Source organism: Dermacentor albipictus, chromosome 1, assembly GCF_038994185.2.
Source record: "Dermacentor albipictus isolate Rhodes 1998 colony chromosome 1, USDA_Dalb.pri_finalv2, whole genome shotgun sequence".
Classification (NCBI taxonomy): domain Eukaryota; kingdom Metazoa; phylum Arthropoda; class Arachnida; order Ixodida; family Ixodidae; genus Dermacentor; species Dermacentor albipictus.
Genome location: NC_091821.1, coordinates 77,189,541 through 77,248,630, shown reverse-complemented (window position 1 = coordinate 77,248,630; position 59,090 = coordinate 77,189,541). Strand labels below are relative to the sequence as shown.

The 59,090-nt window shown below is 45.6% G+C and overlaps 3 protein-coding genes and 1 long non-coding RNA gene across 8 annotated transcripts; 2 read left to right on the top strand and 2 right to left on the bottom strand.

Annotated features, from left to right (window-relative positions):
* The first annotated feature begins 7,600 nt into the window (after nt 1-7,600).
* On the top strand, nt 7,601-12,611 carry LOC135917639 (uncharacterized). Of its 4 annotated transcripts, XR_011507584.1 has the most exons (6): nt 7,601-9,602; nt 9,667-9,817; nt 9,924-10,083; nt 10,184-10,374; nt 10,469-10,865; nt 11,021-12,611. It is a non-coding gene; the product is annotated as an uncharacterized lncRNA (long non-coding RNA). The 4 variants fall into 4 exon arrangements; XR_011507585.1 differs by lacking the exon at nt 9,924-10,083; XR_010569358.2 differs by having other exon boundaries at nt 9,924-10,374; nt 10,675-10,865.
* Nucleotides 12,612-12,748: 137 nt separating this feature from the next.
* LOC135917638 (nucleolin-like) lies at nt 12,749-57,867 on the bottom strand. The gene is made up of 9 exons (XM_065451213.2): nt 57,650-57,867; nt 57,429-57,546; nt 39,323-39,436; nt 34,772-34,957; nt 34,297-34,329; nt 23,562-23,685; nt 19,968-20,216; nt 14,818-14,936; nt 12,749-13,784 (listed from the first exon to the last, which is right to left on the bottom strand). Exons 1-9 carry the CDS (start codon nt 57,707-57,709, stop codon nt 13,132-13,134), a joined length of 1,656 nt encoding a protein of 551 aa, XP_065307285.1. The 5' UTR covers nt 57,710-57,867; the 3' UTR covers nt 12,749-13,131.
* LOC135917621 (uncharacterized) lies at nt 41,601-44,148 on the top strand. Its single transcript, XM_065451173.2, has 3 exons — nt 41,601-41,865; nt 42,753-43,311; nt 43,590-44,148. Exons 1-3 carry the CDS (start codon nt 41,664-41,666, stop codon nt 44,146-44,148), a joined length of 1,320 nt encoding a protein of 439 aa, XP_065307245.1. The 5' UTR covers nt 41,601-41,663.
* On the bottom strand, nt 44,247-47,139 carry LOC135917622 (zinc finger and SCAN domain-containing protein 29-like). Of its 2 annotated transcripts, XM_065451174.2 has the most exons (4): nt 46,274-47,139; nt 46,035-46,185; nt 45,198-45,281; nt 44,247-44,629 (listed from the first exon to the last, which is right to left on the bottom strand). In XM_065451174.2, exons 1-4 carry the CDS (start codon nt 46,808-46,810, stop codon nt 44,247-44,249), a joined length of 1,155 nt encoding a protein of 384 aa, XP_065307246.1. In that variant the 5' UTR covers nt 46,811-47,139. The 2 variants fall into 2 exon arrangements, with proteins under 2 accessions (XP_065307246.1, XP_065307247.1); XM_065451175.2 differs by having other exon boundaries at nt 46,035-47,139.
* Nucleotides 57,868-59,090: the final 1,223 nt, after the last annotated feature.

The following is a 59,090-nucleotide window of genomic DNA, read 5'->3' as shown; positions in this document are numbered from 1 at the left end:
ACTTGAGTCTCTTTCATGCTCTTTTTTTTCTTCAAATACAACCTCGGCATTGCCTTGGAAAGATTCGGCTGTTATTTTTCTGATGTAATTTATTGCCGCTTCTCCTTCCAGTCTGTTTTCATCTTCGTCTAGGATATGTTCTTGTATTGTTGTTGACTTCCTGCCTAATAATTTTATGTAGTTCCAAAATATTCTGGGTGCGGCCTTCTTCTTCTCACGTATTTCTGACAACCATCGTTCATTTTCACCTTTTATCTTTGCTTGCACCAGTATTTGAACCATAGACTTTTTCTCTCGGTTTATTTCCCATTTACTGGCGACTTCATTCTGCGGCAACTGCGCCTTCTTTGCCTGCCTGTGCTCTTGGGATGCTTTCTGTCGTTCGGCGATCGCTTCTCGCATCTCCCTGTTCCACCAGCTTTTCGGTTTCTTTTTTTTTTTCCTTTCCAACGAACATGTTGTTTCTCTTTCCGTAATTCTCTCGTTATTACACTTAGAAGCTCACCATATTCCCACTCTTTACTTGGCCATTTGCCAATTTCTTCCTCGACTCTAGTGACTATATTTGCTATTTGTTCAGCCTTCAAATTTGGACTGGCCATTTTGCGCTGCTTGCTCTCTTTCCCAACTACATATCGCATTTTTAAAATGATGCGTTTATGGTCACTCCCTATGCTGCTATACCCTTCCTCATCAATGACCAACCCGCCGCGGTTGCTCAGTGGCTATGGTGTTAGGCTGCTGAGCACGAGGTCGCGGGATCGAATCCCGGCCACGGCGGCCGCATTTCGATGGGGGCGAAATGCGAAAACACCCGTGTACTTAGATTTAGGTGCACGTTAAAGAACCCCAGGTGGTCGAAATTTCCGGAGTCCTCCACTACGGCGTGCCTCATAATCAGAAAGTGGTTTTGGCACGTAAAACCCCATAATCTATCTATCTATCATCAATGACCATTTCTCTCAACTTATCATGAATTCCTTCTGTCACCAGACAGTAATCAATGGTTGATTTCCGGTTTACCACTTCCCACATGATCTGCCCTTCACGCTTAGGCCCTGCATTTACGATAACGAGGTTATGTTGCTCACAAAGGTCCAGCACTGACTTCCCGTTGTTGTCAGTATAGCCATCTAAATCCTGTATGTGGGCATTCATGTCACCTAGTAGGATAATTTCAGCACCATTCCAGAAACCATTAATATCAGCGCTTATGAATTCCACAAACTCTTTATTCTTCTCTGTGCAATTATTTCCGGTCCACAAATACGTAACGCCCAGCCAAGTTTTTTTCCCACTCATTGTACCTGATAACCAAAGATGCTCGACATTTTGAATTTACTCTTTTCCATTTGGCTTCCTGATGGATAAGCATTCCGACTCCCCCTCCCTTTCTTTACTACTTAGTTTTGTTGCACCCTTCCCAAACATAATTCTCTATCACTGGTTGCTCTTCTGAGTCTCTAAGGTGCGTTTCTGTCACCGCATACACTCCTATTTGTTCTCTATGTATCTGCTCCTCAATCTCTTCCCACTTTTCCTTTCTTCTGCCGCCCTGTATGTTTATGTAGCCTATTGCATGGCGAGCTCTCTTTCTTGCTTTCCTCCTTTTTCTGTTATCGACGGCGATGCTCTTCTAAGGTTCCCCCAGGGGACCTTCTTTCATTACTACCTACTCTTGCCTCCTGAGGGCCCGTGGGCCCCCTAAAAAAGCAACAGCGCGACCACCAAGTCGCCAGCCCCCTTCTCGTGCCAGCCTGTAATTGAAGTGGATCCCGTCTCGTTTAAAACATCCACACCTTCTCACTTCCCTGTTTACTTCGACAACTTCGAAGCCTTTCTCTCGGCTCACTTTCCATATCGCCTCATTTGCAGCCACTACGGCTCTTTGTACGTGACTGTCACGTACAGGCACCTCCATCGCCGTGCACACCACGATCTGCACCTGAGTGGATAGCTCGCGCAAGTCATCCACCCCCTTCGCCAAGCGTTGGCCTAGTCCTGTCCCTTTCCTGTTTTGGACGTCATTTAGCCCACCTGCTACTATGACAAGGTTGCGCACGTGGGCATATTCCGCGAGCTTTTCTTTTGCTTGCTACATGACAGAACCCAGTGTCCGCCCTGGAAATGTCCCTACCGCCACTCTTTTATCGCCTTTCACCCTCTCCACAATTGCTTCTGAGAACCCAGCCAGGTTTCAGTCGCCGGCGATAATCACCCTTTTACTCTCCTATCTCTCCCTACTTCCCTTTGTCCTTTTCCGCGTGATTCGAACTCGGCAAGGGGCATTGTCACCTGTGCCCCTGCTTTTTCCGCGTGGCAGCCTCAAGGTAGGTGCCGCTCTTTCCAGCTAACCCTTCACCACGTTGCACGCATTCCATGTACTTTGCTAGCACTCCCTCTCCTGTCACGTCGGGCGACTGCGTTCCATTGTCACGCACATTCTCGTTCACAATGGCGGCCCTGTTCAGCTTTTCCTCGGCTGCTTCAAGTCTTTTTTCAACCACCTTCCGTGCATCACGCTCCCTCTTTAGCTCATTTTTGAGCTGTTCTACCTGTTTGACAAGCTCTTCCTGGAAGGCCTCCATTTTCTGCAGCCTAGTATCGACATCACAGTGGGTGCCGGTTGACTCGATTCCCTCTCCATTCTCATCCGTGCTCTCATCTGCCTTGAGGACCCCCCGCGCACTGTCTGCTTTCTCGGCTTTCTTGCCATGTATTGCACGGCTTTTTCTGATGCAAATACTATAATAATATAATAATGCAGAGCACGTGCCTTTTAGCAAAAACCGATACGCACAGGATTCAAATCCCCAAATTGTCGCAAAGCAACTTTCACCACTGTTTCAAAAGCAATCAATGCTGCGGAGACCCAAAATATGACACGTTCATGCACGCGCTCAACCACGTGCCCACGCTCTCACTTTCCTACCAAAACGCGCACAGTAAGACCACTAATAGCTATTAGTCTCAACTATTAGTAGACTATTAGTAGTCTCGACTATTACTAATGGCTATTAGTATCTCTAATAACTCAACATCCCACTCGGCTCGAGCCGCTTAGAGTTACTGTATATGCTACCAAAGGTAGCTATATGCGACCTTTGGTAGCATATACAGTAACTCTAGAGCCGCTGATATGTGAGCGCCATCTGGTGGGGCCTCAAAGGGGCTTCCCTCCTCACGCTCACCGTATTTCATCCCTCGCATGCGCTCGGCTACGCCAATGCTCAACGCAGGCACGGGCGCCCAAGAGCTGCGTTCTAAACGAATTCTCCTTCTCCATATATTAGGCAGGAGCCCCTGAGCTAAAGCTTCCTTCGAACATGTTTTAATTACAGCCACTCGCGTGTTCGGCCAACCTTGATGCCATGGAAGTAGCTCAAAGTAGCCGTCCATAGACTGCTGGTATAATCACTACCTTATACTCACGAGGAGCCTTTTCAAAAAGATGGGATGTACCTCAAGAGCACTCAGTCAGGATCCAACAGATACGAATCCACCGAACCTGCAGCAATACCGGCTGTCAATTTGCACGCAGCGGCATTGTCACCTCGCTACCTTTTGGATCAAAACGGCAAGTTGGGCCAGTTGGTTGGGATTCATAGTGAGTTTGTTACAGCGCAACACAAGACAAGGACAAAAGAAGGTATAAAATGACGACACGGCGCTGACTCTCAAGTGATATTTTATTGAAGGTATGTCTAACATATCTAACATAACCTTTTGGGGCTGGGCACTTTTTCAAGCTCGTCAGCGATTTTCCCACAATATGATCGTCCTGCCGAGCTTCCAGAAGCTGTCTGCTGAATGCGATAGTCACAGACACTATGGGGTCCAGGTACACTTTTGTGCGGCGACGACAGCTTAAGGGCAAACTGGAAAGGTAAATCATGGACGCTTGCCAGATTAGCGCATATGCAGATTTGAGTATCGAGTACGATCAGGGCATCTGATGGACAAGGAATAGTGACAGAGTGGACAGAGTTTCAGCACACCCCCTTCCCAGCCCTCGCCTTCTGTTTTGTTTTCACTCGTGCTGACCCTGCTGCCACTGGTGTAGGCAAGGTACGATATATGAAAGTTATTGCCTTCGCCTCGATACCTTTATACCCACCTCTTTTTCATGCTTGTGGGTGAATGTTTTATCAATAAACCTCGGTGAGCCTATTTCATGTTCATGTCCTGTTCATTTTCCGTACCCTATGCACAAATTGGAAAGGCCTGCCTCGGTCCCAACGTTCTTCAGACATTTATTTATTTTATTTCAGAATACTGCAGGCCAACAGTTATGGCCCATGCAGGAGGGGCTATACAAGGCATGTAAATACACTGGAACATCAAAAAATAAAAAGAAAGAACGGCAGTTTAACAGATTGCCGCTAACAGACAAGCAGAAAAATATGTATACACATGTACATATTCATATATATATATGCTTTCGCACATATGCAGCTCTCATTCACTCAAACAAATGCTCTTCTAGAGCTTTAACAAAATTAGCGGACTGGAAGATGGCCCCTGGAAGACAGTTCCAGTCGGAAACGGTCCTCGGAAAAAAACTGTGTTTGAATGTTTCAGTTCTTGCAAAAATTGGTTCCAGTAAATGACTTCCTGTGTGGTGTGTTCGTCTAGACGATAACTGTTTAAGTTCTGTGGGATGCGAAATGTTTAGTTTATGTGCTAAAAGGTTATGCAAAAACAACAAACGGGACATTTTCCTACGTACTTGAAGTAGTTGGATGTTATTTGTTTTCATTAGTGTCGTAGGTGAATCAAGCCTTCTGTATTTGTTATAAATAAACCTAATCGCTTTCCTTTGCACCATCTCAAGCTGGTAAATGTCCTTCTTTATGAACGGGTCCCATAAGACCGACGCGTACTCTAATTTTGATCTGATGAATGTTATGTATGCAAGACGTTTAAGCTTACTTGGAGCGCCTCTAAGCTTCCGCCTCAGAAAGCACAGCTTGGAAAATGATGAGGAACAAATGTCTGAAATATGCTCAGACCAAGTTAAATCGTTTGTTATTGTAACCCCTAAGTATTTATGATGTGTGACCTCCATAATAGAATGATTTAGAAGGCTGTAAGAGAAAGGAGAAACCTGTTTTTTGCGCGAAATTCGCAAGAGGACAGTTTTATCTAGGTTAAGTTGCATATTCCATTTAAGGCACCATTGATGAACAGCTAATAGTGAATTTTGTAAGAGGTAATGATCATTACGCTCGTTTATGCTCTTGAAGAGAATGCAGTCATCTGCAAAAAGCTTGACAGAGACATTTTCGGAAATAGCAGCCGGCAAATCATTAATATAAATTAAGAATAGCAGTGGGCCTAAAACGCTTCCTTGGGGTACACCTGACGTAACTGGAAGCACTTCAGATTTACAACCGTTAACCTCCACGTACTGTGTCCTGTGTTTTAAATAAGCATTAATCCAATTAACAAGGTAAGTAGGGACGCCAATACTTTCCAGTTTATAAATAAGTTTACTGTGGGGAACTGTGTCAAATGCCTTGCGGAAATCTAAAATAAGTACATCAATCTGCCCCGATTTATCAAGCACAACAGAAAAATCATGAATTGTTGTAACTAACTGTGTCACAGTGGACATTTCTTTCCGAAAGCCATGTTGTGCAGGTGATAAAATGTTATTTTCAGCAAGATAAGAGTTAAGATAACCCGATACTATGTGTTCAAGCAGCTTGCAACAAGAGGAAGTGATTGAGATTGGCCGATAATTAGAAATGGTTAGCTTGTCCCCTTTTTTTTAGAATTGGCACAACGCGGGCCATCCTCCAGTCCTCCGGTACATCTCCCGATAGTAACGAGACTTGAAAGATCCTCGTTAAGAAAACAGATACCTGTGCTGCAAAACGCTTCAAAAAGGCATTTGGAAGCCCATCGGGACCCGCGGATTTTTTATCTGCGAGTTTACGCAGCATACACACAACACCGTCCACAGAGATAGTTGGTACGTCACCAGGATCTTCAACTGGAATTCTTGCTGTGGTTGCCCGTTCCACAAGGAACACGCTTTGAAAATACGAGTTAAAACTTTGCGCTATGATCGTGGAGTCGGTTACAACGCTGTTATTAACTTGAATTTTGGTCAAGTGGTCAGTCCTGCGACCTAGGAAATTCCAAAATTTTTGGGGATCACTTCTGATAAATTCGGGGAGCGTCGTGTCAAAATAACGTGACTTTGCTAGTTTTAACTTATAGGCAAGTTCCTCTTTTAGAACCTGGAAGTGTTGCGGACAAGGTAATTTTTTCTTCCTACAGCGCCTTACTTTACGTTTCATTTGAATAATTTCGCGACTTATCCAAGGATTGCGGCGATTAATACAAACCTTTCTAAGGGGAACAAAATGTTCTATAGTATACTGTACTGTATTCTTAAAGTGCTGCCATAAACTATGAAGGTCATCGCTGCTAGGGTTATCTAACTGTGATTGTAAAGAGTCGATGATTGCGTTATCGTCAGCGCGTGCGTAGTCCTTGATCATTTTAATCGGTCGCATCCCGGCAACAACTGACGAAACACAACAGAAGAACAAGAGACGATGGTCCGAGATTCCAGCTTCAACACTAAGCACTCCATCAAAAAAGGTTTGACTAACAAAGAAAAGGTCTAAGACAGATGTCTCTCTGGTGTATGCATGAACGGTTTGCTTAAGGTTTAAAGAAAACATCAGATCAAGAATAATATCACATGAGGCAGACAGGCCATAATACGGTTTATCCCAATCAATAGCAGGGAAATTAAAATCACCGGTAATAATTAAGTTCCTGTTTTGGTAAGGCAGTAAGCGGTCAAATAAACTATACATGAAAGAATCCGCTGCATCAGGGGCACGATACACAGCACAAAGAAGAAAAGTGAGACCATGCGCAGTAACGTGCAACAACAAACTTTCATGCTGATCAATTTGTTCAAGCAGCGTTACGCTTACTGCACGTTTCGCAATCACAGCAACGCCTCCACCACGTGAGCCGCGATCGCGTCTGTATATGACGTAGTCCGGTGGCACAATTTCTTCATCAAGAATACCGCTATGTAACCATGTCTCGGAAATCACCAGTACGTGAGGATCGTAAGAAATGAGCAGAACTTCAAGGCTATCTATTTTGTTAACAATGCTTCTAGCATTCAGGGATATCACACGTAACTGGCACGTATCTGGCGATGGGGTCGTCTTGACGTCACGACAACTACCGGCATTAATATTAATCGATGGTGGTTTATGCTTCGCTTGATTCGAAGAACCATGTGCGTAAAAAAAAGACAGTGATTCTGAACCTGTGGCTTGTCAAGTACTAGAAGCATTGGCGCGTTTCCTTCGCGGACGACCTGCATTTTTCCCTGGTTGTGAGGCTTGCGTTACACCGCTCTCATAACTGTGACATACTTCGGTTTCACAGCTTCACCTATGGCATCACTCGGGAGGTGGCCGAAGTGATGGTCACGCGAACTAGCGGCGCTGCGATCGCGTCTTTTGTCACTTTTTGTTTCGTTTCTGGTAGAAGTTGCTTAATTTCTGGTAGATTCTGGTTTCATTTTGAGTAGTTATTTCAGTTCTTAATTTTGAGCCTCTTTGTGAAAATTTGTCATATCTGACCTATGTATTGTAAATGCGTTTCTGGTAATGAACTTGACACTTGACTTCTGCTTTCACTTCTGGTTTCATGCTGGTTGCGCTGCACTGTCTGCCGCTATCCTTCTCCGTTTTGTAGGTGTTGTGGAATGTGTCGCGATTTGCTGTCTTGAAAAGTTTCTTTAAGAAGAGTTTCCGCGTCTCATGACAGCAAGAAGTTCCCTATGCCGTAGTGTTTTGCCCCCAGCTGCACCAGCGGCCTGAGACAGGATGCCGCTGGTCGCCATTTTTTCGCACCGCCACAAGATGCTGGGGAGTTCAAAAGTTGGGAACGCATGCTACACCGAAACGGTAAACGCCTCACAAACAAATCAAAAGTCTGTGAACGCCACTTCGAGGACGACGACATTTTGAAATACTACAAGCATGTTGTGGGTGACAAAGAAATATTGATTCCTCGCGGGAAATGGATGCTTGTTCCCGGCGCACTTCGTCGGCTCTTTCCTGGGCTGCCTGAGCATATCTCAAAGCCAAAAAATGTGAAGCGAAAACGACGCCCACCAAAAGAACGAGCGCAAGTGCCGGCAAGTACATCGGGCGAAGCTTGACAGCACTTCAACTTCAAACCTGCTGTTGGGCTTGGAAGAAAGGAACTCCAAAAATATGCGCAACCCACTTTGTGCTCAACGAGCTCACGAACGTGGCACTGCCTTCTGCGCTCTGGAAGTTAGAAATTGTTTAGGACGACGCAACACAGAAGCGATGTGGAGTATTTTATGAGCCAACTGGTAGCCGGGCATCTGCGAGTAATGAATACTGTTGTGCTTGAAGATGATGGTACTTGCTGCATAAACGGCTACAGCAAAATTCACAAGAGGCTATTTCGAGCTGCGGCCAGCATTGCAAGTGTGGAAATAAACCTGAGAGAAGCAGACAGCTTGAACATATGCGCGGGCATGAAAGCAGGCCAGCGGGACACCGGCGACATCAGATAACATACACCACAAGCAGTGCAATGTATGTACTTTCAAAGCAACTAGTCTGCGCGCGTTGTCTCCGTCTACAGAGGAAACTTCGACTGAGCATTAAAACTCCGAGCGCAACGCTCAAGCGATATCAGAAACTACGCAATGTGAAGAAAAGGCTGCTAGGGCGACTGCTGCGCATCAAAAGCAAAAGAAGGAAATTTTGGCTCTGAAGAGAAGGCTTTCAGAAATGCCCGATAACAGAATCGAGGAAACGTTGGCCGAACTTCTGCCTTTACAGCGACTTGCATTTATGACATCGTTTAAACAGTTGAATGCAAAGTATCCGTGTGGCACGCGGTACAATGGGCACTGGCTTCTGAAATGTTTAATGCTAAGAATAGCGAGCCCTCGAGCATATAAGCTTCTATCTGACATGAACATGCTGGCCTTGCCCTCCCTGAGCCGTCTCACACAAATTCTGAAAGGAATACCATGCATGTATGGTTTCAATCCTCTCTGTATGGAAGCTATTGGAAAACAGCTGGGCAAGAGAGCAGATGGGAAGAAGTTCGGCACACTGATTTTGGATGAAATTAAGTTACGTCAGGCGTACGATTTCAACAAGTCAACCTTCAAACTTGGTTTTGTGGGCTACGGTGGCATTTCAAATGAAGGAACGGACTAACTTGCAGATCATGCGCTCGTGCTGATGTTTGTACCACTTCTGGAGAGCTGGGTGCAACCAACTGCCATCTTTGCCACGAAAGGTGCGGCGCCTGGTAGGATTTTAGCAGAGCTGGTGTTGCAAGCAGTAATTCAATTGCATTAACATGGTGCTATGGGGATTGCCGTAGTCAATGACGGGGCTGGGAACAATCACTCGATGTGGCAGCAGATGGGAAACGGCGGCAGCTTAACCTCACCTTCTCACAAGATTCCACATCCATGCCTGCCTGAGCGCGCGTACCTGTGTGATGTGCCACATGCCCTGAAGTGTGTACGCAACCATTTGCTCAAGCACAAATATGGACAGGTGAGCTAGCGCACTTTATTTCATAATAACCTGTGCTGATTGGCGCCGATAACTTTTTTTTCAGGCTGGAGATTACCGCATAAACTTTGCCCACCATCAACTCCTCTAATTAAGAGTGCGAAAGAAAGCATAATCTCAAAGTCGTCCCCAAGCTCTCAGCAGCGCACGTAAACCCAACAAACTTGCAGAGAATGAACGTGTGACTCGTTGCACAGGTGAGCTATTAAAAATTGTAATATGCCTAAATATAGACGGTGGCTCCATGTTGCTTTGCGAGTTTTTTTTTTTCAACAACTGTTACACTTTGTTTACCTTCCACAGCTGTTCAGCTTAGTACTGCTATTGGATCGCAGTTATACAGGGCAGAAAGCGTTGAAGGCCTCCAAGGGAACAGAAGCGTTTACAACGACAATGAATGACGTCTTTGACGCACTCAACACAAAAAATCCTGCAGAAGAAATACGAAAGGGCTCACCGAAGAGTACGCTTCAAGCCAGTGTACATGTGTCCAACTCGGTGTAATAATATTTAATGGAAGCCCTACAGTTTAGTGCAAACTACACATTCATTTATTTGCGCAGATAATCAAGAAGTTTCTCGACCTGCTCAACATCACGGAACACAACTGCCACCACCGAAACATGCTTGTTTGCTTCGAGACAGACAATCGAAGCTTTGCGTGTTACGCTTCGGTACTCGACATAATTGACGAGCTCCACAAAGCTGGTGTCCTCTACAACTGACAGTGAAGCCCAACCAAGATCCCCAAGAGGTAATGCGCAAATGCTTGTTGAATTTTTAATGCATGCACACACCGCAAATGCAGTTTGTTTTATCGTGATTACTTATATTACTGCACGCCATAGGAGGCCTCCAAGGGAACAGAAGCGTTTACAACAACAATGAATGACGTCTTTGACGCACTCAACACAAAAAATCCTGCAGAAGAAATACGAAAGGGCTCACCGAAGAGTACGCTTCAAGCCAGTGTACATGTGTCCAACTCGGTGTAATAATATTTAATGGAAGCCCTACAGTTTAGTGCAAACTACACATTCATTTATTTGCGCAGATAATCAAGAAGTTTCTCAACCTGCTCAACATCACGGAACACAACTACCACCACCGAAACATGCTTGTTTGCTTCGAGACAGACAATCGAAGCTTTGCGTGTTACGCTTCGGTACTCAACATAATTGACGAGCTCCACAAAGCTGGTGTCCTCTACAACTGACAGTGAAGCCCAACCAAGATCCCCAAGAGGTAATGCGCAAATGCTTGTTGAATTTTTAATGCATGCACACACCGCAAATGCAGTTGGTTTTATCGTGATTACTTATATTACTGCACGCCATAGGACCATTAAATTAAAAAGTGCGTAGGCAAAATCACTCAAAGAATGCTTTTATTCATTTCAGAAAATTTTTGGTGTTGTCCGTTCACTCCATGGCGACAATGACCACCCATCCGTAGTTCAATTCCGACAGATTTGTAGATTGTTGTCTTTGTTCACACCTGTGAAAAATGCAGTGAGAGGAAATTGCTCTGGCGCTCCCAATGGTGTTCTGGTGTCTCCTCACAACAGCCTGGGGCAAAAGGAAAAGGCTGCTGCTGAGCTGAAAGGTGCAGTTGAAGCAAAGCTATACAAGAAGCTGTGTAGGATGAGTCTTTCAGTAGGCCACATGGATAACTTGGGCGACCACGGGTACCAGAAAGCAGGAACACAAGAAATGGTTGTCTACTACCTGGCTGGATATACACTGAAGAAAGTGCTTCCGAGCCACCAAGTGCGCGTGACCCACGACCCTCGCATAGCCTTTTGACAGAGCCGAGGTCATTCAAGTCGGGGTGCTTACGTGAAGTCTTTCAGAATGTTCACCGTCGTCAAACACATATAAGTAATTCGTCAAACACTCGACAGCAACGCAGTTTTTGGCGACTTATTTTGCGAGCATTCTGGACGGGCTAGATAAAGCATTAGGATGCCATAATCATTATGAGGAAGGAGGTGACTGCTAATGTCATCAAGTTCTATCTTGTCATGCGCATGCACTTTTCCAAAAGAATGAAGTGAGGCATCACTGACAGAGCAGGTGCAAGCAGCCAGAAAGAGGGCAAAATTACTGAGCAAAAGTTGCTCAAAATTACTTTTTTATGCACAAAGTAAATAAAAAGTGTCACTGTTTTGTTCGTCAAAAAGAAAATGAATTAAGCTTTGACCTAAATATGTTCATAGTATTTAACTTCGGCCTTGCCACTGCTTGCAGATCACTTCCAACGCATTCACACGTCCCATAATATCCGCGGACAAATATAAAAAATACAGGTGTCAATTAAATTAGGCGAAGCGTTGACGGGGGTGGATCAATTCACCACAGCGGTGTCTCGAGCGACTGCTGGGCGTGATGCGTTGATGTCGCTACGTCTGCACAGGCGCTCGCCGTCTCTAATTACTACACATCGTAAGCAGCAAAAAAAAGCCCCCGCTGAAGGGAGCACCGTGGCGCTTTTATAGGGAAAAAGTTGGTTGAAAAGCGGAATCGCATTGCACGATCGCTCATTTGCGGTGTAGTTGCAGCCTCTAAACACTAGCTAGACATATCAGTCGAGGATCCTTGGCATACAATATTGTGCGGGCAACCAAAACACAATGGTCAAAGAGCGAATGGCACAGGCCAGTTGGAGAAAATGACCCACTGCAGTGTAGACGATGCGCGCTGCGCGAGATGTCACTGCAGCGCCGATAGTGCACAGACACCGTGCAGTCCCCATTACTTTAGCGCGGTAGGCTAGTCACAAAACTCAGACTATGTATGTAAACTACATTTACTGACGGATAAGTGCCTACAGGCCAGTCGGCGCATGACAAAAGACGCGACTGCAGCACCGGTAGTTTCAGTGACGCCCATTGCGGCCACGCCGGCCAGTGGGCTCGCATAGGGAGCTGCGAAACTGAAGTACGTATTGTCCAAGAACGTTGCCTCGGTCCACTGCGCCACCAACGCAGCTGATGGCCTACGGTATGCTGCTTTTGATAGTACAAAGAAGCAGCACTTAGTTCACGACCTCCCCAAGACATTACTATCTCGTGCATCTACAAGTAGAAGCATGAGCTGCCAGGCCCTAAAATAAGATTAAACACAGCATAGAATGGTCAAACACTTTATTCGACACTAACATGATGGAATTATGGTAGACTGTATTAATAATGCCAAGTGACTATGGCAATGTTCTGCATGGTCCACTCATGAAGGCAACACCTAAAAACTATTTAAGCCAGCATCAACACTTCTTTACATTAATAGGGATAAAGTGCCAGATGTGATGCATTAGGTATACATGTATTGATGAAAAATTACTTTTCAGACATTTATACCAAAACAGAGCGATAATTAGCACTGCCATATTTATTTGGTGTTTCCTTTGAGTGAACCATACTGCACTGTCATGTTGCAAGAAGATGTCCTCCCAACCCTGCCCTTTCTTCAGTCCCTCTATTCACAGCTGTTAAAAACACTTGTGACGCTTCTCAAGCCATGGCTGGAGTTCCTTTCATTCTAGGTGTCTTATGGTTAGGTGTTCCTTTGGGTGTCTTGGCACCTCCTTTTGCTTGGCCTGGTGTCTTCGACCCCCTCTGCCCAGGTGTCTTGGGTCCCCCTTGCTGCCCGGGTGTCTTGGGTCCCCCTTGCTGCCCGGGCGTCTTGGGTCCCCCTTGCTGCCCGGGCGTCTTGGGTCCCCCTTGCTGCCCGGGTGTCTTGGGTCCCCCTTGCTGCCCGGGTGTCTTGGGTCCCCCTTGCTGCTTGGGCGTCTTGGGTCCCCCTTGCTGGCCGGGTGTCTTGGGTCCTCCTTGCTGCCCGGGCGTCTTGGGTCCTCCTTGCTGCCCGGGCGTCTTGGGTCCCCCTTGCTGCCCGGGTGTTTTGGGTCCCCCTTGCTGCCCGGGTGTTTTGGGTCCCGTTTGCTGCCCAGGCGTCTTCGATCTCTTCCGCCTCTGCTTCTTCTGAGGGGTAGGAGTGTGAGGTGAGCCCTTCAGAGTAGGGCTACTAGGCTGTTTGCTGGGAGTCTGGCCTTTTGTGGGGGTCTTGGCTGCTTCTGCTTCCTGTTTGGCTGCATTTCTAGCCTTCTTGTTTTGGGGGCTTAAGACAGCATTCTGATTTGCCTTGAAGCCTGCAGCCTTGGTATGTTCTGCAAATCAAAACAGAAATAAGAATTGGCAATTTTCATCCAGGGATGCACAACAAAGCACCCAACTACAAGCGTTAGGTAAACACTGCCCTAAGACCAGAGTCCTCAGATAAAGTAAAATGCTTGACTCAAGAACAGTGAACCACTACATCTGTTTCTGCACTTATGGCTCAAGGCAGTAGTACAGGGAACTGAATTTCAAGTGAAATTTATGTACACAGGCCAGAGCTTGAGAATGTACAAATCACTAGTGTTTTAAGATTTTAACCATACTAACTTACAATGCACATTGTCCGCCAGCGGACATCATACCAAAAAAACACGGACTCAACTTTAAGGCCTGTTTTCTCGGAATGGATTTTTTCGCTAGTAGTGATGCTGGGGAAGGCGATATCACAAGAACCGCTCTTCAGATTTGTATGCTGTTTTTTTTATTCTGTTCCTGAATGACTTTGCCAGGGGGTAACAGGCTTCTTCTTTTGAAAGCTGGTGCATTTAATTTATAATAAGCAATTAATTTTTGATGAATGTGGTCATTACTGGCTACATCAAATTCAAAGTTGTCTTAAAATTTTTTGGAGGGGAAATTAAAGAAAAGGGCCCTTTAGCCCCCTGGGATATCTATCAAGGGATCATCACAGTGAATTTCTGCTTCCTACGATGTCCTGGCATTTCTCCAGGCTCTTCCTCAGGCACATACATGAATCACCTCGTTAGACCTCAATAACTCTGGAACTAATAAACATATATTCATGAAACTTTGCAGTTTCTCATAGTTCGGTGGTGTGAACGTACCCTGAAAGTTTCATCTGGATATCTTAAAAAATAAAAAAGTTCGGTCTCCAGGGTGGCCTCTCCCCTTAAATACGGTACTAAAGTTGTAAACAGATCAGTTGGGAAAATACCAATGATCAGATAAGCACTGAGGGCACAATCGTATGCCATTTCCTATGTGAAATCAGACTCTGTACATCTTGAGAAATTTCCCACACTGTAATAAAGTTTTGTCATTGTTCAACTTGTCAATACTTACTGCGCTTGGGGACAAGTGCCACGGAAAACTCCAGATTTTTGCCATCAATTGTCCGGCACTTCGGATTCTTGAGTGCTTTTATCAGCACTTCACTGGATGGGAACTTCACCTGGGCATAGCTAAGACAACAAAAAAGCAATTTGAACAACCGGAGTGCAAATGTGCTTTCAGCAATCAAAAGAAAAGCTCTTTTAACAACCATACGTATCTTCAACAAAAGTTTACTGCACATGAAAAAAGCAACACACAATATTGAACCAAGGCAAACGTACCTTCCTTCAACGTAAAGCAGAACGCAAAGCATAACACAAAGCATAACATTTCTGTTTCTATGGTGGGTAGAAGACAAAAAAAGAATGCTCTGCTGCTACTACCGCACCAATGATGCACACGAGCAGCAGCACGTGTAGCAGGGTGGTTCCTCCCTTGCAGATAGACCACAAGCGAAGATAGCCTTGCCATTCTTTCTGTTGCACATGAAGGCACAAGTCCCAAGGCAATGAATACCTTGGAAACCATTCTTCAAGGCCTCAGTGCTTAGATTGTACAGTGGAATCACGTTAATTCAAACTCCAAGGAGAGCCCCATTAAATATAGTGCCCAATCAATTGTGGAGTAGAGTGTGCAAAACAGTCACTGGGCTCACATTGAAACTGCCTGACATTTCCTGCATCAGCTCGCTATGACATGTGCCAGAAGAAGCACAAGTTCCAAGTGCAATAAAATAGCACCTATAGGGGCAAGGGCCAGCCAAGAAGGATGGTAGCTTGATTCGCACTGTCCCCCTGCATGCCCAATGTGCATGCTAGGATGGAGATGAGGCAAAGACAGGTGAGTACGCGGTAATGTGATCACGGCCCCACAAGGGGGGGGTCATAGGTGAGTGCATCACACTTGGGGGGTTTTCCTGCTCCTTTTTAGCCAGATGGGCTTGATAACAACTGTTGCACATGTTTTGGAGTTCAAATTTAGTTTTTCCCTATTCAAATGCCGAAACATTGCTGATACCAACAGAGCAGTTCGAATTATCCGTCTATTGGAATTAAGAGGTTTCAAATTTGGTCAATGGAATGACCTCCCTGATGTCTGTATTCATGACCATATGGCATTTCGAAATAAAATACTAACCATCTATGACTGTTTTTGTTAACCACATGATCATTTGAAATCATGTTTATAGATTTTATAGGGATATCATGTAGGCCCACTCAATTATGTACAAAACCTACTAAGTATTCTATTATTACAATGTTACACCATATCTACATTTTACTATTGCATAATACCTGGTTCTTGAATTTCTTTTGTTTCCGTGTTTTAGTTAAAAATTATTGTCTAGTCCCCCTCACATAATGCTCCTGCATGGAGCCTGTGAGGTATTTCTAAAAAAGAAAAAAAAGGGGGGAAAAATGCATGGAGAACCAGGTATGAACATATTGAGTCAGACTAGATCAACTAAAATACAGTGAACTTTCACTTGAGTAAACTTCAAGGCACCCAAGGAAATAGTTTACCTAACTGAAAGTTCATTAAAAGAATATGGAACAGAATAGGGCACAGCAGAGTAATAAGGGTGAAATGCAATTTATGGAGTTATGTACATCAATATATACAAAGTGTGTAACAGGTATGCTGCTGCTTATCTCATCTTGAAAAAAAAAATATATATATATAATTTTCATTTGCACTGGTGCTCAGTAACACAGTTGTCCAAAGAGTATATATGTTTTTGTGCCCTACCTCTGGCACAAATTGTTGCTGAAACACGAAGTCAGCAGCTTTCCAAGGCATTTTACAGCCTCTGCCAGAGTTGCATTATTTGAATCTGCCTCTGCCATTGCATCTTCCTCGTCGCACTCTTATTCGGGATGTACACTGGAATTTTTTTTACATTTCCAGATATGATAGTTCAGCACAGGTAACGAGCTCACTGTCATTGCACATAGTCTTCAATCTAAGTGTTGCTGTCAACATCTAACTGGTGACAGACTTCTGTCCACATCTTGGGCTTGATCACCTCGTCTCGCTGTTCCTCTTGCTCGCTTTCACCGCACAGGGGGGGGGGACGCCTGCTTTATGTCAGCAGTTTCTAATCGTAGCTGGTGTTACTATCCACCAGGAGCCTCAAATTCATTCAACTGGAAGATTTTTGCACAGAATTCATGGGAAAACTGCCTGGGATTTTCTAAAAGTTTGTTATTCTGAAATATTCGTTACGAGTTTACAGTATATTTTTGTGCATAGAGGTTGCAGCACCAGACTCCCACCATTTTAGACTGCTGGTTGTCAAGTCTAGTAATCATTGGTAGCCAACGAAAGCACATGCAACGAAAGCACATGCTCTCAAACGAATTTTATGACACTTTTAAAGAGAGAGAGAGAAGTGAATTGACTTCTGAGGTTTTACGTGCCAAAACCACTATCTGAATAAGAGGCACATCGTAGTGGGGCACTCCGGAATAATTTTGACGCCCAGGGGATCTTTAACGTGCCCCCAATGCACGGCACACAGACATTTTGGCATTTCGCCCCATCGATATGTGGCAGTGGCGCCCGGGCTTTGATCCCGTGCTCTTGTGCATAGCAGTGCAACATCATAGCCGCTAAGCCACCACGGTAGGTAAAGAGACATCAGATAACTTGCAAATTCATCATTTCGTATAAGGTCAAAAGCAAACTAAAAGTATGACGTGTATGTGCAGAATAATACAAAAAACTTGTAATGTGCCATCGACTGCCTTTGGAGAATGAGGGAGGGGGTTAATTTAACTGTTAACTTGTAACTAGATGCAATAACTTGAGGCCAGTTCATATCAAATTGTACTAGTATCATTTGAACTACAAACAAGAGGTTCACAGAAAGATGGAGATTCGAAATGATCAATGTCTCATGCCCACTCTATACCCAGCCAAAAACCTGTGGATAGAACGAAACCAGTAGCAGTATTACAGAGAATGCCCATAGTCTTCTGCCCCTGATTCAGATCACTGCATACAAATGGCACAACCATCTCAAAACTCGTGCCATACAACATGAGTGTTGGCTGATAACATAAGATTTTTGCTGACAACTGCTGCACTAAATTACAGTCGCCGAACGATTTTCCGGACTCAAAAAATTCGGACATGCCCGATTATTCGGTCAGCTTCACGGCACCGCCATTCTCCCCATAGACCATAATGTATAACAACTGCCGAAAGTTCGGACGCCTTGCAACCCCTCGTCTGATTTTTCGGACGCTCCTTGAGCCAACTCGATCGAGGGCATCATGCACCGACTCTGACCGCGGCACATAATTCGACTTGCTGAACGCCATTTTTCTTTTGAACAGAGCCTCCTTGCTGCCCCACGAAGTGGCGCTACTGGAAATCCACGCTCATCATCATCGTTTCTGCCTGGTTCGATAGAGTGGTCGTACAGCAGTTCCGGTTTCAGCTTAGTAAGCCATGTCAAGACAATCCAGCAGCTGATTTCTTTCTTTCGCGCACGACGCTGCGAGCAGCACGTTTTTCGTTTGTGCGACTGGTGTCGGCACGGTGGTGTTTGCTTTGAGTGCTGTATCGAGGTTTCGGTGATCCAACGCAGCGTACGGAAACATCGCGTCAAGTGTCTAATGGCGCCGACAGTGCCCGCGCAGACTGCGCTGGGGAATGCCGGCAAGCGGGTGCCGGGATACCTAAGATTTGTTGCCTTCCGATGTGCTCCCTACTGACGCGGAAAATATTCTGCCGAGACTTGCGCAGTGGTTGCATTGCGATTCCGGACACCGTCTCATTTGACAGTTTCACAGGTGCTGACACTGCTGTACTGACATGCGCATAACTCGACGACGGCGAGATCGTTCGTCAGGTTTCTGCTGCTCCGCCGGACGATGACTCCGAGTCGGAAGATGACGCACCATGTACTACGCTGCCGTCGCATGCGGAGCGTGCACAAGCAGTGACTGTGCTTTCAGCCGCCTATAGTGACCGTACGACCCTCTCCGAGATTCAGGCTTATCTGATTGCGCGTAAACGGAACAGCGTGCTACGGCGCACTCACGATTTCTTCAAGCCTACTGCCGAGCTCGATTAAGTGCGTGGAAATAAAGGATTTCATTTTTTTTTCTTAATCTGCTTTTTCGGACACCTGTTTATTCGGACATTTCCGCAGTCCCGGTGAGGTCCGAATAAACGGTCGGCGACTGTAAATGCCACCATGGTTCACTATATGTATTTTTATAGAAAGCCAGCCTGTGAAGCTTCACAGAAGAAAAATCAGAATAGGTTGCTCAATCAGTCCAAAACAGCTTGTTGATCAAACTTTGTGCTAACTCAGCCTGGACTCTATGCAGTAGGCTACCCATTGATGTACAACCTGCCCTTCTTATGGCACGACAGCAAATGTGCCCTGCCCTAGCGGATTAGTCTCGAAAGGCTTTGAAAGGTTTGTGAGCACAGCCTCATCTTGGAACCCCCCCCACCATCACCAAAGCACCGTGACTAGCATGCCTGTGATGCAATCCATTCAATATGGATTGTGTGTATGATAGAGATAATACGGAAAGGCTTGAGTTTTTTATCAGTCTTGTGGCACGTGTTACCTGATGTGTATTCATATAGGCCCGTTTTCATGTTCCGAAATATATAGTTGGAAGTTTGTGCCCATCCTGTGTACGTTCCTTTCATCGTGCTTACTTTTTTGTGCTGCCTTCCTCAGCATGCAGAAATGACTCACCTCCCATGCCAGCCTCTTGTGTATAACTTGAGTATCATTTCACTCAAGTAACAAGCCACGCGAGTGTTTTTTGTACAGGCATCTCACCTCAGCCACCTCTATTCTTGGCAGTTCGCTAGCTGAGAGAACATAATGAAGCCAAGCCAAAGGCACCGAGCATGTATGGTAGCAGCTTCTTTAATATTTCATTCTATGACTGGCTTGTAGTATGTCACCAACATCTGCCCAGTGGCATTAAAACTCTACTGTCCTTTGCCTTTTCAGCTCCCTATAGTTCCTTTCAAATAGAAAAAAAGTTGGTCAGTCACCATATAGTTGAGGAATCGCTGAGCCCAAGTGGCTCCTCAGAGCCATTCATTGGCCTGCCACTGCCACCTAAGTAAGACATCAGCATCACTGCATTTTTCAAGACAGACAACAGTAAGTAACTCACCCATCTCGCTGTACCTTGAGCACTTCGCCTGTGGGGAATAGTGCAGAAAGCTTTTGCTTGTTTTGGTACTCTTTAGGTACTCGCCGCACATCCAAAGTGTCCGGTTGGAACTGAGGACACGATGCTGGATTGGTCCATCGTTCACCACAATATGAAACCTTGATGGCAACCCCTTTTAGGTTGGTCCCCCGCAACGAGCGCACAGCTGCCACAGCCTTTTCCTTGTTGGGATACCGCACGAAAGCACACCTGGACACACAAAAGCAAAACAAAACACAAGCCTCAACCTTACGAACTTTGTTAATCTATAAACTCTCAGGAAACCGCATATTTTCTGGAGCTAGCAAACTAACTCTGTGCTTACGCATGTAAGCCTCAAGAAAAACAATGGCATTTGTCAAAAGATAAAAATGTAAAGGTAAATGGAGAAAAAGGTTGGTCTATAAACAAAACCAATACATAACTACATAAAGCAAGCTGGTGCCTAAAACTACTGTCTGAGCAGAGGCAGTAATCTTATACTTAAGATTACTCTCACTTTCCAAACTTTAGTATGTAAGCCAGACAGCCATCTCGGTCACCTTTGGTCTCACTCAGTACAAAGGCTGTACATAACTGCATAGAGCAGCTTGATGAAGTAGTGATATGATATTTTAGACTATTCATTTTTTTTTTTTGCATTAAGTGAAGGCTCCAGACGTCAACTCTAGAAAAAATAGTGGCAAGCCTAGTTGTTTTCATGGCACTAAGGCCAGTACTGGCTAAAAAGTGCCAAACATGTGGTGCAACAAGTTAACAATGTATGACGTCAAGGATGTAACATGGCTGTAAAGGTGCCTAAAATTGGTTGATGTATATATGCGTAGAATATATATGTACTAACAAAATGGCTGACAGTTTAGCTCTGGCTAAACACAAACTGTTGTACACTAGCACTGTTAGCCCTAGCGTTGTTGCTGTTTGGGAGTTTTGTTAACCCGCCCGTTTCTCGTGGTCCAAGCGTCAGCCTCAAGACTGCGTTCCGAGCGCAGCTGCACTAACAGCCTCAAGTATAGTACTATAGATAAGACACTGCAACCACCCCCCTCTTCTATCTGAACTTCACCGCAAGAACACTGCCTTTACTAACCACTGCAGTAAATGATTCTATGCTCCCAGAATTCACTTCATGTTAGCGCATAAAACTCATTCATACAAGCAGGCAAAATCCAGCATGGTAGGCTAGTAGCACTTTCACACTAAAATATGACAATAACCAGCGAGGTATGCTATGGCTTAAAAGCATATGTCGTGAAGCGATCATAAAAGGTGTGGGAATATGCAAGCAGCACTACCACCTTACCTGGGCACTTAAGAGCAATAGCTGGGAAGCACATGCTCTAAATACTACTAACACAGCAACACACTCTGATAGGAGGCCGTGCTATGGATCACTTGTATGCATAACACGCAGTACACATATATCATTTAAAAAACCTGAGACTAATTAAATATGAAAGGGTGGGTCACTGCCTAGGAACATTGTGGATGCAGTGGAACTTGTTGATGGTGTGGCAAAGTAAAGTGCTTTTTCTTTCTACAAGATTCTAAGTCATGAAATTCCAACAACACGTGGAGGAAAGTCAACATTGCGACACATTTACCACAGGTAGGTGGCTCATCACCAGTCAACAAGTACAAGTGTGTGCAAGAGTGTGGCTGATTCTAAGTAGACAGATAACCTTCGTTCCCCGTATTTTTTATATGGGTGGCCAATTTTCTAGCTGTGGTTTAATGACATACAACTCATTGGATGTTTCAGTGTCCCATAAGCGCTGCCAATAACTCCAAAGCTATTTCTGTAAGAAAGGCTTCAAGTCTATCACAGGTACAGCTACAGAGAAGTTCGTGGGTTTTCTGGCTAATGATGTGGCGGTTTCAGCTGCAAGTACATTGCCCTCAATACCTCTATATCCAGGCACCCAGCATATTGTAATACACTGCTTAGAGATATAGCTTGTAGGCAGGAGTAAATAAAGGTCATTAAGTACGAGATTTTTTAGGTTTAGTGAGCAACATGATGGATCTTGCAGCACTTAGAGAGTCGATGAATATAATCACTTTTTTGTCTGTGTTGTTGATGTGTTTGACATCCGTCAATACTGCCTATGTCTCGGCCGTGTAGATACTAGTTTCAGGATGCAGAACATCCGATTCAGAGAAGGACAGACCAAGTGTTGCATAAAGCCCATCGGAATGTGACCTTGACGCATCAGTGTAATATTCAGGACATGAGTACTTTGCCTGGAGTTCGAGGAAGTGAATTTTTATGGCTCTGGGGAATTTTGCAACTTAAGCGACGTGTCACAATTATAAGCTGCCAGTGCCATGGCGGAAATGACTGTGGGGGCTATCAGGGATTGTGCAAAAAGTGGGACACCATTTCTTCACAGAGATACCTTATACATAGCGACAACGACTCTTGCTGTGGGTCGTTCATGATACTGTGGCAAGGTCACCATTTATGGTTGCATGAGAAGTGTGTTCACTGTTTGCATGTACTCTAAAGAAATATGTAAAACTTAAATTTGACCGCTGTAGGTGAAAAGATCACTCATTTGACTACACAGATGCTCTATATTGCACTTGTCCTGAATGCGCCGGTTGCGAGGTTGATGCATAGATTGTGAACAGGGTCTAGACTTTTGAAAGCACTTGGTGTTGTGGAATTATAGCCTTATACAGTGCCCTATAGCACCCTAGTCAAGGCACGAGCAGGGAAGATTTACGCAAGTTCAGGAGACATTTCCTATCGCTACCTCACATTGTGCGCAATAGACGTTTTAAAAGGTACTGCATCTTATGGCATTTCACCTCCAGATACTTAAGATGAGGAATAAACATGAGCTTAGTTTCAGATGATTCCTAAAAACTTATGCTTGTTGCTCAGAGAAAGCTCACCTCCAACGATTGCAATACAGTGCAGTCCACTTGCAACAATACCAAGAAAAATCCAACCGTTATAACCATTCACTGCGCTATCTGAACTGCCGTAAAAAAATATTTGAAGCTCTGAAACCAAATTCGCCACTTGTGTTTAAAAAAGAAACATATAAAGTAGACTATCAAAAATAATGTTTAGTTACTCTTCTGAACAGTGTATGAAGCGTTAAGCACGCTGAAATAGTAAAAAATCTGCACTTGCTTTCACAGGGGTTTCAGGTTCACAACTGCAATGCCCAGCTGTTGCGCGAGCACTAGTGGCAATAATTTAGCATGCATAAAATCAATGAGCGACTCGACCGACGACAGTGGAATTCGTGTGAAAAATCTTGTTGCCCCCGGATTAGAGGTCCTGGACCTTCGTTCATCTAACCAAAAAGGCACTAAACATTGTGTCAATACCCTTTTAAAGCAATGTGGCATACGATAGGCAGGCAATTTGGGCATGCAACGTCCTTTCTCCATCCACAGCCATCAAAGTTCAAGCTCCCGGACACAACATCAACAGCAGTTATTGCCATGAGTTAATTTAAATTAACTGCAACACATTCAAGCTCGCGACTTTCCCATCAAGAAAAATTTCAAGCCATCTTAGCAAATTGCACCACTTACACGAGTTTTTTGTTTTGTACGATTTCTCGCACTACAGTACCATCCTTGCAGAGCTTCTTGACATCATCATTTGTAACGCCATCAGGAAAAGAAGCCAGCTTGACATCACACAGGTCTCGGGCCTCTGCAATTGAAATCCAAAACAAAAACACCCGGTGCACTTCCTTAATTCAACTCGACACTGACAAATGCCACATAACATGCCAACAGAATAAAGATGCATGGGACTAAAACAAACCTGTGCAAAAGCACCTTAAAAGTAGTGGTGCTGGAATACTGTTCATCAGAACTAATACAAATGTCCAAGAAAAACCTCCAATTATCGAATTGAATTTTTAACCAAAGTGAAGTGTAAAATTTTCATGGAGGCTACTTAGTAAAAACGCTTAGCCAACCACCACACCACTCTATGCAGCTCAATACCGCTCTGTGCAGATTGATATGGACTGATGCCTCATTTTATTTACGTTTTCATTGCACGCTGTTTAGTCGAGTACATGTGTTGAATCTGAAACCATTGGCAATGCCGTGTGTTTTGCATCGCAGTGACGAGTGCAAGCAAATGATGAGTGCAACTCTCTGGCACTCGCTGATACTCACACTCACTGGCACTCACACCCACTGGCACTCACACTCACACCTTTGAACTGAGTGTGAGTGAATGTGAGTGAGTGCGTCGACCTACAGCAGCGGCAGGCTCGGATGTGTAGTAGACGTGCTTCGTTATCGTAAGCCAAGATTCTCTGCCGTTTTGTGTAAAGCACAAGTTGCGGTGCGGCAGCGGAAAGGTGAACATGATTGCAGTCTTCCCTAAGAGAGAGTCATCTTGTGTGCAATCTGTGGTGATGCCGCATCGGCGCGGAGTTCACCGTGCGTGAGTGGCGGCCAAACGTCAAATGAGACGGTGTCCGGAATTGCAATGCAACCACTGCGCAGGTCTCGGCAGAACATTTTCCGCGTCAGTAGGGAGCACATCGGAAGGCGACAAATCTTAGGCCTCCCGGCGCCTGCTTGCCAGCATTCCCCAGCGCAGTCTGCGCGGGCACTGTCGGCGCCATTAGACACTTTACGCGATGTTTCCGTATGCCGCATTGGATCCCCGGAACCTCGACACAGCACACAAAGCAAACACCACCATGCCAACACCAGTCACACAAACGAAAAACGTGGCCTACTCGCAGCGTCACGCACGAAGAAAATCAGCTGCTGGATTGTCTTGACATGGCTTACTAAGCTGAAACCGAACTGCTGTAGAACCACTCTATCGAACCAGGCAGAAACGATGGGCTTCTTCAATTTTCCACTTCTGGCTACCAGCGGGCTTCCAGAGCCAGCCAGACCATCTTCGTTTTTCTCGGGTTGCTCCGCCCACCGCGCTACGCACTTCCGCCGGGCGTTCATTTTGTTCGTGCTGGACGGTTCTGGCTACGCGCAGGCTGCCAGAACCTGCCATGATTATTTTGGTCTGGCTGCTCAGTGGAAGTTCTCTGGCTAGCAGACGACGAAAAGAGGCGATAGGCGCTCGCCGCCATTCTTGCAGGGACTTTACAGATTACAACGCGGGCGCTTGAGGACTTAAATTTACCTCGCTCAGCCAACTGTCTACGGTCATCTTCGGATTTCCTTACTTCTAGCATTATCTTTTCAGGTGCTTATGCTCCGTTCCGCATTGCGAAGCGGTGTGATACGAGCTGTGGTGAACCGTTTGAAGCTTTCGTGTGTGTGTCCCCTGAAGGCTTCTTCACGGCGGTGATAAGGATGCAGGACGCCCAGTCGCGCGAAAGTGATCGTATCCATTAATGCAACTATATATTTTCAAGCTGGCAACGCATAAATGAGCCAACTACGCCGAGCGCACACCAGCCTCACCGGGCGCTGCCATGCTGGCAGCATGTTTACATTCAGCCAGCTGCCCCAGCGTTCGATTTTGCAAACTTTGGGCAGGTTCGAGTTGTCTTGGGATCCCAGCCCACGTGACTTCCTATCAGAACCGAACTAGCTGGCTGCCAGAACTCCGAAAATCGAAGAGGCCAGATGATGATGAGCAGGGATTTGCAGTAGCGCCACTTCATGGGGCAGCAAGGAGGCTCCATTCAAAACAAAAATGGCGTTTAGCAGGTCGAACCATGCACCGGTCAGAGTCGGTGCATGGTGCTCTCGATCGAGTTGGCTCAAGGAGTGTCCGAAAAATCAGACGAGAGGTTTCAAGGTGTCCGAACTTTCGGCAGTTGTTATACATTATGATCTATGGGGAGAATGGCGGTGCCGTGAAGCACACTGAATAATCGAGCATGCCCGAATTTTTGGAGTCTGGAAAATCAGTCAGCAACTGTATACACATATATGAGCATACATGAATATATAAACACATATACTCTCATAAATATATATAGTAGGCAAGCAAATGCGAAAAATAAAAACAAAAAGAAACATCGAAACACGCGAACTGATCACGTCAAGTGGTTCATTGAAAAAGGCTGAATTTGATGTCTTAGAAACGGTGTCCTCAGGCAGAGCATTCCATTCATTGATGGTTTTTGGTATAAAAGAATACTTTAACAAGTTCGTTCTTGACTTAATTGGCCTTACTTTTAATGTGTGTTCACGGTAATGGGATATGTTGTGCGGGTTACGCATGTATTTTGATTCATCAATGCCAGTATTGTTGTAAAAGATCTTGTGAAAAAATTTGAGACGCAAGCAGCGCCGGCGTTCAGCTAACGTCGTAAGCACTAAGCGTATTTTCATTTCTGCGACGCTACTAGATCTGCGATAGCTCCCAGTGATAAAGCGTGCCACTCGATTTTTTGCGGGCTCTAAGATGTATTTAAGGTCGTCCTGATAAGGGTCCCATATCGTGCACGCGTATTCAAAAATAGGCCTTACGTATGTTGTGTATAATAACTGTTTAGTAGCCAGAGGACAGGGGTGAAAATTTCGAGCTAAGAACATTAGTGTGTTACAGTGGAATCTCGATGATACGATCACGGCTAATACGAATTTCTGGGTCATACGAATTTTTCTGAGGTCTCGGTCGAGCCCCATTACTTTCCAATGTGCTAGACAACGGTTGTTACGAATCAATTTACGACCCGCATCGGTTGATACGAATATTACCGAAGACACTGGAAATTTGAAAGTGTGCTTGGCGAAGGCCACACGCTGCTGCCGTCTGCACTCCAATTCATTCGCTTTGGTGTTCGGCGATATCGCCTGTCGCTGCTGCCGCTTGCGTTCTGCTTCCCTGCCTTTAGTACCCGGCGATCTAATCAGTCACTGTTGGCGTTTCTGTTCTGCCTCCCTTGCTTTCGCATCTGGTGACATGTTCATTCGTCGCACGCGCCTTCGCTCCTTGTTCATCTGGCGTTTGATGTTGGGGGAATCCAGCGTCCGCTGCCGCTTCCAGAACCGCTTGGCGCGCAATCACTGGGCCGCTTCGGAGCTACGGGTCTCACTCGACTGCAACGAGACGTCTGACGAAGGAGCGGTGGTGCAGCTGCCACCGCCGACGCCCACGCGCTCGTTTTACCGCTACTGTGTGACGTCACAGTTGCTATGCGCAGCTGCGCCTCCGACCGGCGCACCGGTTGCTAAGGAGGGGAGGAGGTTGCGCCGCTGCGCGGAGAAGAGGCCACAGTTGGCACCATTCCAGCGCACGGACGGACGCGACCGCGAGCCCCACTGACGGCTACGCGATTTCTGCCTCTCTCTTTTGGTGCGGAGGCACGGACGTGGCGCCGGACAGCGCAGAGGCCGCGACTGGGCGCGAAGAGTTTGAAGCGGTGGCACTTTTGTTGCTTTTGTGCTTTTCCTCCTTTTCCGCATGCTATCGGACGGAGTGGCTGCTGTGCTTCTAGCCACGCTCTTGGGCGACGGCGAAGGACCACCACCGGCGGCTGAAACGCTGCATGCGCTCGAAGTTCTGAGGCGTAGTATGGCTGCGGATGAAATCAGCGACGACACGTGCACGCGTTTTTATGGATTTGAACAAAGTCTGTTAATTGACCTGACAAAGAAAAATAAGCAGAAGGACATCGGAGACTTTTCCTTTAAGAAATAAATGCTTTTTACGTAAGTGTGCCTGAGTGAATTCACCTCTCACTCTTTAATTTAGCTAGATTTAATTGTTTGGATGATACAAATTTCGGCTAATACGAATATCTTCCGTGACCCCGTGAGATTCGTATCATCGAGATTCCACTGTATTCCCTTTCGCGGCAACCTCTGCAATGTGATCCTGCCAAGAAAGACCGCTTGAGAAGTGAACGCCGAGGTACTTGGCCCCTGTTACGCTTGAAATGGTCGAATTATTTAGCCTGTGAGAATGGGAAATGTCAGTTTTTTTTTCCTAGAAAAGCACACGTAGTTGCATTTTGATTCATTTAGTGTCATGCACTAAGTGGCACACCAGTTCAAAATTTTGTTAAGGTCCTCTTGAAGGATTTTGCTCTCATTTGGATTGTTTATCAAGCGGTAGACAATGCAGTCATCTGTGTACAATCGTAAGTTGGACTGGATGTTCTTAGCAATATTGTTAATAAAGATCAGAAATAATAACGGGCCCAGAACTGACCCCTGCGGTACTCTGGATGTGACTGGAACAGCTGATGAGCCACATCCATTTGCCACTGTTATCTGTCTGCGATTTACGAAGTAGTTAATTAACCAGTTCATTAGGTCAGCGGGAATTTTTAAATGCTGAAGCTTCTGTATTACACAATCATGTCATACCCGATTGAATGCTTTTTTGAAATCTAAAAACAAACAGTCAACACTAGTACCTTGATCTAATGCAGTTATGTCAAAAGAAAATTTCGTTAACTGTGTGTCGCAAGAAAATCCGGCACGAAGCCACGCAGTTCTGTGTAAAAAAAGTTTTGTAAATTCAGGTGCCTTATTAGGTCGCTGTATATGATGTGTTCCATAATTTTCGAAGCCCCGCATGGAAGAGAAATTGGGCAATATTGTTCTAAGTTATTTTTTCGTCCTTTCTTATGTACAGGAACCACATGCTATTATTTCTTTTGCAGCACAAAGCAAAATGTATTAAGAATGCAACGCTGAGAGCAGATTTTTTTTTACTTTCAGCTCCAAATTCTTTTTGTTTACATTTAGATTTGCTCTTCTTATTGATACTGTGAACACAGAACTTAAATGGGCTGTAAGATGACAAATAATTGTTCAATTTTGAATCTGTTTCCAGCATTGCCATCCTTATGCAACTAGGTATATGTTGTTTGCAACTTTCCCTTCAGCAGATAAATTTTGATTGTTTCAACAAGCAATAGAATTATTAATTATCTCGGCAACTACTATGTATATGCAAAATATAGTTAGATATTTAATATCAACATGAAACACTGAATGAGCATATGTAGTTTTATCAGATTTGATCAAGAAATAAAGTTATCTCAACAACCCATGTCCTCCCTTAATGTGCACATAAATCTAAACGCATGGGCGTTTTCACATTTTGCCCCCATCGAAATGGGGCTACCGTGGCTGGAAGTTGATCCTGCGACCTCGCGCTTAGCAGCCTAACACCATAGCCGAATCTTTTAAATTACCCACCTAAACATTAAGACTTGTTGCAGCGTAACATCTGCTTCATCAGGTAATGCACCTGAACAGACCAAATCACGCAATTTGTCACAGACAATTATTTTTACTTAGTTCAAACATTTTTCAACATTTCTGAGAGTTTTACCGTGCACGCAACACTCATGAGGGGGTGTCGATAGTTGACAAAAGCGCTGCTGTTCCATTCGTGGCGGCACCCTCAGAACAGCGGCACTTGCGGGGAGTATCGGTAGTTCATGGAAGAGCAGATACTGCTCGCGGGTTTCTCTTTGCCCGTTGTGCTTAGCTTTCTCTATAGTTTGACAAAAGGCATTGGTTTGACGCATTCCACTTGACTGCCGGCTGTGTGCTACTTCTATGCTTTCTCAGTCGTCACGAGTGCTCCAGGCCCACTAATCATTCGGCACTCGTTCACAGCAGCGTTCAAGAGGGCTGCCATCCTTTACGCCGAAGAAACAAATCACTGCGCAGCGGGCCGCAAGTTCGATGTTTCTGAACGGGTGGTGCGAGAGTGGCGACTGCAGAGAAGCAAAATTTTCACCTGTGAGAGCAAGAGGAATTTCCTACATGGCAAAGTCTGGACGCTTTCCGGAGCTGTAGGCTAAGCTTGCGGCGCACGTTGCTGAAATGCGCGATTGGTCCCTGCCAGTGAAGTGCGACATGGCATTGAAACAAGCCCGGATCTTCGCCTTTTAAGGACCTGCTCCGCTGCGAGTGTGAGTGGCTGGCGGCAGAAGACCGCGAAATTACGCCAACCGGCCCTGTCAAAAGAGCCTCCCTGACGGCTGCGTGTAGTTAGATGCATTCGTTTGCCAAATGTGAAATTTTGCGCGACGACGACGCGCTGTGGGACCATAGCAATGATGACGATGGCAGCACTAGTGAAGATGAGTAGTCTAGTGACCATGTCAGCTACTAATAAATTTTCATTATCGAATGCACCCTGTGGTATGCTCTTTTTTTTTTCCTGTCAGACGATATGGGGGGGGGGGGTCGACTTACAATCATGTAAATACGGTATGTCCACCAGTCTTGCATGCGTTACACGAAGCTTGCCGACATCCTTCTCCAAGGCATCCAAGCGGTCCACACAGTGCAGCGGAAGGTTCAGCGAGAGACGAAGCCCCGGAGGGATTGAATCATCTGCCGAACCTCTTGCGAGGACAACGTTGAGGCAGTGTGCCCTACCACGGCACTGCTGTTGTCGTCTCATCAGTCAGACGCACTTAAGTTTCCAAATCTATAGCCGTGCGCTTTCTTTTCACCGGCAATGTCGGGCATTGCCAATGGTGAGCGGGTGGACCAGCCGTCTTCCATTTCAACTGTGAGTCAAGTGAGGCTGAGAAACCGCGTCGCCAGGAACGACTTCGATGCAACCAAGAAAGACGTACACGAGCGGTTACGCTGTTTGCAGAACGGCGCTGAATGAGGAGCCAGCGAGCAACATGTGAGCAATTTGCTTGTAGTCCGTTCATGTTTCGGAGGGTGGGGCAGCAGAGAGCTATGGGAGCAGCCCATTCGTGTTTGGAGGGTTGGAAGGGCGATGGGAGAGAGCCAAGCGAAGTTGGCTGGAAAATGAGCATGCGGCCCATCGTGTAGCGGCTCGAATTTCTCGTTTCACTATCTTTCTGCTCGGACACCCAGCAGCCAGACTTCATCGTTAAAACCGATAATGCGGCATCGGGGCATTGTAGTAAGCGGGTTATTTCATCATGGAAACCATACAGAAGTTGATGGTGCAGCAGCTTCCCATTGTTATAACCGATGCATTAAAATCAATATCGTTATAAGTGGGCTCGACTGTACACTATTACTGTTATTTACTCAAAATTTCTGCAGAGGGTCATAATGGTTGTCATAAGAAATTATGCATGCATTCAGGTTTCTTCAGCTATGAGGGTTGGAGTAAGCAGAAGCTTTGCCCTTGCATTAATTTGTAGTATCAAAAGCTGGTACAGTCGACTCCCGATAATTCGAAGCCGCTTAATTGGAATTTTCGGTTAATTAGAAGTGAAGTGCTGGTCCCGTCAGTTTTGCATGTGATCCCATAGAAGAAATCGCTCGATAATTCAAAGTCCTCATCCAGTAATATTGTTTAATTGGAAGTTAATTTTCAGCCGGGATCCTCGAGGTGATGTCATTCTGTGGTAGAATGTGCAATTATTCAAGTGTTGCAACAGTTCCATGCTCCGCGCTGGTGTCATCGCCACCGCAGCCGCCCGCAACGCCATCCTTCTTGGAGCGGCGCGATTATTCATTGCTACAGCTGCCGCGGCCTCCGCAATCGGCTCCGGCGGGAGGCGAAGCGGCTCCCGCCAGAGGCCACGCGCAGCTGCCGCGCGTGGCCGGAGCTGATCGCGGAGGCCACGCGGGCGCCATAGGGGCACGCAGCGCTGCATACTGGCAGTGGCGAGATTGTGCGAGATTAGTCTTGCAGCGTGCGCAGCGTATGTCGAGGCGTGTGTTGGTCGAGCGCCTTTGTGAGGGAAGCTCGTAGGCTAGGTTGTTCCACGAGTGATTCGGAATTGACTGTACCTAGTCGCACAGTTTATAGCCATGGCAAACCGTGGCTCTTATCACACACTCGACCTGGCAACGAAAGTCGAGGTTTTGAAGGAAGTTGAGAAGGGAGGTGCCGCCAAACAAGACATAGCGCGGAAGTACGGGGTCAAGTCGAACACGCTCTCAAATTACATCAAGAACAAGCGCACAATAATGGATGCATTTTTTCAAGAGTTCAAGCCTTCTCGGAAGCGAATGCGCACCGGCGCTTACCCAGAGTTGGAGAAGGCTCTGCTGGTTTGGATTAGGGAGGCCAGGAGCAACAAACTTCCTCTCAGCGGAGACATCGTTGCGATGAAAGCCCGAACGCTTGCAGCAATATTGGGGATCAATGACTTCGTTTCGTCAGATGGATGGCTGACGTGCTTTAAAGATCGCCATGACCTGGTTTTCAAAAGCGTGTGTGGTGAAAAGGCATCCGTTAACCAGGAAACATGCGCCACGTGGAAGGACGGAAAGCTGCGTGAATATCTCGCCGAATACAGACCGGAAGACATCTTCAATGCAGATGAGACTGCACTCTTCTATCGGCTTCTACTAGAGAAGACCCTGACATTCAAGGACGACGACTGTGCTTGGGGCAAACGCAGCAAGGAGAGAGTGTCGGTGCTGATCGCGGCAAACATGACTGGCACGGAACAATGTCGCTTACTTGTGATCGGGAAAGCCGCAAAGCTGAGATGGTTTAAAGGCGTGAAGAGCCTGTGGACTAGGAGGCGAACAAAAAAGCGTGGATGACGGCCGAAATCTTCAAGAGCTGGATAAGCAAATTGGACCGCAAGTTTGCTGCTTCGAACCACAAGGTGTTGTTCCTTGTTGATCACTGCAGTGCTCATGTGAATGTGCCAGCCTTGAGTGCAATACGACTCGCATTTTTGCTTGCAAACACAACGGCTGTTTTGCAGCCAATGGACCAAGGCATCATCAAGAATGTTAAAGTCCTGTACAGGTGGCACCTCCTCGAGCGCATGATTTTGTGTATGGATAGCTCCACAAAGTACGAGGTGAGCCTGCTTAGTGCCATCCACATGTTGGCGCGAGCATGGGATCGTGTGAAGCAAGAAACAATCGCAAACTACTTCAGGGCTTGCGGTTTTGTGGCAGCTTCTTCGGAGGATGCCTCTGAAATTTCAGCGGAGGAAGCGTCAACAAGCGAGCTTGACGGCACTGATTTTGGTGATGCTCTCGGGGACGTCAATTTTGAAGATTACGTCACCGTAGACAAGGCGGTCGAAACTTGCGGTGCGCTGACGGATAGCGAAATTGTAGAGATTATTCGGCCCCAGGAAGCGACCCAGGAAAGCGACGATGACGTTGAGGGCGAGCCGCAACCTAAAGCTGCCAATGTACCTGCGGGCCTTGCTCTCGCGGAGCGCTTCTTTGCCGCTGAAGGTAACGCGGAAGAAGCGTTCCGCCACATCTACAGCCTGCAGAACTTGCATTCAGCAGCGTGATTCGGCAAGAAGACGCAAAGCAAGATGACCGACTATTTTTCTTAGAGAAAATACTCGATTTCGCCACAAATAAAGTGCTGTTTTTTGTGTTTTGTGCTTAATTGGAAGTTCGTTTAATTCGAAGTTTTTTGCGGTCCCCGTGAACTTCGTATTAACGGGAGTCGACTGTACTACACTGGTGAGCTATTTCTGATGCATCCACTTGTCTATAATAGAGAGTTTTAGAACAGGGGCCCCAAACGTTTTAGGGCCCCAAAGAAATAGCGTCGAAGCCACTGCGCATGCGCGAGAAGCAAACTGCGTTTGGGTTTTGCGTTGGGAACGCTATTTCACCGATTTAGCGGCAGCCCAAATAGTTGCCCCAAAAGCTTTGCGTCAGCAAACATGGCGGCACCCATCGAAGCGACGGCTCTAACCTAGCACTTAACTGGGTTCAATTCGTGGTAACGCGTGAAGTCCGCAAGCTAGGAGTAGTGACTGCAGTTATCGCTTTCTCTCAACTAGCGTGTGGTGTAAAGATTGATTCATTAGACACCGCTGATTCCGAATTCGATTGTGGATATTATGGCTCATAGGTCTAACACGGCTAAGCTTGGCTGGTGAAGGCACGTAAAGTTATTTTGCTCAAAACTAAGCGCAACTAATTGCTTGCTGCTTACAGAATAACCTCTAAATTGTAATTAAACGTGAATACACGCAAGTCAAAATTACTATTCCTCTCATAAAATGGTACATTTTATTTAATTATTCCTAATAGCTTTTCTTTGACGCCGTAGTGGCGCTGTCCAGTGCAAGACGCTATCCGCAAACGTAAAACCCTATTAAAAATTCAAAAACTCTTCCCTCCTGCGTGCCCCAACACTAAACACCCGCAAAGCTCTTTGGGGCCCGAAACTATTGGGGCCTCTATTCTAACTCTCTAATGAAAGAAAATTTTGCACAAAGCCTCCTCTCCTGCAGTCATATCTTGCAATCAATGTCGTCTCCCACTAATCAACATCAGTTGGCAGCAGAACTAATGCATAACACACACTGCTTGAACTCGTACATCTTTTGTAACATCTCTTTACTGCAACAAGCACCTGTTTGTACTTCCATCCAAGCATAGCAAGAACAAAAAGGTGACAATGACAACTCACCATAATCAACGACAAAGGATGCTGGAATATGATCTGCGAAAAACAGAAAAAGACATATGTGCATTGAAAAACTGTCAATGTCGCTCACACATTTCAATTATTGCTTTCAACAGTGTGAGGCACATCAAAAATATTACTCTGATCTCTTTAGGAATGAAATACTGCCAGCAACAATTGACTAGTGCAAATATATTGCTATAAAGCATGTTTACAACCAACATCAGATTTTTCAGACTGCCTCGGGGCTGCGAAAACATTAAAAAAAAGGAGGGCTGCTCTAGGCACAATTTGGTACAGCTGTTCACCAATGTGCACAGGATTTCAAAACTACCAAATCATCCATCCATGAAAGCACCTCATTTACAGGCATGGCTACCTGCAAGGTGTAGGAACCTTATCTGCAACTTCACAGCTACTAGCCAAGAGCAAAATTTATAGTGCATGAATGGCTTCTGCGCAATGCTGCCAGACTCACCTTCTAATCGAATCTTCTTGGCTGGAGAGGAGCCTGCTTCCCACTCTGCCTTACGCTTGCCATTGACAGCTGCCACCACAGGAACTTTCTCCTTAGGTGACTGAGACTGCTTGACAGGGCTTTTCTGCTGCTGTCCTTGTGCCTTTGATGCAGCAGATGCTTGCTTTGTGGCCTTCAGAGCTGGCACTATATAATATATATCAGTGTCAATAAACCAAGGACTAGTGAGCATCTATTTGCTGGTTAACATTTCCACAACCACAGCCTAGGCATATTATGATTCAATTCAAAATGTAATCTCTATGCCACTTATAGGAACACACTTGACTCCAGAATATTTACCATCATCTAAATTGCGACTTTCCTCGGTTGAAATAAAATCCTTCACCCTCAATATTTCGTAAGAATCATGGGCTCAGAACTAATTGTCAGTATCTATTCTCAAGGCCACTGTTAATGTAGTCTTAAAATATATAGTAAAGTAGAACCTAGTTCATACGTTTTGGAAACAAAAAACCGTGAGAGAAAAACGTACAGTGAAACCTCGTTAAACCGTAGTTGGCCGGAGTTGGCCATTTCATCTTACTTTAGAATCACATAATCATTGTGATGTACAGTTATGGAACTCAAGGCAGTAAACGTGGCTGGAATGTAAATTTAAACAGGCTGGTCTATTGGCTTTCAAAAATGTCATAATACATGACCACTAGAAGCTTTCTTTCATTGAAGAGAAACAAACTCATCCGCATGGGTAACGCTCATGTGCAATCATGTCACAGAACATTCCATTTTAATTGCTTTATTCAGCTTCATTAAAATGCTGTTGATTTTTCGGTCACCAATTTAGACATCCTTGTTTTGGAATATGAGCTATACTGGACTGTCTACAGTTGTAGACAGTCTGTCAGATTGGGATATGATACGACTGTTTTGAGTATATTCACAGGGAACCCACCAAGTGCTAAAACCATATACAGGGCTATGACCACGCGGGTTTAGTCGCCTAATGTGTGAAAATAACATTTTAAACAAATGCACAGAGTAATATTTTTCGCTTTTTTTTCTCACATTCTTCTTGCCAATGTTGCAAATTTTGCAGCATCTGCATAGGCTTAAAATGGGATGGGAATTTTTTGTTTAATTTTTCTTTCTGATAAGGTGCTGAAAACTTGTACATATATGTAATTTTATGTGCATATTTCCCTTTTTTTTTGCATTATTCAGTCTATGTTGTTATTTCATCTGGTTCTAATTTTATGTGAGCTTCCTAAGTTTTTGCAAAGTTTTACAAAACATCAGTTTCTTAAATTTTGATGAAGAGGGTACCTATGGCTTCTGTACGATTCAAGGAATGCAATAAAATTAACCTTTTGCTTTGCCTTACTTAGAACAAGAGTTGCGAGACTTCAGTTAGTCACCAGAAAAACACTCTCGAGGTTCTTATTCAATACCCTGCAACTCGTCTTCTAGGTAAGGCAGAGCAATAAGGTTGGTCTTATTGCATTCCTTGAATCATACAGAAGCTATTGATACCTTATTTAGTGAATTCTAAGAAACAGATATTGTGCAAATCTTTGATGAAGATAAGATCATCATAGGAAGCTTGCATAAAATTTGAACTAAAGGAGCCAAATGAAAATGGACCTTATATTCTAAATAAGCACATGACATTAAATACAGTCGCCGACCGATTTTCCGGACTCCGAAAATTCGGACATGCCCGATTATTCGGTCAGCTTCGTGGCACCGCCATTCTCCTCATAGACCATAATGTATAACAACTGCCGAAAGTTCGGACACCTTGCAACCCCTCGTCTGATTTTTCGGACACTCCTTGAGCCAACTCGATCGAGGGCATCATGCACCGACTCTGACTGGCGCATACTTCGACTTGCTGAACGCCATTTTTGTTTTGAACGGAGCCTCCTTGCTGCCCCACGAAGTGGCACTACTGGAAATCCCTGCTCATCATCATCGTTTCTGCCTGGTTCGATAGAGTGGTCGTACAGCAGTTCCAGTTTCAGCTTAGTAAGCCATGTCAAAACAATCCAGCAGCTGATTTGTTTCTTTCGCGCACGACGCTGCGAGCAGCACGTTTTTCGTTTGTGCGACCGGTGTCGGCACAGTGGTGTTTGCGTTATGTGCTGTGTTGAGGTTTCGGTGATCCAACGCGGCATACAGAAATATCGCGTCAAGTGTCTAATGGCGCCGACAGTGCCATCGCAGACTGCGCTGGGGAATGCCGGCAAGCGGGTGCCGGGAGGCCTAAGATTTGTCGCCTTCCGATGTGCTCCCTAGTGACGCGGAAAATGTTCTGCCGAGACCTGCGCAGTGGTTGCATTGCGATTCCGGACACCGTCTCATTTGACAGTTTCACAGGTGCTGACACTGCTGTACTGACATGCGCAGAACTCGACGACGGCGAGATCATTCGTCAGGTTTGTGCTGCTCCGCCGGACGATGACTCCGAGTCGGAAGATGACGCACCATGTGCTACGCTGCCGTCGCATGCGGATCGTGCACAAGCAGTGACTGTGCTTTCAGCCGCCTATAGTGACCGTACGACCCTCTCCGAGCTTCAGGCTTATCTGATTGCGCGTAAACGGAACAGCGTGCAACGGCGCACTCAAGATTTCTTCCAAGCCTACTGCCGAGCCCGAATAAGTGCGTGGAAATAAAAGTTTATTTTTTTTTCTTAATCTGCTTTTTCGGACACCTGTTTATTCGCACATTTCCGCAGTCCCCGTGAGGTCCGAATAAACGGTCGGCGACTGTATATGTACAAGTTTTCACCACTATGCCTCAAAAAATAAAGATTAAGAAAATTTTTGGTCTAGGACTCACCCGTCCCCCCCCCCCCCTGAAAGTATTTATCTAAGAACAATGGACACTTGAAAGTAAATTTAATCAGTCCAACTAATTATTCAATAAGCTACGGCAGAATATTCAACTCGCTTGAACAAATAGGGCAGAAAAATAATGGAAACCAGTAGCGATTTGCGCTATCCCTTAACACAGAAATTTATTTGCTGATGAATATCCCAAAATTAGCATGATACCGCTTTATTTCAATACTCCGAGGACTTGTGTAAAATTTAATTTGTTCTTCTATTAAAATGACCAGCCACAAGGCCAGTGCGAAGTGGCATATCAATGACTCCTGCCAAAAATCCACATAATTTTGTTTGGCAACAAAATATTGCAAACGACTCTGCCTTTAGCCATGTCTGTATGTAACTAGAGCCAGAATGTAACTAGAGGTACTGAAACTACTGTCCATAATTCCTCTTGTGGCTGCAATACAAATTATGCTTAGTAGAACTAAGAACAGACTACCTTTTTCTTTTTCAGCGTGTCTCCCACCATTCCTATAACTTCCAACCATTGCAATATATCTTTCTCTCTTGGTCATTCTGAATCAACTTGGTGATGTTTTGAGAGTCTTTAAATTCGTCCGTCACTTCCACTCCCAATCGCCCAATGCGCTTGAATTCTTTACAGGTGGGACCACTATCAAACTTACCTACCTCCCTTCAAACTTTGTTGTCAGTCTCTTAATAACCTGGGAACTATGCTAGCCAGAGTTATTTTATGGGCAAATCAATTAGTGGAGCAAGGTTCTTGACAGGGATAATTGTCATCCACACAATGTAGCACAAAGCTACAGAGGAAACCCATACGGGTTTCTTTGAACATAAGCTTCGCAGTTGAGAAAACATTTCTCCTGGTCTGGGATTCGAACCTGGGACCAACACCTTTCCAGGCCATCTGAGCTAACTAGGAGGCTGGCAGTTCAAAGGGTGAGGGCAAACTAACAAACAACTCGAAGCACTGGGACACTGAATATAGGAAATTCTGCAGAATCCCGCAAGGTGGAGGACTGTTTATGAAAGAAAAAATTCTCATCCACTCGAATGTAGCACAAAGCTAGAAAAGAAACCCATACGGGTTTCTCTGAAAGGAAAGTTTGCAGTTAAGGAAAAAATTCATCCTGGTCTGGGATTCAATTTAAACATTATGCCCGGGCCTGACCTGAACCCCAAGCTTCTAGGCCCAAACCCATGCAGTGTTCCCACGCATGTCTCTCTCTCATCACTCTCTATTATGCCAAACCTCTGTTCACAGTAAAACTCACTCGTTAGCTGTTCCAGGAGTGCAAACCATCAATATATCTTAGCCTAGTTTCCTTCTGAACGTGCTTAAAATTTCATCACCATGAGTAACATATATTGCTACCTGTGCTTATTGAAATTCAGTTTTAGACAACCTTTGGATCATTCCGTGCAATGAGGTTAGATTATCCACCGGCAAGTGGGACATTGACCCATGCTGCCACAAAGTACAAAGCTACAAACAGTGGAGAGCACCAACCAGTAGTAAAACACGGAAGAGGTACTGCTAAGCCTCCCAGCCTGCGGAGGAGTCAGCACCCCAGACAAATCTACCCCTCTTACAAATGTCCTCTTTCCAGATAATTAGGCCAAATTTCCACCCTGTTTCACTAAACAATCATTCATTCATCACTGCATGTAATACAAAAAGGCCACTTACCATCCTCATCTTCAGATTCCTCATCAAGTTCTTCATCATCCAGTTCTTCATCGTCAAGTTCCTCATCGTCAAGCTCCTCATCGTCAAGCTCCTCATCATCTAAGTCTTCATCAGCTACACAGAAAGTAGTCAAGATAAGTAAAGCTATTCGTCCACATATGCTTTAATATTCACTTAGGCACTATAAATTACTATCTGCAGAATGCTTTTGACACCACAAAGCTTCACCAGAACCTGATATCACTTTTGTCAGTTATAATAAATTAAGAATTTCGGAGAGACGTTGTGGAAACAAAAATATACACAAAAGAATTGGGCAACACCAAAAAAAAAGTTGCAGTTATGCACAAAAGGTCAAGCACTGATAGAAATAGCAAAGTATTCGACAACTACATGAAGTAAGATTCATAGTTTTATCGCACGTATAAATTGCATTAAACAATCGATTCCTAATTAAATTAACCAGCATGGCATCACACACACACAGGCAAACACGAACACATCTCACTCGATCACAAACACTAGCTGGCACAACGCTGGTGCAATGAAGAGTGCCAGCCTTGAGGACCGACCGCCTTGGGCTGCCTCTCGCTTCAACGTGTATCCAACACGAGATTATGCGACCTCCACCACTAAGCGCTTGGGGAAGACAGCGCACATGAAGCGACCAGTCATCTTTAGACCTGCCACATATTACCTCCAAGATACGACAGCGTGCGGCCTGCGTATGTGCTCAGCCGTGAGGAGCCCCATGCTAGTGCGAAGCCACAATCGGGGTAGGAGACGCGTGCTCACCCGTCTCCTCCCCAACCGTGCATTTATCAGGCGACCTCCAACATTGGGTGTACAGGACGGCATGCATCAAACCACCATCCTTCTCGCTTCAGCTTTGCATGCTTCGCTTGCACATCCAGCAAACGGAGCACAATCTCCCTTTAGCACAAACCTTGTGGCGGTGGCGAAAATCCACCCGGAGAGTCCATATAATTGCTATCACAATAAAATGACATCAGAACCTTTTTTAGAGTAGGCAGTGCTATCACTGAACATTCAGTCGGTCAAGGGCGCAAAGAAAGGTTACCATTCCCAGGTACCACCTCCCTCCCCATATATATACTATGAAGGGCCTTAAAAGCTGCACCCCTCCACTATCCGCCGTCAACCTCTGAGGAAGGAGGAGAGTTCGGTCTGAAACATCACAAAACAAGAGGGTTTAATAAATCCACTTTTTGGTTGGAGCCGTTGCTAAATTAATTGTCCCTACCTGACAGGTAATCCTGTCAAAATGTTTAATTTCCAGTTATAATCATACAGTGCAAATTTTTTATCAGCAACCTTTACAGAAGGCAACAAAGTGAAGAAACAAAGAATTGTCATACATTTTACCATATGTGCTGACACTCTGCCTGTCAATGCAACCAGATATTTTTCACGCTTGTCCACTATTCCTTTGATTGAGAATAGGTGGCACCACAACAAGGGGTTCCACCAAGCCAATCCGCCTCTTTCATTTTCCTGTGCTGCCCTCTGCCGCACGCCACTGAAAACATTTTGGAAGGGTCCTGGGGCTTTCGCCGGTTGATTTGTGTACCTGCGCCCACGTTGAGCGCGCGTCGGTTGTGCGTTTCGTGGATCGCGAATCGTTAATAATGGCTTCTTTGCGACAGCATGTCGTTCCCGAAGCCATTTAGCACTCAATTACTACTGGGTGAGCAGGCCTGAGTGCGCTGTTCTGCAAACAGTGCAGCCGATAAAGGCACGCTGAGTTACGTTTGGCAGCACGGCTGCCTTGGAATTTGTCACTGATTTCTTCACCTGGACATCACTTTTTGCATTCTTTTTACACATTATTTATACGCTTCGCATATTCAAAAAATCTTCGAGTGCATTCTTCTGCGTCGGATTTATTAAAGCGGTGCACTTGTTTACATCGACATCTACAGCCGCAGGTCATTATCGTCAAATATTGTGGAATATGAGCGGCCGAACCACTTAAACAACGGCAACTGTGATCCAGATACATGTATTACGGGCTGTTAAATCATTCTCGCTTTTCTTTAACTCCATCATACTTACAGTTTTAGCATGCCATAAGCCCCGTTTACATGAATGCGACAGTGGCGCATCGCATTTCCGAGCGCATTTTGGGAAGGCGATGCGACGCCGTTTACATGTAGCGCATTACCTCTCGCGAGAACGTAGCGCCACATGGTGTCGTATAAGGGAAGTGTAGCCGACTTCCGGTTCAGTTGGTTTCCGGTAGTGAGCCGAGCGCGCGTTGCTGGCTGGGTCAGCTGGGTGCTGACTGAACGGGACACCGCGAGCCTGACGCTTGTGCAAAATGCTTGGTAATGCAGCGTTGCGTCTCCACCTTATGCTATTTTTGTCGGCATGGGCTAACTTTCACGTCATCCTGTACGCTGTCGCCTGCATGCAGCATCAGCAGCGACGTCGTCGGATACGGTCGGCCTACATGAAAGCACTTTTGCGCGCAAGAGGGTTGGCGACGTGCTCTGCCGTCAACGATTTGGTTGTCATGCAAGGTGAGAACATCTTTAAAGGATCATTTTAGACAGACACTGTACTATACTTGTTAATGAGAGCATGTAAGCCCGCTAGTAGTCCCGAAACGAAGCAGCGTACGAAGGCGAGTGGCGTTTGTTACGAAGTACTTTCGATTGTGATCGGCAACAATTGCCGCCACACGGTCCAGAAATTATGATCGAGTGAGTGAGCTTTAGCGCAAATTCGCGATCGTAAACATCCATGTGACGCCGGGGATCAGTTTGCCCCACCGAGTACCAAAACTAGATGCAGCCGAGAGAAACGCCTGTCAAAGCTCCATGCAGCTGCGGCGAGTGTCGGCGACGCGACAAGCGTCTAGTCGGGAGTTCCGGCGGCAGGAGAATTCGCTGTAGACGCCGGATTCCCCAATGTGGAAGCGCTTTCTTTCGCTGCCGGCGCTGTGGCTAGTACGCACGGGATGAAGCCTTTGAAGCGCTATAACCAAAACAAGACAAAAGTGATTGCTTTGCTTTGCATCTAGTGCGAAAAGTAACACATGCTTTCTTACGCGGCGCACCATCACGATGTTCGCATTTGTGTGGCCTGTACATGTATTCGAACTGAGCAAAATAAATGCGTCAACTCTGGAATTTAGCGGTTAACATCAAGATTTCTTTATTCATATCACAACAGCTTCTGCAGTGGGAGCAGCACGTTTTTCAGGCTTCAAACGTTCTTAATTTCACTGCTATCTCACATCGTCCCACAGCACACACATTACCCAATGCTGTTGCACTACTCTTGCAAGCAACATCTGGCACTTCATGTGACGTTTGTGTACATTTTAATAATTATATTGTTTATGTGCTGCTTTGCATTAGCAGCTATTTTCGAAATATTTCATGGTTTCTCTCCTCTATTATAGGGTCTTTGCTGGGAAAAAAACGGAAGCAGAGAAGTGTCTGGATGAAGACTCGTTCTAGTGACTGGTGGGACCGCATTGTGGCAACAGAGTTCACCGACGAGGACTGGAAAGATAATTTTAGAATGAGCCGAGCTTCATTCAACGAACTTGTTCTACTTTTGGAACCATTCATGTCGCCAAAGACACATTGCGTGCGACAACCACTACCAGTGCAAAAGAGAGTGGCTATTGCCCTTTTCAAAATGGCCAGCTGCAGTGAATATAGGGTGGTAGCGAATCAATTTGGTGTTCACAAAAGCAGCGTCAAAAATTGTGTATACATGTTCTGCCAATCGCTTGTGCAGCATTACCTGAAGAAGTACATAAGCATACCGACTGCCACAGAAGCTGGAGCTATTGCCAGGAACTTTGAAGCAAGGTGCCACCTCCCTCAAATATTTGGGGCAATCGACGGTACCCACATCCCTATCATGGCACCAAAGAAAGGATATCGTGACTTTGTAAACAGAAAAATGTGGACATCGTACAATGTGCAGGCTGTAGTAGATGACCGAGGGCGGTAAGTTTCATTTCACAACATATTCAGTTTTCTTTTTCTCTTGGGAGTTTTCTCCTGGTAAACATGGAAACCAGTGGCCTTTCCTCCCACAAGCTCGTTTGCTTGCACCATAGTTTATTGTTCTTCTGTAGCAAGGACTGTATTAGTGCTGGCCAGTTAATGTGAGTGAATTGATTGCACACAAACAGTTCACTTGTAAGTTGTCATAGAAGTGCCCTTATTGCTTGAAACCATATTCTTACCATGCGTCTTAATTATAATGCTCATGTATGTTTCAGATTTCGCAGTGTTACCTGCAATGTCCCAGGAAGTGCGCATGATGCATCGGTGTTGAGGCTGTCATCACTGTTCCAAAGGAGTGAGGAGCTGTTGCCAAGACAAGAAATCATGTTGAATGGCTGTTCAATCCCACTCATGCTATTGGGGGATCCTGCATATCCTGGTTTACCTTGGATACTGAAGGGATACACCTCGTCACAAGGAAGGCTCTCAAAGGAACAGGAATCATTTAATGTGTACCACAGTAGCGGACGTAATGTTGTGGAGCATGCTTTTGGAAGGCTAAAGGGGCGATGGAGAGTGCTACTGAAGCGAGCTGACATAAATTACAAATTCATGCCGACGGTAATAGTAGCTGCGTGCATTTTGCACAATTTTTGTGAAGAGAGAGGAGAGGCAGTAAGTGATGCGTGGATTAGTGATGTTAGGTCATCTGAGGATGAGCTTTACCAGCAGCCTTCAACCAGACCTCTACACACGAACTCTGTTAGTGAAGTGCGGGATTTCCTCTGCGATTTCTTGGCTCAGAACTTTCCACTTCGGTCTGCATCGTGGTGAATTGTTTCTTGTGAAGTTCTGAAGACAGTGAAATGAAACAGTTTGAAGCATGGTTTTTAAAAGCAGAGTTTATTTTCAAAAAGTAGACCTTCCTCACTTCACTGCTGATTTGCAGCATTACTTGGGCCCTGAGCATTACTTGGGCCTTGACCCTGAGGCTGAGTAGAAAATACATACAGTCCTTCTTGTTGATTAAGTGAAAATGGGTATGGCATCTGCCCAAATGCTGGCACAGGCTGTCTGGCCAATTGTGACATCATCGCTTGGGTTCCTTGCAGAAATGACGCTGTGATGCCAGCCATCACATCCTTAAAATTCTCATTCTCCTGTTGCAGCAGCTCTTTTTGCTGCTTAAAGAGAACTTCATTCTGCTCTTGCAGTAGTGCAGCTGTTCTTTGATGCTGCCGTTCTAGCAATTCGGGCAGTCCCAAGGTACTGGTTCTGGCCCGCTTTACAGGTGGCATGGTAGAGCCAGTGGTTGCTGCAAGAAACAGTGCACAATTGTAATCACCATAAACATAGAAAAACCTTTGTTTTTGGTCACACTGTTACATCACATGGGAAAGTGATTTCAAATAGTTGCATCCAAAACAATACATGAAGTAGATCCGACGCATTGATGTTACGAAAACCATTATGCTGGTAGCTGCCTACCTAGCATTGTTTGGGATTATGCAGAGTACGTTCGGGGGGGAACCAATGTGTTTATGCAAGAAGAATCGCTATGTGCCTTACACAAATGTGTGGGTGTGTAAAGACAGCAGCAGTATGACGCCGCTAATGTCATTTCTACTTTCGCCGTTGGACGCCAGCTTACGAAATGTTTGTTTGGTTCTGCACGGGTACTGGACTAGCGTAGAAATAAAAAATGCGGAGTTCAGCATGATCAGCAGCTCCATGTTATGCCATCACATGTACATATACAAACATTCCATGTGGTATGCGCACATGTATAAACATTCATTTGTCCTCTCTTTCCTCTGTGCCTGTAGCAACTGCACTAATCCATTGCTAAGGATAGACTGCAGCATTAAGAAATCACCACTTACGGCTTGAGCTCATCTCGCAGGTCTGGCTGCCACCAGGCGAGTCGAGGCTTTCAAAGTGCGAGCCCCTCTCGTCATCACTCTGACCTGAATTGAAAAAGATGGTGGTGTCACTTCATAACTCACCGTTAAACATACATTTGCTCATTTCATTTATGTGTAAAACAACTCCTTTGCTCACAACATTTTATTTTCTCAATTTCTCGCTATGCTTTGCTACAAGCATAATTAATTGCTTCTTGTTCTTCTGTTTCTGTTTCCATGTACATAAACATTGTATGCATGCACACATTGCTTTTGCTGCTTGACAGTTAGCTGCTGTTTTTTAACATGTGGCCCCTTTTATGTTGCACAATAAAACACCAGTTTGCCAGTGATGCAAATGTCTTCAGTGCTTGCAATAAATGAAATCATGAAACTCTGGTTGCTTGTCTGAATGTTCAAGTGCCAAAAGATCGGAGATCACAATTTCATCAGGAGAATTTGTTTCATCCGGAGAATGCAGCTTTACTAGTTGTAGGTACTGGTTCAGAGCACAGATTTGCACACTCGGTGCGCTTATGCCCACACTCGCTTCTAAACTGGAAGTAGGTCGTGCGCTCACCATCGCTATATATATATATATATATATATATATATATATATATATATATATATATATATATATATATATATATATATATACATATATATATATATATATACATATATATATATGCAGCCTTCATCGACTGGTCTTGCATTAGCTTAAAATGGGGTGCTGCTTCGAACACTACGTCTGAGTGCCGAGCTGGGAAAATGGACACTGGAGAAAAAAAAAAGCCGTTCCACTTGTTTTACCTGTGTTGTCTTCGTCGGCGACACTAGCGTCACTGTCGAGGCCATAGTGATGGGCCTCCACCATGGGCCGGTGGCACAGAATGGCACTTAATTCTTTGTACCATCGCCATTTCGATGGCGCCGCGCCGCTTAACATTTGTAGCTCTCTTTCCTAGCGAGAAAAGAAATATTTTTCGAAACATGAGTGCGAGTCTGGCAAAGCCTTTCAGAACATCAGTGAGCTCAGCAAGACAACTTACCTTGTTGTATTTCCCCTTCAGATTCTTCCAATGTGTACGCAGTTGCTGCCAAGTGCGGCAATATCCAATTAGAGCCATTTCTTGCTGTACCTTCGTGAAGTGAACTTGATTTCGTTGGCGGCACGAATCTAGGAGTTCACCAATATTCAGTTCTGATATAATGGCAAGGAAAGCCGCGGTTTCCTCTACGGAGAAATAATTTCGCGAAGCTGCGGCGAACGAAGCTGCCGGGGAGGACGCCATGTTGCTTCTGATTCGGGCGTTGCTGTTTTTTTTTTTTTGGTCACCAGCGCGGCAGTCCCGCAGCAAATTCCTTCCCATAATTCCTAATGCGACGATGCTGCGTTTACATGCTCCGCGAGAGTCGACTGGCGTCCGTAAAGCTACCCTCGCCTGGCGCATTAATGCGATGCGCCTTCCTAGCGCATTACCGCTGTTTACATGCATGCGATGCGCTAGAAATGCGATGCGATGCGCCACTGTCGCATTCATGTAAACGCCGCTATAGAGCATTATTAGAGAAAACCGTGCTCGCATAAGTGCTCATTTGTAGGCCATGTTCTCTCACGAAAACGCGCGGATGCCACCGCTCACACGGCGTTGGTATAAATGAGCGAGGCGGTTGTTTATGCTGCTGTATACCGAATACACCGCCTCTTGTTTGCCGCTTGACGCGGAGGCAAACAGTGCATCTGTGAAATTGAGAAATGTGTCGGCAAAGCAACACATACAGGGCCACCCATATACGTAGCGAAGGCGGCTCACAGCCTACAGGTATGGTGCCGTACAGATGTTGGCGCAGCGCTGGGTCGCCGCTTACCACTTATTGTGTACGCGCCGTGCGAAGTGAACTGTAGCTGATTTCAAATTGCTAAAGCCAGAATCGAACTATAAAAGCAGTTTTGTTCGACCTAACTACTTGCATTTCAGTTCAGGTCCACTGGTAGCGAGTGCACGAACTCGACGGTGCCAGGTTAACCTTCGCTGAACAGGATCGGCATTGGCTCAAACTTCGTGGGCACGGGTTAAGAGGGTTAAAGCTTGTTCATTTCAACTTGGTAGGCGTGCTTGACTCATTTTGACCATGATTAATTATATATACAAGCGAAGATGCTGTCGCTGTTGTGTTGCCGGTTCGACTGCTGATCGCGCGGGGTTCGGTCGAACCATGGTCAGCATGCTGTTTTTGCCGGTGCCTTCGACAAGAAAGCCTGTCACAGCACAACTCGCGCTCGTCAGTTGCGTCATTGTCAACTTGGTATGATAAAAAGGTTTCAGTGACGCACTATGGTCGGTCAATCACTGGAGTGAGCGTCTTGTCGGTCTCGTATCGACACAGTGTTGGCCGCGCCTTACGAGTACGTGCAGTCAAGAACGCGCTGCCACCACCAGCAAGTGAGGACCAACGCTGCATAAAGACTTCGTCAGCAACGTGATGTACTTAAGTGTCGCCCAAGTGCAACGCACGGGTTTTTCGTTAAATTAGCGAGTCATTCATGAAAGGCTGCAACTACCTGGCTCACGGTGCAGTCCGGACAACTCAGACGATGCCCTGGCCGCTTTCTCTTTTAAAGTGGAGTTGCGGTCTTACGCTACGCACGTTTTCAGCACTGCACCGACGTCGAGCTACCAGTAGAGTTCAACGCGGTACATGGCACGATTGTTTGCAGCAGCGCACAACCGAGCATCTTTTTTTTCCCTTTTTTTCGGGGAACTTTCCGGCGCGCGGCCACGCGCGCGACCCTTCCAAAACATTTTGCGACTAATCCGCCAGGGCAGGGCGCATGCGCTGTCGCGCCATGAAAGAGGCGGATTCGACCCTATCGCAGGTTGCTATGGGATCATTCGGTGAAGCCATTGTAGCACAATTAAACAAAGAACAGAATACCAGAGGCCATGGCCATTCTTTTTGTTTTATTTGCACTATAATCACTTCACCAAGTGTCAACAAACATGCCCAAGAACAAGTTATTTTAGGGTATCATTCGATGTCATGGCTTGTATGTGCACGTTTTTTATTATGGTGAGTGAAACATTCCAGCTGCAGTGGACACCAGGTCCCCCATCTCACTTCCTGTTACTGGGACTGCATGAATGGGCAGAATAGTAATGAGGATGTGGCCTTGTCCCAAGCTTTTTTACACACCCACTCATGGCACACCTGCCTGATTCAGTGTAGTAGCCTGGAATTGAGATTCAGAATGAAGCACTACGTGCCCATATTCTCATCAGGTCAGCTTTGGGCCCTAGCTGGCCTTCGCAGGTTAATCGAAACAATTAGCCCATCACGCCAAATGCATTGGCGATGACAACCATCCACTAACTCGGCCCATGCCATCACTGAAGCTTCCATATCGAACACCACCACACAAGTAAAAAAATTAAAAATTAAATAGTGAAGTTTTATGCGCCAAAACCACGATTTGGTTATGAGGCACACCATAGTGGGGAACTCTGGGATAATTTGGACCACCGGGGATTCTTTAACATGCACCTAAATCTAAATATATAGGCGTTTTCGCTATTCGCCCCCAACGAAATGCAGCAGCCGTGGCCAGGATTCGATCTCACGACTTCGTGCTTAGCAGCCAAACACCATAGCCAATAACCATAGCCAACCACGGCGGGTATCACACAATTGCGTCAACAGTGGATAACAGTGAAGAAAGACAAGGTCTTCTTGGGCGCATTAGAGCACCATGTGGCTTGTTTAGACTGCACTGCCTTCTGGATCGGTCCATATTTTTTTTATGATTAAGTAAAGCCATAATTCATGTTCCTGTTTTATGCAACAACTGCATCTGGGTTTCATTGCACCGCTGCTTCCGCGGTGCATTTCCGCGCTTGCCAAGAGAGGGAGATTGTAGAAAAGAGCACGGGCGGTCTCTGCTTTGCCTTGTTTTTTTGTTTTTTTAACCATCTAGGTTAAGAGGAACTTAGCAACACAAATTTCACGATTATTCTGCATGGGAAACGACGGCCAAAAGGTAGAATTTCACTAATTATATCTGATATGCGGTGTATAACATATCATCATTATATACGGTTTTTCTCATAGCCCTAAGTTGGTACTCGGAAGCCAACTCATCATTATAACCGATAAGTGGACTGCACTTCTACAATAAATCAGGATTACACATTAAATTCAACAGTTATACCTGTAAGAGGTTTCAATAGATTTTTGACGGTGCTAAGATACTGAGACTGCAACGCTATGCAGGCTATCTCTGGACAGATACTTAGTTCCAGCATTTGATAATCAAACGATTTCATGCCGTGAGGCACACTAGTTGTTGGGCGCAGCTAATTACAATGCTTTATCCGGACCTCCCCCTCGGCCGCAGGTTAAGGGGGTAGGCTACCCTGGAGACCGAATTTTCTTATTTTTTAAGATATCCAGATGAAACTTTCAGGGTACGTTCACACCACCGAACTATGAGGAATTGCAAAGTTTCATGAAGATATGTTTATTAGTTCCAGAGTTATTGAGGTCTAACTAGGTGATTCATGTATATGCCTGAGGAAGAGCCTGGAGGAATGCCAGGACATTGTAGGAAGCTGAAATCCACTGTGATGATCTTTTGATAGATATCCCAGGGGGCTAAGAGCCCTTTTCTTTAAATTTCCCCTCCAAAAAAATTTAAGACAACTTTGAATTTGATGTAGCCAGTAATGACCACATTCATCAAAAATGAATTGCTTATTAAAAATTAACTGCACCAGCTTTCAAAAAAAGAAGCCTGTTACCCCCTGGCAATGTCATTCAGGAACAGAATTTAAAAAAAAAAACGGCATACAAATATGAAGTGCGGTTCTTCAGATATCGCCTTACCCAGCACCACTACTAGCGAAAAAAATCCATTCTGAGAAAACAGGCCTTAAAGTTGAACACGTGTTTTTTTATTAGAAAGCTCCTGCGGAGCTTCTAATTAGCTCTTGCGGCTCCAGGCACACTCAGTGTGTCGGATTTTCGACTGGCGACAGCCGAAAGCACAGTTCCGCCGCTGAAAAGCGTCTACGCAGTCGGCACTCGCTGCGGGAGATCGGAAGTTCGATGCTCGTACAAGACGCATATCGCGCTCCTGTGCACCGAACATCTGCACTGTCTTGGGCTTTGCCGCCATCGCGTGCAGCGAAGAACTAGCGAAAAAAAAAAAAGCTGGGCAAATAATCTAAAAGATAGCGCAAGGCGATGAGCAGCGCGCAAGCTCATGTTGAGGCGGACGGAGCAAGGGGCAACAACGACGCGAGCGCGGCATCAAAGGGAGCAGCCGCCGCCGCCCGCGCAGCAGCCAATGACAGGCGCCTTTTAGCCCGCGGGATTTGAGCAGCCGCCGCCGCCCGCGCGCAGCCAATGGCAGGCGCGCTTTAGCCGGCGAGATTTGAACGCGCTGCTCCGGCCAATCAGCGCATCACATCGCGGGAAAACCGCATCACATCGCATCACCCGCATCACATCGCGGGAAAACGCCAATAACGCCTCAACCGCGCCGACGATGCCATTTTGCAAGGCGGCAAAACAGAGACAAACACGGAGGAAGGAAACTCAGGAGAATGCCTACAGTGCCTACGCGCTGCATCTTTCTTTCTCGCAGGAGCTACAGCATCGCTCAGTACCTTATACCTGTGTCACACGGGCACATTTGGAAGGCCTTCCAGTCAACGGCCTTTGAAACGCCACAACTCTATCGACTCAAAGGAGCTGTCACGCTGCTACACGGCACTTTTGAAAGGCCGTTGAGTAGTTCAGGCGTTTCTCGCACAATTGTGTGGCGCTGCGGATCTTTAGTTTTCATTTCACGAAAAGTTAAACAGCGTTAAAACCATTTAAAAGCACTGTAATTTCTTTTATATTTGTTTATACACTAAAAAATTTGTTTATACATTGCCATACATATATGTTTAGTTTTTAAGTTGTTGAGTAGCGAAACTGCGACAACGTTTGCACCGCTCGATGCGGCTGCCGTTCTGGTGTGTGTTCGCACATGTCAAGTGGCAAAAGCAGTTTATTGAATAATGAATAACACTCATATATAGTATTTCAAGAGCATTTGGTTTGATTTGTTCTTTCTAACCGCGAGTACGAGCACAATGTGAACGAGAAGGCATGTTCGCGCTGTTTCCGCTTCCGTTGCTCAAAGGCCATCGAGATTTCGATAGAGTTGTAAGGTGCTCCGTTGACTCGATAGACCATTGACTCGGCGGCCTTCGAAACGGCCCGTGTAGCAGCTCGAACTTGACCTTTGATTCAAATGACTATCGGTTGGAAGGCCTTCCAAACGCCCGTGTGACACGGGTATTAATTTGAACTTTTTGCAGACGATTCGAGCAACAAGCGCGCACAAATAAATCTAAATAAATGCGACATTTTTTTCTTTACACATGTGCGTTATTTCGCAATTACTAATCCAGTGCTCCTACAGCAACTTTATTGCTCACATTTGAAAAACGCAGTCGAGCAGGCTCGGCACATTGCGAAGCGTGCTTGTATCGGCGCAGGACCTACAAAATACCGAAAGTAGAAATGAGCTCGCGATGCAACGATGCTCTGGAACAGGATTTTTAACTCAGACACAAGCCAAAATGTTTGGTTCGACTGACCAGACAAATCTCTCCGTTCCACTTGTTGAGTCAAGCGGAGACGGACGTCTGTTAAAAGGCGGAGATATCGATGGCACATAAGCAAGATCGTTCGCAACGTTGTTTTTTCTGTTACCAACGAAGTGGCGGCTGCAGATTCTCGAGTTTTTGCTTAGTTGCCACGGTCCTCCGTCAGGGCTACGCAACACAATTACAGAAGAACAAAATTGTCGCACTTTCTCATGCGAGCCGCTGTGCTGTGGGGAATGCAAGTAATCCGATTACCCAGCATGTTCCCGTATCCAGCGCTCGTACCCAGCAGCCCGTATCCAGCGCTCTCACCTTTCCCCTTCATCGATCGCGATGGAAATCTGTAAAACTGAACGTAGGTATTCCGTCCTTCACGTTCATGGCAATTTACAACACAACAGTAACGTCGACTGCGGCATTTCTTTGTAGCGCGCGGAGCTATCGCGGTTGCCGTCGTTTCCGCCATCAGTCTGACGAATGAGCCAGTAAGCGCTTTATGGCTGTTCGGAGGCGCGTCCGACTAGCGTAGAAATTCGTAGCTCTCTGTCTGGGTGTTAAATGCGCAAAACGCTCGCCATATGCATTAAAAACTAGTTAAATCGTTGTTTCGCAGTCGCTAGCTGCATAGGCAACTTAGCAAGGGAGTCGGGCTTCGCACTGCTCAATTACTGCCTCTTCGCACCGGCAGGTGGCGCTACGCGTCTTGCAAAACTCCAGAGTGACGTCCATAGAGCCCCCACATTCGACAAGCAGGGTCCAGAAATGGCACAAAGACTGGCAGCGAGACAGATGGATGCAAATTCATTCATGCCCACCTCCTGTGACCATGGCAGGCCCACTACAAATAGAGCTAGCACGATTGCAAGGTTAGACCACAGGGCCCCTCTAGCTATATAACGTAAGCATGTAAACCTTGTATTGTGTGAATAAATGTCACTTGCGTATTTGGTTATGTAATTTCTGTACCGTAGTACCTAAACACCCTCAGCACTATGCACAGGATGTTTCATGTACCCCACTGTGGCTGCATCCCCAATAGAGCCCTACCCCTCATTTTTTTTCTTTGCAAATGCTTTTGGTGTTGTGCCTGTGACTTCAAGGAAACTGGCGCACGTGCACATTCTCTCTTTGAGCAAACTGTTGCTGAGAAATCCTGCGTGTACCAAATGTCTCAAATCGCTAGTAGGCGAGGATGACGTGTGTGTGCGTGGCCTAATGGGTACAGTATGGGACGTTTGTGCCATGGCACCCAGGACCAAAGCCCACCATCAGAGATGGAGTTTTCTTTTTCTATTGCACAGTTTTGAAATGAGGTGACAGGAACCTACCTATGTGCCCACTGCAAAGTGCCTGATATGAGGCAAAGAATGCTTCACATTAAAAATTATGCTAATCCAACACAAATGTTGGAATTTATGTGAAAGCTGTAAGCAGCTATTTACATGCTTACAAAATTAAATGTGATACATAGAAGTGTTTGTATTGCCATCCTATGCAACATGAAATATCACGCAATGTTTAGTTCATATTTCTGCCAGTTTTTTTTTTACTTCATGTGCTGTTTGTCGCTTATTTTTCTGGAATTCTGCACCAGTCACTCGTACGAAGAATGTTCAATTCTTCCCTTTGGTCTTCTCTAAACCTAGTGCCTGAGCTGCCTTTGTTTACATGTCACATCAAGAGCATTGAATTTCGACACAGAAGGCCGATGGCAAGTCCCAAGTGAGAATGGCAGCCCAAAAACAAATGTCATGGAACAACATTCACAGCGCATGCCTTTTATCTTAATCTTCTCAGACTACCAAATATTAAAAGCGCAAAACAATATCAGAGCTCAAACTTGATTCAACTTTGAAACACCCCCAATGCAGTCCGAAGTCTATTCTTGGAGATAACTAGCCAGGTAACAAAAAATTTTCAGAGAAGGGTTTATCGCGGGAGCTGCACGATGAATTCTTCCAGCTAGGCCAGCCTGGCTCAAACCTGAAACTGACAGGGTACAACAAATTATGCAAATCTCACGCTATGTGAGAATCGATGTAGCGAAGCTTTCTGTGCTGTTTGCTTTGACTGATGGTAATTGGCGGTGATGCTGACAGCAAACGTTTAATTTGTTCAACGTTTTGTCAACACGAAAGTGCCAAGTTGATGTTAAACGTTAATTTGCATGCACAAATGCTGTTTATCTGCATAGTACACAAAACACACAGGGAGAGGTGCTTGCTTGAGGTGTTGTGAGCCATATTTCATAACCTCCAAGAGCGTTGAGCATTGCCATTGTCTCACATGGCACATATCGCACCATGGCAGAAGTATTAAACTTGAATTGGATTATAGAGCTGTACTTTCCAAAATCACGATCGGATTATAAGGCACGCCATAGTGGGGGACTCCATATTAATTTTGACACCGTGATGTTCTTTAACGCGTCCCAACATCTAAGTGCACGTGCGTTTTCCATTTCACCCTTGTCGAAATGCGGCTACCATGGTCGGGATCAAATCCGCAACCTATACCAATGCCATAGCCGTAAAGCTACTGCGACGGACACAGAAGTGTTGATTTGATGGTCGACCGCTTCCATAGTGGTGGTGGTGGTGAAAACTTTAATTCAACAGGGAGGGTGAAGCTTGTAAGCTCCACTAAACTAGGTGCCGTCCTTACTCCAGGACGTCATCGGTCGAAGCCACCGCTCGAGCCCGTTGGACCAGAGCTCATTCCTCTAGTCCAGAGCTGCTGAGCAGGGTCGCCTCCCAGTCCTCTCGAGTGGGGTGGGAAATATTGTATAGCTTGGAACTCTGTTGGCAGGCCCAGACCATATGATATATATCTGCCAAATCACCACAGTGATATTTGGATCAAAATGCTTAACTATAGCTGGGCAGAGCAACGTAGTATTAGTTTGAAGGCGTCGTAGGACGCGTTCTGTTTTGGTTAGGCCTTTCGCCGGAGGGGGATGCACGCAGCGCTGCTCGCAGAAATAATCTCGCATTGCACTGAACCGTAGTAGAGGGGTAGGTCATTCAGGCTGTTTAGAGCAACAAGGAAGTTCCCAGGGAATGAGTGTGCGGGCCGCTGCATGTGCAGCTTCATTACCTCGGAGGCCCTGATGGCCTGGAGTCCAGATTATTCGTTTTGGCGCAGGCGCCTGTAGTTGCAGTACGCTTTCATCTCAGATGTTTTTTCAACTACAGCTTAACGCTTCAAAGGCGGTGGTGATGGGCTTTAAGATCCAAAAGCGTCATCGTGATGCAGACACAATGAGCTGATGCACACCACGGTACAAAGATGATGATGAGACATCGGGGCACAAAATGGTAAGCTGAAGGCAACAATGGTTACACTACCAAAGGCACTAGCTATAAAAGTCTGTTTATGGCAATGACAGCAGCGGTGGCAGCCTGATGAAGTAGGTGAGTGGCGTGATGAAACGTCCCAAATGCTTTTGTTGCAGTCAGTTTCAGTCTGCCAGTGCAAACTATTTTTGGAGTTCCAGTGACATATTTACTCCAAATTTCATTGTACCCCCAGATAACACCAAAGGCATATGTCAGTTCCTCGGGTGTCATAAGCCCTCATCAGAAAAATAATCCCATAGCTACACAAGTTGGCAATTAAACATGAGGTAGCTAGGATTTAACCTTTTTGTAAGAGTTTCTGTATATGGCTCTCTTTTTGTGGGTTGCAAATGCAGTAACTCTAGATGCCTTATTTCTTTTTTAATTGATGCTGCTAATGAAGAGCACCCAAAGATAAGTGTCACATATTGAAAATAGTCGTTCTAAACTGACAGTCTTCATAGTTGCCCACACTGATGAAGCAAATAAAATGCTTCAGAGCAATTTGTATTTGCAGAAACACACAAAGACATTGAGTGAGCTCAGAGTTTCTTTGATAACTCCCATGGCCAACATTAAAGGGACACTACAAAAACATAAAATCAGTTATAAAAAATCATTGCCCCTTCCAGTACAGAAGATTGTCGAACAGTGAAGCTGTGTTGTTACACCGAGTGTTACACCATGCTGCAAGTCTAACTTTGCAAGCAGCCTATATTGTTTCACCATTATTTCACCTCATTTTCACTTTTGCATGCTTCACGTAGTGAGCATGCTTTAGGAGCGCTGCCGTTTAACTCGGCATATCTGTCGTGTTGCTCGGGGTCAGCCCTACGATGACAAGCCCGTTCACGAGCCAACTCGTTGACGCTCGCGGTAGGCAGCTTCTTCCTCAGGAATACGCATTACTCGTGGTCTTCCCCTTGTAGCTGGGATGGAATGTGCAGAACCCCTAATCCAAAGCTCTGTATATTGGGCACAAGGCCCACCACTGGAGATGCGGGCGCTACAATAGTTTTGACGATTGACGTGGCTGCCGGCACTTCTTGCGCGAGCAAGAAATGCCGGCGGCCACGCGCTCCTAGTGTCGGCTTTCATTCGCTGGGCACTGCTCGTTGGCCACAAACCGGCAGCATACCGTTTGTTTCTTTCGCGGCAGGGTGGAATCAATCGTAGATAAATTCGATGCCTATCTGGCTCGATCGCCGCAATTGCACCGTCTGACAACCACATATGATTCGCGTATAAGATAGCATTCTCACAGGGGGAAGAGGTCACTTAACCCCTTTCTCCCTGTTAGCTCTTCCTCTCCCGCACGTGGCCCCTTTTCTCCGACGACGGCACAGGGTCCGCATAAACAAATTCGCTGTAAGAGTTCTCGAAACTTGCTAGGTTCAGGCTTTGGCTCTTTTAAAATCAATAAATTCCATCTTCACAGCTAAAAAATTAACTAGCCCCAAACAGACACGGGTGCAGCGGTGCCGCTGCACCGGTGATACGATAACCAAACCATGGCAATTTTAGAAATTGTTAGGGAAGTGCAGTGGATACGAATGATCCCATTCACTGGTCGTTTTGTAAGGCATTTAACCCTTTTACAATTGCTAGGTGTCACAAAGGCATCGGCACGAAATTATCCTAAGCACTCTGCTAAATGTAGAGATCCTACAAATACGCGCACGAAAAGCCCATGATCGATTGCAATATCAGTGCTACCGTCACATGAATGGACGTTGGCGCCCCACGTGGTCCAATTGCAGCTATTTGACATGCTAGATCGCAAGTGCAGTGGTCAAGCTTCCAGCATATTACTCCACAACATGCCATGGTATACACGCTGCACCTCGCCAGCTCAGCATTACATCGATATCAGATGAAAACAGCATGTCGGCACACCGGACACGCAAACCGCCAACGAGCCAAATCACACGACTACGCTGACAGACTAATACATGTATTTTAAATTTCATCAATAGATCTCGTGTTAAGCCGCTACAAGGTTTAAGCGCTTAATCCAGTGAAGTATTCGCGGATACGGTATACTTACCATACGTGCACGCGGATATATCGCGCGCAAGCAACAAGGCTAGCAGCTGCCACAATCTGAACAGTCGGCGCGTTTTGCGCCTATAGCAACCCCATCGCGACTGCCACAATCATACTCAACACAGTGACAACAGATCTGAATTGATTTATCGCACGCTTACCTCCGCTGAGATCAGAGTCTTCGTCCATAGAAAAATCGTCATCTTCCTCATCCAAGTCGTCGTCGTCATCTGCTTTCGCTGCCTGCGGTTTCTTCGAGGGAGGTGCCTTCTTTCCAGCCTGTACAAGAAAACTGAACTTAACCGCTTGCAATGTAGCGCGCCGACAACGCACAAAGCTGCGCAAACACGTGGTCGTCGCACGGCCTTGCGCTTGTCGTTACCTCGGCTGCACTTTTCGGGCCAGCCTTCTGAGCTTGGGCGGGAGTTTTCTTAAAAGCCATACTGACTACAGCATACAAAAAATTTATACTAAGAAAAGAGAATGGCGAGCAGTCTAAACAGTTATACCGCGCGTCGTCCCGCGCTGCTCAGGCCTACCTCGCAAAAGAAACGTGCGCGTACGCGCCGCAAGCAGAAAGGAGAGAGAATTGCTCCCGTGTTGCCGTTGCCAGACGAGAATATGAGTCTCTAGGTTGTCCGCTCAGGTTTGACGTTTATCATTTTTGCGCTTACGATGGTGCCAACAACATAGCAGTCATAATTTTTTTTTTTTGGCGCATGCAGCCAACAAAAGTGTAGCTAATATAACCAGTATAACCTTTAAGATTGGCTTTTGTAACTGAGAGGAAGCCGTCGCTAGATCGCAGTTTTGACATAGAGGAAGACAATAAATTTACCGATGGTGGTGCTGCGAGCGTCACTTGCTGACGTCAACTCGCACGTACGTTTTCTTTTTCTCCTTTCTTTTTTTTTGTCGTCTGCTACAGTTTTTGTCGTCTGCTATTGCCACTGTCTGCCACAGACAGTGGCAATACAGGGCCAGGAAATACCCCGGGTAACGCAATATAAATACCTTGGATATGGACTTGTATCTTGACACGTCTATGTCAGCACTGCGCGTCCTCTACGATTTCACCTAATTCAGTGTCTTATTTATTGCTGTTGCATTTCGTATTAACGTATAGGCTAATGGGCTCCGCTCTGTGCGTTTCGGGAAGATTACAAAAAGCGTGCCGGCTGGCACACTATATATATTCATACCGGTGTCACACGTACACCTCTCATCGTGATCGGAGCCGATCCGAAATGGATCTCTTGATTCAACAGTGGTCGCTGCCACACCATCAAACCATCCAGATAGAGTTATACTGGTGTCACACGTACACTTCTGATCGCAATCGGGCTGACCCGGATCGAATTTCTCGATAGCGATCAACAATGGTCGTTGCTACACGGTCCAACGATCCGGATCGAGTTATCGTCTGCTGATCGTCAGAAACTCTCAAACTGCATAATCTATCAGCTACGAATTCAGATTTGCAAAATATGGTTAAATTTGGACAATAGTTCAATTTTATAGCTTATTATTGCTGGTAAAAGATTTTTAAGTATTTTTTATTCAGCTGGCTTCACATTTTCTTTTTAGCGTTTTCAGAATACTGCGCTAGAGGGCGCAGACGTCAGCCTGCAATCGGAGACAAATTAGGCATAGAGAAAGAAATTCAAGAAATTTCTTTCTCTATGGATTAGGCTTGAAGTTTAGCAAAGAAAAATCAGCAGTCATGATTTTTAATGATAACAGTTGCGGCGAGCATAAGATACAGGAGGCCACGCTGGAGATAGTCGATAAATACAAGTACCTTGGGGTGTGGATAAATAATG

Bases quoted from the DNA above. Each gene is read 5' to 3' on its own strand.
- LOC135917622 (XM_065451174.2), bottom strand. From the start codon at position 46,810: ATGCGAGCACGGTTTTCTCTAATAATGCTCTATAGCGGCGTTTACATG. The intron at 46,186-46,273 runs GTAAGTTGTCTT...TTTTCTCGCTAG, and splicing joins TGAAGGGGAAATACAACAAG to GAAAGAGAGCTACAAATGTT. The intron at 45,282-46,034 runs GTAAAACAAGTG...TTTTCAATTCAG, and splicing joins CGCCGACGAAGACAACACAG to GTCAGAGTGATGACGAGAGG.
- LOC135917638 (XM_065451213.2), bottom strand. From the start codon at position 57,709: ATGGCTTTTAAGAAAACTCCCGCCCAAGCTCAGAAGGCTGGCCCGAAA. The intron at 34,330-34,771 runs GTGAGTCTGGCA...TGTTTTTCGCAG, and splicing joins CAAGAAGATTCGATTAGAAG to ATCATATTCCAGCATCCTTT. The intron at 20,217-23,561 runs GTAAGTGGTGCA...TTGTGTGTCCAG, and splicing joins GTACAAAACAAAAAACTCGT to GTGTGCTTTCGTGCGGTATC.
- LOC135917621 (XM_065451173.2), top strand. From the start codon at position 41,664: ATGCTTGGTAATGCAGCGTTGCGTCTCCACCTTATGCTATTTTTGTCG. The intron at 41,866-42,752 runs GTGAGAACATCT...CCTCTATTATAG, and splicing joins CGATTTGGTTGTCATGCAAG to GGTCTTTGCTGGGAAAAAAA. The intron at 43,312-43,589 runs GTAAGTTTCATT...TGTATGTTTCAG, and splicing joins GTAGTAGATGACCGAGGGCG to ATTTCGCAGTGTTACCTGCA.